This window comes from Dipodomys ordii, unplaced genomic scaffold (genome assembly GCF_000151885.1).
Source record: "Dipodomys ordii isolate 6190 unplaced genomic scaffold, Dord_2.0 Scaffold189, whole genome shotgun sequence".
In the NCBI taxonomy this organism is placed as follows: domain Eukaryota; kingdom Metazoa; phylum Chordata; class Mammalia; order Rodentia; family Heteromyidae; genus Dipodomys; species Dipodomys ordii.
Genome location: NW_012267405.1, coordinates 1,394,582 through 1,457,954, shown reverse-complemented (window position 1 = coordinate 1,457,954; position 63,373 = coordinate 1,394,582). Strand labels below are relative to the sequence as shown.

Genomic DNA, 63,373 nt, shown 5'->3' with positions numbered 1-63,373 from the left:
TGTGTGTGTGTGTGTGTGTGTGTGATGGTCCTCACACTTGAACTCAGGGCCTGAGTTCTGTCCTTGAGCTATTTTGCTCCAGGATAGTACTCTACCATTTGAGCTGCAGCTCCATTTCTGGCTTTTGTAGTGCTTACTTGGAGAAAAGAGTCCAGGCTGGTTTTAAACCATGATCCTCAGATCTCAGACTCCTGAGTAGGATTACAGGCATGACCTACCAGTGCCTGACCATATTATTTCAATATTTTACATTTTCTTCAACAGAAATAAGTTTTTAATGTGTGCCCTTTTTAAAAAGCATAGATGTAGCAGTGCGCCGGTGGCTCACGCCTGTAATCCTAGCTACTCAGGAGGCTGAGATCTGAGGATCACAGTTCAAAGCCAGCCCAGGCAGGAAAGACCCTGAGATTCTTATCTCCAATAAACTACTAGAAAACTGGAAGTGGCACTGTGGCTTGAGCTGAAGAGCTGAGGGACAGCACCCAAGCCCAGAGTTCAAGTCCCATGACCACCCCCAAAAAAGGCATAAATGTAATATATAATTCCTAAAGCATGCCTAAATCCAATAAATATTCAAAATGACCACAATAACTCAAGGAGAGCTGTTGAAAAGCAGCCTTCACTACCAATGGGATAAAAGTCTGCCACAGTGGGCTGGGAAGGTGGCTCAGTGGTAGAGCGCTTGCCTTGCATGCCTGAGGCCCTGGGTTCGATTCCTCAGCACCACATAAGCAAAAAGAAAAAAAAAGCCGGAAGTGGCGCTGTGGCTCAAGTGATAGAGCGCTAGCCTTGAGCCGAAGAGCTGAGGGACAGCACCCAGGCCCAGAGTTCAGGCCCCACGACCGGACCAAAAAAAAAAAAAAGTCTGCCACAGTTTTGTTTTGGTTTTGGTCAGTCTTGGGGCTTGAACTCAGCCTGGGCACTATCCCTTGAGCTCTTCAGCTCAACGATAGAGTTCTACCACTTGAGCCACAGAGCCACTTCTGGTTTTCTGGTGGTTAATTGAAGGTAAGAGTCTCACAGACGTTCCAGCCCAGGCTGGCTTTGAACCGCAATCCTCAGATCTCAGCCTCCTGAGTAGCTAGGATTGCAGGTGTGCGAGCCAACGGTGCCTGGCTCTGCGACCATCTTATTGCCATACACAGAAATCATATGAATGGTCCCAGCATAAGGAGTTTCATTTCACTATCTTTCAGAGTGATAGCCAGAGCCACACAATAGCATCAAGAATGGAATAGCCAGATATTTATGAATATAGACTTCAGCATAACATGATGCACTGATCCGGAGTCTCCAGAGAAGCAGAACAGATAGGAGAGCGTGCAGACCTAGTAGCTCTCAGAGGAGGTTTATCGTGGATGCAAACACACAGGACAGGGGAGGCCAACGACTCCCACAACACTTGCCTGCTCCTGGAAGAACAAGAAAAGCCAGGGGCACAATGAGCTCAGGGACATAGGCCTAAGAATCTTGGAACCCATGACCTGGGATGGGGGGACTGGTGTCCAGTTCCAAGAACCTGGATCGGAAGTCGGAGGAAGAAGATGGATGTCCCAAGTTTGGGAAGTGAGTGTCGGTTTGTCTTTCCTCCACCTCTTGGGGCCACCCACCTACCTCCGAGAAGCAGGATCTGATTTACTCACTGACGTTAAATGTTCTGGAAAAACACTAACAGATATGCCCAGAACCAATGCTTCACCACCTACCCGAGCATCCCTTAGCCTGGTCGGATTGACACCTAAAATTACACATGGATTGTTGAATCGTTTTAAATGTTTCTCAGTCTCAATGTAAATATTGCTTCCCAGGGTAAATTTGTAGATATCCTGAAATCATGCAATGGGATAATAAGATAAGCAAAAGTCTGGATTCAAGATATTAATTGGAAATACAACAGAAGATGCAAGAATATTTTCTATTCTCTTTGTGTGTCTCTCTGTGTCTCTGTCTCTTTGCCTCTCTCTTTCTCTCTCATGCACACACACACACACACACACACACACACACACACATACACACACTTTAACAAGTTAAGTAAGTCTTCTGTTACCCAAGCTCTCTATTGCTCCAGTTCTCTTTGTACTATGAAGTAACATCTACATTTTTTATGGTGGCTGTCTTACAACTTGCAGGCATTCATGGCATCTCAAATAAATTCCCCTTTTCCCCTAAGGATACAGCAAATAAAGTTTTAGGGGCTTGGATGGCATTAATTATAAGAGGAGATATTTGGTTCCAGGTTGCATGAGACTGACACTGGCCCTGAGTCACAGTGACAGCAGTCACGTTTTCTCTTATGTCTTCAAGCGATGTGGCTGATGGAGAGTTTCAAACAAGCAGGATGAAGAGAACAGAGGGAAGCAGCACTAAAAAAAAGTAATGGGTAAAATTTTCTGTGAAACAAACTAAGATACGAGTAGCTCAGATTCAGGAAGCCGGCGGTGCACAGTAAGGGATACATAAAATGAGGTGGAGGTGATCATTATCACAGATACATCAAAAGAGATTCCTGAAATACCCAGAAAGGGGGAAAACCCATCTTTACTCCAAAGAACATGCTTAACTTGCTAAAGAATATACTTCTGAGGAAACCAAAACCAGAACCCAAAGAAAGACAAGATGTGCAAGACAGAAATAAGCAAATAAATAGGAAAATGTAAGAAAAATATGAACCTGCATGAACTGGATAAAATACTCATAAGTTAATAGAGAATATATGAATGTATAGCCAACATATTGGCCCAAATATGATGTCAAATGAAAGGTAGGAATTGAGGGTGCAGTACTAAAATGCCATTAGATATTTTGGCAGGAGAGTGGAGATGATGATTACCTTCAGCTAGGAAATGCTATAAACTTAGGACAACTCTAATAACAGAGATAAACTGTAAAACGACAAAACACAGAAAAAATCACGCAAACAAAGCTACATGCCTATATGCCTATCGCACTACTAGGAAAAGTATTTTAAGACAGAAATGCAACCAGACTGCCAACCTATAATTATAGAAAAGAACAATTTACCAAGAATATATGCATTTTTGCAACTAAGAAGAAGACACAAAATTGCAAGGAGCAGCCTACATATATGTCATTCTGGGCATCGTTTTAAAGTATGTCACTAAGTAATTGATCTAAAAGAAAATAAATAACGATATTGAGTCAATACTAAATTGCCACTATTCATATATCACTGACAAAATTAAAACTGGCAATTAATTTCCTAAGGTTCAATCCAATATCTAGAAAACTAAATCTAGCATCAAAGAAGTATACATTCTTTAAAAGCACATATGATAATCAACTACAATCTATTATGGTTAAAAAAGCGTTTAGTAAGAATTTAGCTGGATATAGAGGGACATAAACTTAACTGCTAATTACATCTCATAAAGTACAAGTGAAATCTAAACTGTAGCTGGAGAAACACTCCTCCCCCAATGCCAACTAAAAGAAAGTTCCAAGATATATGTAAATCAATTTAGCAGGGCATATTATAAAACCACTGATGAATGGGTAAATTTAATTGAAAAAAATACAATAATCAGCAGAATCAATGATAGGATTAAGGTTACAGTATTCTATTTTAAGAGTAGGAACATTAAATTTGGTAAAGAGCCAGGGTTATCTAAATGTGATCGGCCTCTAATTTCAGAGGCTTTAAATAGACTTTGATAAGCTGAGCCTACCATTTATTTGGGAAGGCACAGCTTAAAAATAGCTAGGTCATGTTTATGAAGAAGGTGAGGATGGAGGAGATTTCTTTATGAGAAATTCTTGAAAATGATGCAGGCAAACACCATCAGAATGTCATGGCTTGGTTGCTGAGTAGGAAGAGATGGATGGGATAAAGGAGTCTAGAAGGAGTGATTATTCAATGGATCGAGAGACGTCATGAGATTTGAGTATTTAAAGTAATTGAGAACCCTGACACATAGTCAATATGCCTTGTCAGAGATACAGAAAACTACAACATTTCAGACCCTCTGGAAATGAGCCACATGGCAGAGATAGCCCACATTTTACTCGATTTAGGTTTTCTGCAAGAAAAGATAGCAGGAGAAGAGTCAGAACAATCTCCAGAAATAATTAAGGGGATCTACTTACAAATTGACACACACTATATATCAACTTTTATCACCAGACAGCCAAGAAATAAACGGGAAAAGCCATGCAGTGTGTGAGGCTGGCAATTACTGTGGGCAGGACGGGGTTCTGCGCACTCCGTTGGCACTGGCGTCTCTCTGAAGCCTTCAATCCACAGCGGAACAGGATATAGCAGGCTGCTATATCCTCTCTGATGGAGGACCACTGGGGCACAAACTGACAAGAACAGAGAAGGGCTGGCTGGCTCTCATACTCAGTGATTGACCAGAGCAGCACACGCCAGTCATCCTGGCGAGGTGGATGGCTTAGGTGGGAAGAACTCCATAAAGCACAGCCTGAACAAACAACAGCAGCAGCAGAAACCATGAGACCCTACCTCAAAAATAAATGATGGCAGACAAACAGACACACTCAGCTGCAGACAGATGGAGCCTAAGGTTCTCGTAGTCACTCAGGTAGCCATGTTAACCAGGCAGCTGTGTGATCAGCGAATTACTGCAGCTGCTCCTCATCCTTGCTTTTCCTTTCTTCTAGCTTCAGTTACCTACAATTGACAGCCATAGAAAAGTCTAGAAATAATCTAGGAAATTCAAGGAATAATTAATAAGTTATATTTATGTATATATGTAGCTATTATATCCTATTCTTGTCATTGTTCTGTTATTCATGATTAATAATCTACAACTCTACTTCACAAAGTGCATTTTATCCTAAGTTTGCATGCACAGGAAAATTCAGAGTATGGACAGGGTTTGGTCTTGTCTTCAGTTTCAGGTATACACAGAAGGTGCTTGAAGGTGCTGCCCACCGATATAAGGGGGGATAGGGCACAAGTCCGTCATTATTCGAGTTCTGGTCCCCCAAGAAACAGATTCTGAGACAAAAGTGCATGTGGACGTAATTTCTTACAGAAGCTCTGTCACTGCAAGAGCAACGGGTTACATCTTGGAGAATGCAAAGCCCAGATACGCAAGGAAGTGCAGTGAGGAATGGAGAAAGCTATGCTAGTAGAGCAAGGGAGACCAGCCTGGGTGCTGCCTTGGCATCCAGGTCTTCCTCGAGGAAGGACTTGTGGGAGGTATCACACAGCATGGAAGGGCAGGCACACTCCTGAGCTTGCTCACCTGGACTCATGATCCAGGAAGATGGCGGAGGCATTGGGGGGGTGCGTAGCTCAAGGTCTCACAGCACCTGCTTGGAAGGTTACCAGGCTGGACAGCAAGGGCATGCTCAGCTCACATCATGAAGTTCTAACGGAAAATGAGCAAAGGGCACTCTGTGCATGGCGTATGAAGATAGCGATGGGCCCTAATTGTGACTGCCTCACTGAGCGGCTAGCAAATGACCCCCTGAAACATTCCCCTCCTCATTCTTGAGGAGTTCAGGGGTGGCGGTCCTGTTCCCGGAACCACTCTGATGGATGGAGACTCTGTAAAGGGCAGGTGCATTAATGTAGCATTTGTAGGTGATCAGCATGGTTGTTTATCTGTCTATCTTTATGTATCTACCTTAGCACCATCCAAGTAATACACAGACATGCGGCTGTAGCATATTATACACACATGTCTAGACAGACGCATGAAACCACCGACCAGCTCAGAACGTGTCGTCAGATTTATCATTTTCAGTTTTGATGAAAGTGAGACCACTGGTTTTAATTTTATAATATTAAATTTGATATCATCTTAACTTTGATATTATGAATTTTTCTCAGCTGAGAAAAGGTGCAAAAATGTACATCTTAAAGTTGCATCACTTGACCTAAACCACCTTTGATAAGGGCTTTGAATAAAATCCCTGGTCATGTAGACTTCTATCTGTTCTTTTTTGCTTGTTTATTTGTTTCTTTCCATGGAAATTTTTGGTAAAAGGCACAAGCTTTACAGGATCTGCAGAGAAGCCAGAGAACATCTATCTGTTCTTATTTTAAAAGCTAATCAGCAATGAGGGAGACAGCTTTTAAAATGGCCAGTGAAAATATTAGAACCCTCCTTTGGAGATCTATGAGGATAAGTGTTTTCACCTGAACTTGTTTGGAATCTGTCTAGTCCTTCAGTGATTAGGGAAAGAGCGCTCTCTGGGTCTTTCCAACCTCAGAAAGCCTGCAGTGGCTTTCTGAAGCTTTTCCTTCCTACACAGTAGCCCAGCACTGAGGACATTCCCTAGAGAAGATGAGGGCCGTTGTGAGAGATCCCATTTGGCCGGGTAAACCAAGAAGGCCTCAGTTACACGATGCGAAAGGATTCTTCCGTCCTGAGTGTCTATGATAAGATTTTACCTGACAGATCCCACCTCGAGGACCTCCTTCTCCTCCTTATGTCAGAAAGGGCTTCAAGGAAGAGCGCTCGATTCTGAGAAGTGGCTGTTTAGAGGGTCAGGAAGGAAACACCAGGAGAAAAAATCCAGAGACAAAAGAACAAATTCAAGGTCAAGGCGGGAGAGGACAAACACTATAGCAGTACACATTACCAAACCCAGATTTTGATGCTGGAAAGTGCCAGAAGGGTTTTCACAGAGTCCAGGGGCTTTGTAAGGCCTTGTCAGGAGTCCTGGATTCAACGGGGATATTTCTCTCAATCTCCCAGGAACCAGATTCCAGAGGGATGAGGTGGTTAGGTCGGAGGGACAGGAACATATTAGTCAAAATGCCAGCTGTTCCATTTTCCTAAGATGGACACCAGGTCACTGAGTGCTTCCATCCCTCGCTCAGCTGTGGATTTGTCTGTTCCCTGTGCTCATCTCTAAATACGTCCTTATCCACAGTGCCAACTCCAAGGTTCCTGTTTATTCTGTTCCTTCCAATATATTTTTCTAAAGTAAATTTTATCAGAATAGGTAGGAGATGCGTCTCTTCGGAGGAAGCAGCTTACCTGGACAGTTGCCACTCTGATATCTTATCAGATAGTAGCTTATTATATAATCCTTTAAATCAAATTCTTAGTTATTTTGATCTGCTCCCAGCTAATAAGAAACATATCACTTCGTACTCTCTTTGCCAGTGGTATTCTGATTTTTTTGGGGGGTGCACTAGTCCTGGGGCTTGAACTTAGAGCCTGGGTACTGTCCCTGAGATTTTTGTTGTTGTTGTTTGTTTTTTTTTTTTGCTCAAGGCTAGTGCTCTACCACTTGAGCCACAGCTCCACTTCTGACTTTTGAAAGTTAATTGGAGATAAGCATTTCATAGCCTCTCTTGCTGTGGTTAGCTTTGAACTGGGATTCTCAGATCTCAGCCTCCTGAGATGCTTGGGTTAGTGGATATCAGTGCTCAGTCGACTCTGACTTGTTTATGTTGTGGTAACAATATCACCACCAAGGGCTTAAAACAACTTCAGGGTAGTTTTTATTCACAGTGCATGCTCTTGTGTGTTGTGTAGCAGGCCTTGGGCATGTATTCAGTTCCAGACAAAGAAAGTTATTTGAACCATTTGAACCATCAAGGAAGAACTGTGCGAGGAGGCTTCTGCGTCCATGCTCAAAGCTGTCAGGAAAAAGCAACTTCCATCACTTCAGCACATTCCATTAGCCTAAACAAGTCAGAGAAATAGAATCTTCAGTGCACCAGAGAGAGAGAGAGAGAGAGAGAGAGAGAGCGCAAGTGCACTGGGTTGGATTATTTATGGGCAGTCTTAATAGCTACCACATTTCCTATCATTTTTAACCTTTCACAGTCATGCCAATCCAAACGTCTAAAAATTTCCCTTTTGCTTTCCACAACACAAAATGCCAACAGCTTCCCTGTCTGAAAGCTCTCTGATTGTTTATCGTGCTTTTCTCCCAGGTTTTCCCCCTTTCTACAGTGACCTCAGTGAAGCTGATCCTTCGGCTTCTCTGCGTGTGAATCGTCCCACATCATCCTCACTCTCTGTCCTTGCGTGACTCTAGGATGCGGTCGCATCCCCATCTCTCTGTGACCCTCACTCACTCATCTGCTGGGTGTCTTCCGGCTTCTTCTATGTGGGGGTGGGGGGGCGAATAAGATAAAAATAAGATTTTAAAAATTGTCTAGGTGGGGAAAAATACTAAGATTAACCGGGAAGGCAAAGGTTACACAGTTCCAAGAATGGGAACTCTGTGTTTGAATAGGAATCTGTGTTTGAATAGGAACGCTGTGTTTTGAATAGGAACTCTGTATTTTCTCAACTGTGTGACATAGGTGGTCATTCTGCTGGGTACTTGTGGGATTTGAACATTGTCTCTCGTAGATGATGAACATGAGATTACTCAGTACTGCCAGCCATTCTAACTGATATCCTAATATTCTTTTCTAATGCTATTCAAAGTGCTAGCATGTTGACAGGGTTATCCCGTATCCGCAGGGCCAGCACACAGTTCCTCCCCAGTGTTCTATTTCTGGACAACTTGTATTCCAGTGAGCATAAGAAGTAAGGATCTGGAAATCTTAGCAACGTAAAGAGTGACTCTCCCAACACTACATGTAATATGAGAAAATAACCATGATACTATCTCCCCGCCCCTGCCCGACACAAGTGAACTCTTATCCTTAATCACTACCAGGAACATTTGGTTTTATCCATGTTTCTAAGTGAAAACTCCGGGGAGAAACATACCTAAAATCATTTTGAAGAAGAACTAAGGCCCTGTGCAACTTTTGTCTTCACACGACACAAAGGTGTTTCTAGCTGAGAAAATGTCTCTCATGAGGAAACTTGAAACTCTAGCTACCAAATTTATAGTCTTGTCTTTATTTCATGTAAATTGGTTTAGGAAATATAAGACTTTTTTCTGAGTTCTGAGTGAAGAGTCTCGCTTCATTTCTACCTCAGATAGAAGGTGATGTAATGCGGTACCTCAAAAATTGTTTATAAAAGAGATTGAAATGGACTTATCTCCCACCTTGAAACAATTAACCTCTCTCTCCTATTTATGATCTCGAAGTTAAACCAAACAAAAACAAAAACCAAGGACTGGACGGAATGGGGAGGGGGGGATGAGGAGAGACAATTTGGGGGGGGGGCTAATGCCTAGATAGGAGCAAGGAGGGTTGGTAAGTTATTGCAATATGGGGTGGCTGGAAATAATAACACACTATGTGTTTCAGAAAACTAGAAGAAAGACTTCTGAATGTCTTCATCATAATGCAATGGGGCTGGAAAGTTGACTCAGTGGTAGAGTGCTTGCCTTGCATGCATGAGGCCCTGGGTTCGATTCCTCAGCACCACATAAGCAGAAAATGCTGGAAGTGGCGCTGTGGTTCAAATGGTAGAGCGCTAGCCTTGAGCTGAAGAGCTGAGGGACAGCGCTCAGGCCCAGAATTCAGGCGTCACGACCGGTTTTAAAAAAAAAAAAGGCAATGAATGATGTTTGAGAAGACAGAAGGATAACTGAACTTGGTTTAAACACTGCACAAGGTCTACACACATCAAAACTTCCCATTGTGCCTCATATATACATACAACGTTGATGTTATAAGGTATCTGTTGAAAACAAATGTAGTTCAGATATAGTTATATAACACAAATGTAGCTCTAGCTCCATAGGGGATGTAAAGAACATAACCAACACAACAAATTAAAGGTTCAGCGAGCTAGACTGGAGAGATGGATCGGCCACTGGCTGTGCACAGACAGGTGACTGTGTGTTGCTGTCGCTTGTTTTTTTAGCACTAAAATTAGAGGAATCGATGATTGTAAACAATCGTTGTGTGGATCACGAGGAAGGGAGTTTGAAGTAGTAATTCTAGGCTTTTTGTAGCTCCAGATTCTGTCATCAAGAGTTGACAGACTCTGACCTCCTTAAAATTCCTAACCTCCTAAACCAAACTCTGAGTATCTATTTTGAGAGATGAAATGATACACAGTTGTTGTAGTCGGTTTATAGGGACAAGGCTTCACCATTCTTAGAAAAAAAAATCAGACATCTGATGTGAATCTCCAAATAAATACAACAAAAACAAGGGTATCTTAAAACCCATCAAACCATAAAACCCAGTAGATCTTTGGCATTCCTGAAATTCAGGATCATGTAGGGGAGGAAAATTGCTAAGTGAGCAAGAGAGAGACATGCTTTCCCCCGAGGACATTCTGTCTTTAAATCTTATATTCTCATAAAATGAAAAACAGTTTATTACAAGCATGCATACAAACACTTTTGGGAGGGGAAAAAAAACCTTTTATAAGAAATTTCCAAGATCATTGTAATTGCTGAGGAAGCCATATTCAAACACTTTCTGAAATGTCAAGGAAAGTATGTATTTGGTAAAGAGTAACTGGTTGTAGAGGGCGAATCTCTTGGGTTTAACCCTGTGAACGATCATCATTCTCCTTGTCACAATCTGATTCTGAGGTGAAAGGTACATGTCCAGGACTTTGAAGAAGCTCAGGATGTTTTGTTAGCAGGTAAGTCCTAACTAACTCTGGAGGAAAACGATGTCTTCTTCATGATGAACCACGCCATCAGTCTTGGCAAATACTTGCTGGAAGCATTCACTCTGACAACGTCCTTAATTGATGACTAAACCACAGATCTAATGTTCCATTCATCATCTGTCACGATGTTCCTCTGCTAAACCACGTTGCACACATACGTAACACATTAAACTCTGGAGTAGTATTTCTTGAGTTACAACAAGAGTTTCACTTTGCTCACAGCGGTTCAAGTTTTCTTTTTTCTTTACCTCTTCTGGGTAGAGTACGTAGGAGAGGTGCATGATTTGTTTACATTTTAATTTTGTGTAGGTTGTTTAAGGAATGGAAGTCCAATAGAGTCAAGGATGATTGAAGTTGTGATTTTTTTTTTAATGACTTGCATTGGAAAATAGCACATTCGACTCGACTCCTTCTTAACTAAACTTAAATGCTATCTGTGTTCCTTCTCGGCTCTGAAGAGGGTGAGTTCTTTCTCTCAAGGAACTTGGGCGTCTTTCAACTTCATGTTGGGACTCTGACTCCTCAGCTTATTGTTTCTAAGGAAATGGCCAGGAAAGGCCAGCTCTCCAGAGCAAAAATACTGAATGGGCATTTGAGATGAATAAGAATGAGTCTGACCCTGCGCCCCACCAAAGCCACGTGTGTGCCTTGTACATCATTTCCCACCACTGGAAGCTCCCAGCTGAATAATCACAGCCAAACATGCTGAGCTGATTGAAGAAAGGTGCTATGTAAACACAAGGTACTGTTATTCTGGTCATTTTCCCAGACCTTCGCCTTCCCCACCCACTTCCTCTACATCGAGAATGCCAGGGCCTGCTTGGCCTACCGCTCCAGAGCAAGGCCTTCAGCGCCCCCAAGTGGCTCTGTCCATGTTTACACCTAGAGCCATGGAGTCTCCTGAACATGCCCCTCAAGAAGACAAGAGATACACAAGCAACAATGACAGCAAGCAACACACAAAAGTCCTTTGGGGCAAATATTTTCAAACAAAATTACTTTCAGGTGAAAAATGGCAAGCAGTGTTTGCTATTGTTTAAGTATAACATTAGCATGTGTTCTGAGTGGTAAAAGTACAGAAACTGTGTTCCTTGATGAACCTAGCCTAGCTGTTGTCAGGATATCTTTTTATATATGAATTGGTTTTGGGTCATAGGGGTATGAGTTTATGTGGAAGTACTTAGCAGGCAGCCAGCCAGTACTTTCTAAGGGCTGAATCTGTCTCTTGTGTTTGGGTAAGGTCAGACCAACTGTTTCTCCTAACAGATGCAGAATGTCTTAATTACTAAGTGGAAAAGATTGAACCAAATATACTTTCCTTTTAAAAATAGAATATATCAGTTGGTCTAGTCTGCTGAGGAGAAATAGAGTCAAAGAAAGATTCCATAAAACCCTGCAACTTAAGACAAATGTAGGTGAAACTTAGTGGCTCGGGCTGTGTTCAGGAGACTGAGTTATACCTATTTAGTTTGCTTTTCTCTCTTCCCAAAGCCCTAGACACATCCTAGAATGCAATCGGACACTATGGAGTGATTCATGGGACTCTAACTGTATGCTGAAATGTCCCTGACAGTGTGAATTTTACAGCTATGTGGAGGAAAGGGAAGGGCCATAGTTTTAATAGAAATCAGAGAAAGGACAAAGTGAGATGAGTCGAGTCTTGAAGAATGAGTGACTCTGGACAGACAGACAGGGTCAGAGGTGGACAAAGTCATGTTGCACACTGGAGCAGGACTGAGCATCCGGGACACATCTTTGTGAGGCTACACAGGCCCAGAGTTTGGAATCGGGAGCTCTGTAGCTCCATCTTCATGCTTCCCCTTTCAACAAAGCAAGCATGTTGAAGACACAAATGATGTCTGGTACCAAACCCCATTCATTCATTTTCCTCTCTTCAATAATGAAATGGAAAAAAAAAATGATGCAGTCTGTTCCTACTTGTGTGTAATCCAAAAGATTAGAAGATTGCAAGATATTTACTGCATTTGGAAACATTAAAATCTTAATGTTTACTCACAGATTATTGTCTCTGTTTTTGAAGTGGTAGATGTCATATTTATTAGGTAAACAAATGATGCTATGAATTGGTGCAATGTATCAAACATGGGTGCATAGTGTTATAGTCAGATGAGCAAACCCGGCCTGCCCAGCAGAGGGAGCACTTGTCCCCTCACCAAATAATCAGCGCTGTTTGTTATTGGGCGAAGGAGCCCTAAGGAAGCAGCTCACCACACACTACCTCTCCACAGGGCTCTCCCCTTCCGTTCCTGTGCTTACCCGTTTTCATTTTTGCATGTGGGGCCCAGGCTCTCTGAGTCGGAAGGGTGTGGAGATCCAGGAAATGTGGTTTTCACCCTGTCTGCTTCCTGTAGGCTCAGCACTAGGAGGTGTCCATTCAAGTCCATCCCTGAATTCTGCCTTAATGGAGAAGAGAATAGATGCTGATCAAATATTATGGTCCAGGCTAAGAGAGAATGTTGGCAGAAAAGTCAGCAAATTGTATGCTGTTTCGGGTCACAGGGAAGAAAATGACAAACCACGAAGATGCTAAAGTGCCACTTTAACAGGAAAGCTCATCAGTTTGCAAGTGAAAACTATTTTAGTGCATTTGAAAATTAAAGATATGCTCTGATAACTAGGGAAAATGCTTTCTAGGGGAAAAGAGATATATCAATACTTAAAAGAAAGACAGAGAATTAGTATTAAGTGCAAATCCAGAAAAATATGACAATTATTATTTTGGTGACCATTTAGACCTCAGACTCAATGTATTAGATGTATGAAAAGTAATCCATGTTCTGTCTGTCAGCAATGATAGCTTAAAAGAGCAATATAAAGAAAACTATCTTGGAGCAAGCCTTAGGAAGAGACAATCACAGGGCTACCCTTAATGAGGATATATCTTTCTGAGGCAGGAAGCTCCCCCTTTGTTCTCTCCAAGTCTTGGGGCTGCAAGTGGGTAGGATATTATTTTAATGTTGTTCTGGAAAATTCTATGCTTCAAACCCCATCCTCTCTGCCAGGGAAGAAGGCTGCAGCTTTTAACCTAACCAGCTCTTATTGGGCGCTGGTGGCTTGCGCCTGTAATCCTCGTTACCCCAGAGGTTGAGGTAGGAGGATTGCAGTTCGAAGCCAGCCTGGGCAGAAAAGTCCAATAAACTACTCTGAAAAAGCTGGAAGCGGTGGTAGGGATCAAGTGGTAGAGCGCTAGCCTTGAACACAAAGAGACTCAGGGACAGCGCCTAGTCTCTGAGCCCTGAGTTCAAGCCCTGGGACCAGCAAAAAGTAAAAACATAAAAATAGCAGCTCTTGGCAGTCCTCTTTTGCCTGGGAAAATGAGCAGACCTTGACTTTCTGTGTTCTGCGGTTGTTATCTGTGAATGGACCTCAAGTTCAAGGGTCCAAATTCCCAGGGTCAAGGATGGCTTGCCGCACTCCAGATTTACATATTGATGGTGTGTTTTATCTCTGCTTCCCATGTCCTGTCTAACAAGTCACCACCTAATCAAGGAAATCAATGTTCATCCCTCCAGAGAGTTCTCCGTAGTTTCAGCTCTTACATTTTGGTCTCTGATTCATTTTTTTTTTTCCGACATGGCCAGGTTGGTGTTTAACTTCCTTCTTGTGATGTGACTAACCAGTTGCCCTGCACTGTCTGCTGAACTTTTCATTCCCAACTGAAAGTTGTTGCTCGTCCTCTTCTGAAGTTCATCCCCTTGGACTGAAACTTTCCTAGTATGGCATCCTGTCTAGCTGGGATTACAGTTATAAACCACAACCCCTCACTTACTTGTCGAGATGAGACCACACTAACTTTTTGCCTGTGATGGCTTCAAACTAGCACCCACCCAAGCTACCTCCCAAGACTCTGGGATTATTACTTAAAAAGAAAGCACCCAGTTAACCATTGAATATGAAATTAACTATATGTTTCTCATACATTCTTTGAATAGATTGAGAAAGTTCCTTTATTCCCAGTTTGTGTGTGTATGTATTTCCATAATTAGATACGATATCATTTTGCTGAATATCTTTTTTGTTTTTACAAGTTAAACATGTGGTATTTTCCCTATTAATATCATATTCACTCTTCATGACCTTTCTTTCTTCCTCCTTCCTTTTACTGGGGAGAACTAAAAAACATTAAAAATAATTTCTACATAGGAGAGAGAGCATGTATTATGTCTTTCTGAGTCTGGCTTACTTGGCTCAATGTAATCATTTCCAGGGCTATCAGTCTTCCTGTAAGTGACATAATTCAGCTCTTCTCTATGGTGGAATAAACTGCATCATGTCCAGATGCAACATGTTCTTTATTCGTCTGCTGTCAGGCACGTAGGCAATTGGCTGTCCAGAAATTGGCTATGGTGAAAATAGCCTCTCGATTTTCATGTGTGTCAGATTGCAAGCTTGTGTCTTTCTTCTGTTCTTTGTCTGAACTTACCTTTGTAAGAAATAAGCCCCATGACGCACTCAATACAGGTACTCATTAACTATGACACCTCTGCACATTCTCATAAGTTCACATAAGCATACAACTGAACATTTCTGAAAATTCTCTGGTCTAGGGTTTTTAACCAGTCATGGCCACTAGAGGGCAGCTACGTGTAGGAAAGGACGGGCGATCCCATGGGATGGGTGAAGCGTTGGCCATTCATTGTCCAGCTTCGCTTTCTGTCTGCAAGCGTGCACCTGAAGCTTGCTCTCTGTTCACCTGTTCCTGTAGCGACCACGAGCCTCCATCTTTCCTCCTTTTTCACGTAGTATAGAAAATCCCTTCCATACTCATCTGTTTGCATTTTATCTCGAATCTCAATAGTTACATTTGTAAAAGCCCTCCATACGTAGTCAAAATTGTGTATCTGGGATACAATTGAAAATAAAACAAAATAAAATAGAAACACCAGGCTTTCTGTAGGTCACCTGTGCCTCCACTCGTGATCAATATGTGGTACCTATTGAGTTTTTTGTGGGCTTGTTTTTGTGTTTTGGTCTTAGAGGCTTATCCTGTATGCAACAAAAGTTACAGTGTTCCATATTCTCAGTTGCTTTCTTGATCTTCTGAACTCCCTCTTTCAAGTCTCATTTCCCCCCCTACAACCTGCTGTATGAAGCCTCCAGCTCACCCAGAGCCAAGAATGGTTTCCTCAGGCCCAAGGCCAGAACCTTCACTCAAGAGTCTCTGCTGTCTAGAAAGGAGAACAAATTCCTTGCCTTACTTATACTCTAACATCCAATTTTCACTGGACTTAACTTAGCCTTTCTCTAGACTAAAACGTTATTTCCCAGAACTTCTAACAATGTATGTTCATTCTATTTTTGAATCATGTGTGTATGTATAAGTGGTCTGTGGTATGTGTGGTGTGGTATATGGTATGTGTGTACATGTGTGTGGTATGTGTGGTGTGGGTATGGTATGTGTATATGTGTGTGATGTGTGTATATGGTATATGTATGGTATGTGTATGGTATGTGTGTGTGGTGTGTGTATGGTAGTGTATATGTGTATGTATATATATATGTGTGTTTATGTATGTGTGTGTGGTGTGAGTATGGTATGTATATATTTGTGAATGTGTGTGGTGTGGGTATGATATGTATAAGTGTGTGTATGTGTGTGTGTGTATGTGTACACCATTTATATCACCAGGCACCTTATTTCTGTACTTCAGTCTTAGGAGAAACAAGTCAGTATTTATCACAGTTAAGAATTTTCTATTTTTTATATATTTTATGTATTTTGGATAATATTTTAAGTTAATTTCTTTAACCTCTCATTTTCAATGCTCAATCATAATTTTTCACAGTGTTAGGTGGCAATTCTGGTTAAAACTAGTCATTGTGGATTCTGCATATTTTGGAATACTGAAAGGAAAAAAAATCACAGTTTTTCCTGCAGTTTCTTGTTAAAAGTACAAAAAAATCCACTTCTAGAATAATGAAGAAGTATAGTCAAAGTTGCTTGCACAGAACCTCTCCCCCCAATCACATCCCCAGGTGGATGTCAGGTGAGGGCTGTCAGGGACAAGTCTGTGTGGAGCGTTGGAGGACTCGAGGCTCACAGGCAGTGTCTGGGCTCAGGGAGCCGAGGGAGTGCGCAGAGCTGGCAACAGAGGCTATTTGTCCCATGATTCTTTGCACCAATTGCATTCTGTTCTCTTTTGCCATTGTGAACAGATAGCTGCTCACTTGTTCACACTATTCCTAAATCTCCTGAGGGATGAGGGGGAAGTATGGACATGTGGCTTTCCCACTTGGAGACCAACTCAGCATCTGCTTAATTCTCAGAATTAGGTCCTTAAAATTAAAAAGAATGTATTTTAAATTAAAAAGCAATGAAAACTCATAAAAGATCACATGGAAGCTGAAGAAAGAAAGAGAGGGAGAGAGGGAAGGAAGGAAGGAAGGAAGAAAGGAAGAAAGGAAGGAAGGAAGGAAGGAAGGAAGGAAGGAAAGAAGGAAGGAAGGAAGGAAAGAAGGAAGAAGGAAAGAAGGAAGGAAGGAAGGAAGGAAGGAAGGAAGGAAGGAAGGAAGGGAGGGAGGGAGGAAGGGAGGAAGGGAGGAAGGGAGGAAGGACAGACATGGTTTTCAGTGTGTGGTTCTGTGTCAGAGCACTTGTTTAGCAAGTGTGGGAGGCCCTAGATTAAGTTCTTAGCACTAGGGGGAAAAGAACTGTGAGGAGAAAATCCTTACTTTCATAGATCTGTGAGGAGCCACTATTAGTCAATATTTTGCTGAATCTCTCGATGTTCTTGGAACCGACAACACGTACCTGTCAGAATTAGAACCACACAATACTATTTTGTGATGGGCTTTATAGTTTATCAGTGCCTTGTGACTAATGTGGTGACATGAGTTATTATGTCATAGGATATTGTATAATGCCACTGAAACATCAATGTCATCTTTCCTTACCTCACTTTAACCAACCTTGTCATCATAAAGTCCTTCCATCCCTGGAATAGGAGGTCAATGGAAGTGTTCAATGGAATTATTTGATTTTTTCTTTTTAATTTCCCCCCTCCTTTATGGCATTAGTTGTGTCCTGAAAGGCTAGGGTAAAATGAGTCAGGGAAAGATGCTGATAAGTTGGCGTGTATGTCAGGTGTAAGCTGTAATAGGGTTTGTTTGGTGCTGTTTTCTATATACATATTTGGCCATAACTAGAAGTGTCTCTAACTTTGTGTCATGTGACAGAGCAATGGTTATCACAAGATGAATCAGGAAGTGAGTTCTAATTCTAGTGATCTGCATTAAATAGTAAATTACTGGGTCAATGGCTTATTACTCTTTTGTCTCTAACCAGAGACCTATACATGCATTTTTTAGTTTTCTCAGATATAGGCAATTAAAAGTGAACTTGTGTTGACTTTGATGAGATACAGCCATTCACAATGAAGTTACCTTGACCAAAGTCGTGGTTTATCTACAGCAAGAATCAGACTCAATATGGCACCAAGGTATTCATCTGTCCATGGTCTCAGCAGCTAGGAAGATAGCTGTAATCCCTAATCACTGCATACAATATAAATAAACATGGAGATAGCACCATGCCCCATGAGACATGTATTCATTACCTTACTGATGTAACTGTAACTTCTCTGTACAGCATCTTTACCAGAAAATAAAATTAAAAAAATAAATACTACTGATTCATTTTAAAAAAAAACAACCTTTAATAACAGAGTATAAAGGGAATTCACTGAAGGCAGCTTCAGGAGACAAGGTGAAGGTCCACATATTTTTCTTGATCACCCATCCATGAAGCAAATTCAAAAGTAACAGGAAGTGGGGGGGGAAGGGGAGTACAGCCGGAAAAGGACAGGAGCTCTTCATTACAGCCTGCAGCTCCTGTTCTGACTTTTGTTTGGAAAGCATGTGTTTCTTGGTTTGGCCGGGCTCAAGAACCCCTGTCATGTTACACAGGAGCCACGGTTGTTGAGATGGATACATGAGAAAATGGCTTGTGAGCATCAAATGAGTTTTGTTTCTTTATACTAAGAAGGCTTTACATGAATCTCAAATAGTTTCAGTTCTGTCCTTAGGATCTCTTTAAAGTGCCAAAGTCCACAAGAGACTCTACAGACTCCAAATAAATGCCTATTGTCCAGTTGACCCGATGGTACTATTTGCTCTTACACTAAGTGTTGTAGGCAATTAATAATGTTGAATCCTTGAGCTTGTGACTTGGACAGTGTTGGCGAAGTGCAACACTGGAACCTTCCCAGATACATCTCAAAGAACTGGTCACGTTTTCCTGCAAGGAAGTTCTTGTTCTATATCCAGTTTCAGCCAGGTAGCCTTACATTTTGGTTTTCAATTTCCCATGAGTGGCTTTCTTGGACAAACTTAAAGACTAGGTTTTTGCTTTATATCTGCATTTCTGTGTCACTTCCAGCACTGCTTGTGAGAAGCATTAGTTATAGAAGTGGGAGGAAAATAAAGCAATGTATTCAAGGAGAAGGGAGTGCTTACAAAGGGAAGTGAGACACAGAGAAGTAACACAACAGTCCACCTACATCCCAGGCACAAATGAACTGGGCACTGATGGGCTGAGGTCAGGGCTCTCAAGCCTGACTTCCCCTTAGAGTCACATTGAAGGCAGAGCGCTTAACAAATACCAAGCCTCCGCCTAGTCACTGGGGTACCTCGATCAGTTGACCTGGGGTGACCATGAGCCCTGGGGATTTTTCACGGGTCTCCATGGGGCTGTAACGTGCAGCCAGGAGAGAGACACGGTGGCCTCGGTACCTCATTTGAGAAAGTCATCAAGTGTGTACTTTATTCTCATCTTTACTGAAAGTGAGTGCACATTCATTGACTTTTAACTCCTTTTCGTTTCAGTAAATGAAGTTGCTAGAAGTTAAACTTGGACAAGCATGATATAACTCCAGGTGGAATGAGATAAGACCTTCTGAACAAACAAGGTGGTTTTTTCTCTTAAAGTTTATTGTAAAAGTGATGTACAGCAGAGTTACAGTGACATGAATTGCACAATGAGTACATTGCTGCTTGAACAGTGGTTTTTTTTCCCCTTTCCTTTAATATAGTCTCTAAATGTTATTACTTAAGATTGTCCATCATCTGGGAATAGCTATGTCACTGATAACCAGTGATCTTGAATGGAAATATGCGTGCATGTTTTTTTCTTTTCTTCTAAGATTCAACTTTCACCAGTGCTCTTAGCCATATGACTGCATGCAGAAATTGGAAAAGGCTTTGTAAAGAGCTCGCCAGTGGTTTTGATGGTAAGACGTGGCTGGCAGGTGGAGTTTGAAGGTGAGGAGTGAGGTGAGGGCAGCCTATCACCGATGGCACCGAGGAAGTGCTCCAGCCCAGACGAGGCCCGTTAATGGCAGGTGAATACCCTGGAGATGTCTGCTGGCAGCACAGTTGAGGAGAAGTTGTTAGGTAGGAGTAGAACTGTGTACCTCAGCACAATGAGCAGGGAGTTGTGTGTGGGGGGGAGGGGGGGAGTGGTCCTCATACAAATCTGTTCTTGAAGCCAGGTGCCAGTGGCTCACGCCTGCAATCCTAGCTGCTCAGGAAGCTGAGATCTGAGGATCACTGGTCAAAGCCAGCCTGAGCAGGAAGTCCATGAGAATGAGACTCTTATCTCCAATGAACCACCAGAAAACTGGAAGTGGAACTGTGGCTCAAGTGGTAGAGCTGAAGAGCTGAGGGACAGTGCCCAGGCCCAACGATTGACAAAATAAAATAAAATAAATCTGTCCTTGAATGACTCCTCATTACTTGTTTTCTAGAACATATTACTAGCATACCTTCAGAAATTAATTGGAAATCGTTTCTGGATAAGGATGGGATCCAGGAAAAACCAACTTTCCGCCAATGTATTGGAAACGCTCTAGAGACACAGCTGGTGCTCTCCACATAGCTTTCTCCCCAGCCCCTGCTACCCTGGCTGTCTTGGCCGTGGTTCATGGGGCCCGCAGGATGCTTGTGCTGTCTCTGGTTCTACAACAATGGCTGTCCCCTTCTTCTGTTACCTCTCACTCCTGGGCCTCCACGTACAGTTTTATACCAAATCCGTTCCATGGCCAACATCTCTTTATGATTCTTTATTAGGACAATCATCCACATCCACACCTTCTAACACAAATTCGTAACTCCCAAACCTGCACCCATTATTTTACTAATTCATTGTCAACTTTCTAGCACTGTATTTTAATCTTACTCAACTGGTGACTGCCATATTTAGTCTAAATGCAATTAGATACATTTTGCAAATACTTTATATGGCATCCCATGCAACTGAAAGTTCCTATATTTATATTTTATTGTGACTTGTTTTGTGAATAATGTAAATATGGGGTAAATACCAGTGTGGACTGATACATTGAATGGTGGAGGAAGAGTTGGCAGCAGATGGAGATTGTGAGAAGTAATCTTTGCTAACCTGTATCTTATTCCAAGGATCAGACAGAGTTGTGATATCTTCCTGAGGGGGGAAAAATGAAATTAATACAAGGAAGTCATTATATTTTGCCATATGTTGCCACTTCACATTTCTTTTTAAGTTTTATTTTGAACTAGCATACATTAATATCACAAGGGTTTTGTTGTGATCATTCCATAGATGTGGACAGTGTATTTTGAACCAGTTCACCTACTCTAGGATATTTTTTTTCCTTCTGCCTTCTTTTCAAACAAAATGGAGGCAAAATGGTATTTATAACATAGAGTGTATCCAAGACTAATATAAATATACTAAGTGTCATGGATTTAGAGAAATGCATGGAACTCAATTTGTCCAGTTTAGTCTCTTTACAACCAGTGACAAGACATTTCATCCTTGGGGTCATGGAGTTTCTGTCCTCCCCTGTATCCTGGCTGTCGTTTGGGATGCATATACCCTGGAAATCTGGGTGCGCCTGCGTTACCCCAAGTTCTTAGGTCAGAATAGATCAAGTCCCCTGGGAGCACTCATGCTGACATTCAATATGAGACCCATGGAAATCAGAGCTTTACGGAAATCACTTGAGTTAGAAATCATTCTATCAAACCCCCTACATGAAAGAAAGAAGACTCACATTCTCAAGACGTTTTTTGGAAACCTGGCTAAAATTATATATAAAACAATATACATGCTTCTACATATATAACCCATGTGCTATAGCCATCATCTGCACACAAGCCTATGCACGTAGTATGCATCATATGCATCACATAGTTATTATGCCTATGATAAGTGACAGGCTCGCTTATACACCAATCAGGAGAGCTCGGGCAGGTCCCTCCTGAGCTATGGAACTAGATGGGAAATCCACACCTTTTTGTGTGTAGAGAATGTGGAGGAGAAAATGGGGTGGAATTCAGGAATCTGCAGAGGCAGCCAAAGAGGTGCCAGGATTTCCTCCTGCTGAGCCATTGTTGTGGTACCTCAGCAGGGATTGTGCAACACCTGCACTGAGCACTGGCTGAGGCTGAGCACAATGAGCCTGAGCCTGGAGTTCACTCTGTCTCTGGTGGGAGAAGGCAGGGGCAGAGCAGAGGGCAGGGCTGGCCTGCTGCCCTGGCCCAGCATGTGGCCAGGGAGTCTGGTGCTCCTGACTTTCCTCCTTGCTCCAGTTCCAGGTAGGACAGTACTCTTCCTTGGCTTCTGCAAAGTACCAGAGGGGTTTGCAGACTTTTTGTCTGCTCCTAGCAGTTCTGTTGTAGTTCTGTTCTCCCCTCTCTAATTTTACTAACCCATCTGATTGGTTTTATCACCTGTTGTTTTGAGGGGCAGGGGCCTGAAGTCTCAGGGTAAAGCAGAGATCTTGAACTGATATTGACATGTCTGAACTGAGGATATTTACAAAGGGGAAGATGACATAGGGCATCATATAAATAATGAATGTGACCTCTGAGGTTTGATCAAACGTTATCTTGTCATACTTAGTTTGTTGCCGATGCGATAGATTTCACTGACTGTGGCTGGGCGAAAGCTTCTGGGAATACTGGTTATTATCTGTTTGGCAACCTGTATTTTTCTGGACCACATATTTTTGTACACCTAATCCTTTCATTGTGGGTGATAATAAATACACAAATTGGAAACAAATTTTTCTGTCAACTTTTGTATAGAAAGCCTTGTGACATTACTGAACAGAAAATGTGTTTCAGTTAAGTGAAAGTTAATAATTCACTCTTGTTCTGTGGGAACATGGCTTCATAGTAATACAGTTCTTTTAACATGTGTCATCATTGATGGTACACGCTCAACTTGATTTTGGATAAAAGAGATTTTAGTAACACACTTCTCCAGCTGATTTCTATCTCCAGTGCACAAGCTGGCAAGTTAGTGGTGATTCCTTACCTGTTAAAATGTTTCTCGGGTCTTAGAATGTTGGCTTTTGCCTGGGGAATGAGAGGAATTTTTAATCAAAAGCATAGAGTAAGGGAAAGAAAGACTCTCCTTTTCTGCATCCACTGTGTACTTTGTCATAAAAATGGCTTTCTGATTTTTCAGACTTGTAAACATTTTACTTAATATCCTTAAACACAGAACTGAACTGGGCATGGAAGATTAAAAATCCTACTTTTTGAGGCCACGTTTGGTAGGTATGTTTCCAGAAATGGTATCGTCCACAAGTCGTAGGCTGAACGATTTCTTGCCAATCCTCACTTGAAAAATAAGAACATTCTGAGCTCTGTTTTCCCCAGAATCTCAGAGTCATAGGGCTAACCTGGAGGCCCCTATACTGCAGCCTTTCTCAGAGTCATAGGGCTAACCTGGAGGCCCCCCCCCCACACTGCAGCCTTTTCAGTGTAAGTGGGCTCCCTGGTTTGTTCTGCCCCCCTCAACAGTATGTTCACAACGTGGTATCCCCATGCCTGGAGGTGTGGCGTCTCCCTCCGCAGACGGTGGTGGGCTCATGGGTGCTAAAGTAGTTCCTGTGGAATGGGGAGGTGGAGCGGGCAGCTGCATGCTCACATCTCGCCTCTCCAGCAAACAGGTGCCCCCCTTCTTTTACCACCCAGCTTGTATTCCAAAGGACGGTGCACTCACGGTCGTATGGACCCTGAAATACCCCAGTCTTATTCCCATGGTTGTTATTTCCCAGCCGTGTGCCCGGTTCTTGTCACCAGAAAGAGAATGAGATATGAAATCAGAATAGATGCTTGTAATGAGCTTCAGACTCCCCTGAGAACATGACTTACAGGACTGCGTCATAGAGAAAGAAAGGGGAAAAGTATTTAAAAGCACATGATATGTGTTTGTGTGGCAGGGAGCAAAGGAGTATGTGGGTAAATAAGCTAATTCCATAAGGGTGGACTTCCATGGATGAACCAGAATATTCCAGAAGGACAGCCAAGGGTCTTCCTTCTTTTTGAAATTAGTTTATTCAAAACTGGCCACCATTTCCTTTCCCTTCTAAGATGATTGAAGACCTTAAGCTGTATATTCAGTTTAACCTCCATAGCAAAAACAGTGGGCTTAAATGGGATGCGACATTTTCCTCAAAGCTTATACTCCTGTTTCTGTATCAAGTTAAAGTGTACCAAGATAATTTGAGCTAATACAGAGACTCTCAGAACTAGAGTCATGGTCACTTCAGAATTCCTGATTTAGGGCTCAGTATTATGTGTTTAGTTTTGAAAACACATCGCTTTAATCAACCTAGAAAAGATTTGAACAAAAATGAAAATGTCAAGATTACAGTAAATGTTCCAGTCTCCAAAATGGATCCCAACACATTAACAAGTAAAATAGCGATCCAGACTGGAGTCTGTGTTGTTCATCCCATCCGGGAGCTTGGACTCTTATAATACTAACTAATGGTAGTGTTGTTTTTACCATTACCTAATAATTTTTATTTTCTTGATCCTGTTTTGCTGGTGAAAATTAATACAACATAGGAGTTCTGTGGGAGAGAGAAAGTGAGTATTAAAATAAATTAGTGGAAACAGATTATGTTACACCTTGGATTTGTGTAATCCCTGGATGGCAGTTACCTGTGTTTGTTCTACCAACTTCAAAATGATTAATGATATTATTCATTTTGGAGAAGGCTTCTCTGACTCCACCAAACTTCGGATGACTGAGGCAACTAATGTCTAAGTCTATTGTATACCTATGTGTGCGTGGAAATTATTCTATTGAAATCTCTTTATCTACGGGGCCTTCTCGCTTTCAGGAAAATAAGAGCCTTGAAGGGAAATTCTATCTGTTTGTTTTAGAGAACTCAGTATGTTGCAAGGATTTAGAATGAGCTGGAAAGCCACACATTTCATACTGAGAGAGAGAGAGAAGTTGTTGAAGGCTTTTAAAAGAGATCCTGGGATTTATTTTGCTTTGTTTTGATGTAGAAGTGCTCATCATGTGGAAGTGCTCACCATGGGACAATGCATTGGGAATAAACTGTATAATGAACATTTCAAGTCCATATTTAAGAGCCAGTTGGTCATTTCTGGCTTGGTGAAACATTAGACTCGAAGATTATCCGGAAGCATGGAGATCAGTGTACACAGCAGAGAAAACTAGTATGGGATGTATGTATGTATGTATGTATGGATGGATGGATAGACAGATAGATAGATAGACATACAAATACATACATACATACATACATATATACATACATACATACATACATACATCTGTATCCTTATCAGGAACATTTCAGAATGAGGTGTGTGTGTGTGTGTGTGTGTGAGAGAGAGAGAGAGAGAGAGACAGAGACAGAGAGAGAAAGACAGAGAGAGAGAGACAGAGACATTCTGCTTGTAGAGAAAAAAACCAGATGGAAAGTTGTTGTGTATTTATGAAGTTATTTATGAGTGAAAACAAGCTTATGTCCTAATGTTTCTTATTATAATCATATGCAGTATGGATGAAAACTGCTAATATGACTTTCTAAAGCTAGTTAATAAGGTGGCAACATTCCATAAAATGTGGCTTTACCACTCAACGTTAATGGGACCAATTGGATTGGTTAGACACTGTAGTACACCAGGAAGCATATTGGAACCTTATGGTACTCCTATTTTATGGCACTGAGCTGAAGGAGACTGCTGGAAATTGCACCAAGAATGATTTTCTTACCTCTTGGCATCTTATTGTGCTGAAGGAATTATGAAGATTGAACCAAATGGAAAGAACATGATTGAAGTTCCTCTTAGAGTTCTGTATATTCGTTCTGGAAAACATTTTTTAATAATGTATGTTATTCTGTTTCTTTATCATACGTTAATTAAATAGAAACAAAGGCATCTGTTGATAGTCTCTATGAATCAACTGAAGAAAGTTTGATGTTTTTCTTGAAGTGTCACAGTGTTGCAAGGCTTGAATTTTGTCACAACACGATTAGAACTTACTCGTGTAAATTATCATCCCTTCTGCAAAGACATTACAGAGGATTCCTTCCCTCAAAACTATAGAGGTTTGAACAAGCTTTAGCATTCATTTAACCTACCCCCTCTTTTCAAACAAATAAAACAAACCTCAAACCAATCTCTGGATTATGGTATTCTACTGTCAATATCCTTCCTTTTAAGTGTTTTTGAAATGTTCATTTGAGATAGTAACCACTCATTATTTACTCTCTAAGAGCTCTAAGTTCCAGCCAAATTTAACAATGTTTTCTAACCTTTCAGATGAAATGTAAATGGCTCTGGAATGATTAAAGAAACTAAAACTTGACATCCCTTGAGATATTTGGGGTTTCTACTTTCGTTCTTGAAGAACATTTTAAGAACTTTGTTTTGTCCTCTGAGATGTCTCTGGGGTAACTGAGAACTCCTCCCTGGGGACAGGTGGGCAAGTCAGCTGTGTGAGCACCTTGGTCACTCTTGTTTATAAGGTTAATTAGGGTGACACAGATTTATTCTAACATAGACGATAGGTTTGAGAGGTTTAATGACAGCCTCCAAATCAGACAGCACATGTAACACAAGCAAGAAACGCAAGCCTCTCCAATCCCAGGCCCAGTCTTAGGAAATAAGCACTTAAGTCCCAAGAAGGTGGTGGCAGTAATTTTGCAATTTGCTTTCAATGTAATTATTGGCTCAAAATAGTCTTACTCACCCTCATATTCAATGAAATAAGCTAGGCAAAAAGCCAGAGGTCACATATATCCCCTCATAGGTGGATGTTATACTTAAAATGTTTAAAAAATACATAATCATATACAAGATCATAGGTTTATTTGTGGATAAACACATTTGATCGATCTGAATAAAATACGGTATGTGCATCTGTAAGATGCCATGGTGAAGCTTCTCTTGCACAATCAACAGCACTCAAAGACTATTAAGAATTTGAAGCATGCCTTGTCTGGGGCCCAGGTACTAGGGGAAGGGAGCAGATGAATGCAGAGGGGAGAAAAGGGTAAATAGAGTCAAAATTCCCATGTCTGAGAAGGGTAAAAGGAATCTTGCTTAGACAGGTTTGGGAAAGGGAGTGGGGAAACTGACAAAGGAGTGATTGTAGCCAAGCAGCATTGTACACATACATGATTTGTTCAAATTAATCCCCTTATTCTACTATTAACTGATGTTGGGCCGGGGAGGGGAAGTGTGTGGCGAAAAAGGTCATTTCGGGTCAGTAGTTCTGCCCGATTCTTCTCTAATTTTTGCTTTCTCCATATTTTTGCACACAAAGGAATGAAGAGTGGATTTGTATTGCCTTTGCCCATTTGATCAACACATCATTGGACCCTTTTCTTCCTGTACCACAGTTTCAAAGTTGCTACTGGCAGATCCAAGACAACCATATTTGAATTAGAAATGGGGTGCACTGGCTGTTTCATGTTTACAACACTGTGGGGTATTCAGGGCTCCTCTGCTCAGTTACTTAAGGAAGTTGACTTTGGCTTCTACCTTTTTGTTTTGTCTTTTTCTGCTATGATTTATCTACTTAGGAAATCATTGCAGGGGACCCAGGATGACAAGAAGAAATGGGAACATTCAAAAGAAATATTGTCTCTACCCAGAGAAACACTTCCACTTTCAGTGAAAAACACTGCCAGCCCAGGCATGGCAGACATGAATCTTGGAAAGTCTCTGCGTAGCATGGTCCGTGGGGATTGCAGCGTGGCCAACCGTGGGCCAGCAGCCCGGTTCTGTGCTGCCGTGAAGTCTTCTTCCCCACACCTTTCTGTTTCAGTGAGAGGCACGAAAGAACTCCCCAAGGCAAAGAAATATGAAGTTGTCTATCCTGTAAGACTTCATCCACTGCACAAAAGAGAGCTCGCAGAGCCCAAGAACCAGGTATGCCTTCTGATTTCTCAGAGAATCTTCATCTGATGTTCGTGTGTGTATATGTGTATGTGTGTGTGTATGTGTATGTACACATGTGCATATATGCATAGGTATGTATGTGTATTCACACATGTTTACACATGCACATCTCAATGTTTCCATTGTATATGCACACACATTGTAAATTGAACATTTCAGTCATCATGCTTTAGAGTTAAATAATATTTATTTGTGCTCCTTTTTGACTTTCCATTTTTCCTTATAACTGAAAGGCCTACTCTTGGCTTCATTTTAAAATTTTATTCTGAAAAGTAAAATAAACAGTCTCAGGTAACAGTCTGGCCTTCAATGTTTTATGATAATGTAGGCTGTATACTTATAAAAAAGCTGCAATTTACAATCGATCTATCTGCCTATCTGTGGATCATCCATCCACACAGATACAAATATGGTCATTAAAGTGGGAGAAAATAAACTATTGCAAGTGAATGTGCACTTGCATTCTATCCCGAAATTTATCTTTTCCAAGCAGACAGCATTAAAATATGCATTCATCCTTATTCCTTAATGAACTATAATGCAATCTCAGTCAACATGCACCCAACACATTTTGTGAGTTGTAAGAGAAATTCAAAAAGGGACCAACGTTTAGTGAGGCAGTGTACCTCTGTAATCTCAGCACTCTGGAGGTCTGAGAAGAGAGCTGTGGGTTTGAGGCTATCCTGGGCTACATAGTATAACCTTGTCTACAAAACAAAACCAAGCAAAGCAAAGCAAAGCAAAGCAAAGCAAACCAAACCACCACCACCACCAAACCCTGCCACCACCGGTTACTGATATATAGGAGATTATCTGTACTAATGTATTGGAATTGATGAGCCAATGGATGCGATTAATGGAATGTGTAGATGTATAATTATAAAGTATTACGTATCCAGCTCAGTAGCTGAATGTAAATAGGCACAGGACCCTATGTTTTCCTAATCCACAGAGAAGAAAATTAGCATCTGAATTCAAATGGTTAGTTTGTGTTCACACCTTAACTTCGTCATTTCTCTCTGTGTAAATTCAGGAAGACACTGGTAATTCTTGGTCTGAAAGTTCAGGTAGTACTCATATGTATACTTTATGAATGTTTTGAGATGTTTGTTTTGTATGAAGCATGAGTCAGAATGCAAGTATTAATGGCATATTGGATGTTACTTGAACACTGATTAGGCATGCAACTCCCTTTTCTGGTGTGAAATTATCTAGGTCTATTACAAAGGTATTTTCTGTGTCTTTGATAGCTCTCTCTCTCTTTATTTGTTATTTTTTGTCAGTCATGGGGCTTGAACTCTGGGCCTGGGCGCTGTCCCTCAGCTCTTCGGCTCAAGGCGAGCGCTCTACCACTTGAGCTACAGTGCCACTTCCTCTTTGATAGCTCTCTACCTTTTCTTTTCCAAATACCCGCATCCTGTAGGACATAAAATTTTGTTCCCAAATACTTGTTGATTCAACTACATCTTTGCCAAGCACATCAATTTTATCTTTTCTTTGCTGGTCTTGGGCTTGAACTAAGGACCTGGGTGCTGTACCTTAGCTTTTTCACTTAAGACTGGCACTGCAGCATTTGAGCCATAGCTCCGTTTTTTAGATTTCTCATGATTAATTTGATATAAGAGCCTCTTTGGTTGGTCTTCCCAAGGTTGGCTTCAAACCACAGTACTCAATGCTCAACCTCCTAAATAGCTCAGATTACAGGCATGAGCTACCCACACCAGGCTGATCTTCTCTTTTAAAAGATGCATATAAAGATCAGAGATCGTTTGCCTATTAGGTAGAAGGGAATAAGCAGACATTAGGTAGCATATAATCTACTGCTGTAGAAAAGCCAGGACTGTCTGCCAAGATCTATACGGGTCGAAGCTGGCCAATAAACCTTCATGGCAGCTTTTTAATTCATAATGCATTTTTTTGCAGGCTCCATCTGAAACTGAAGTAACATACGAGGTGAAAGTTAATGGAAAAGTTACCATGCTTTATCTGAAGAAAAACAAGTAAGTACTTCTACCTCTGGTATTATCCTCACCACCAGCAAGCTAGGAGGTACAAAATGTGGAAACTGAATCTCATGCTACTTCCTGGTTCTGTGGAAATTTGTTTCTACTAAAGCAGTAATAACGCACTAGGTCAAACAGCTTGCTAGTGTTTTGACACTTTTAGAAATGAAACACAGTGTGTGAGCAGACATAGATTTTACTTCTTCTATGAAAGAGATGGAGAAATTCCATGTCTCACTATGCTATGATAGTTTGGTTTTCCTCTTTGCTATTATAATCGATCAATATGGCAGGATGATATTAGAAAACCATTTGTATCTCAGAAAAGAACAAGGCATCATAAATCTCTATGAAATTCTGGGATTAAATACAAATATAAAAATAACGGCAAAACCAGAACTTGCTCTTTCTCCTCTCCAATATTAGGCTTCTTCCTGCCATTCCAGCCACTCACCTATCCTCTTTCTCATCTATTACACTGCCTTTGATTCCTTCATTCTTTCCATTTGGCCCCTCTGAATTCAACATTGTGTTTCCAACTCACCTGCCTGACCAGATCTTGCTCGTCCTGTATCTACACTATTATAATAGTCGTGTTTTCCTAAATCTGTGCTTTCCAGTTTTCAATCCTTAGCTTCATTCTCTGGACTTCACAGTTCACACCAGTAACCAAGCTCTTTTTCTTCCCCCAGGAATCTCCTTGCACCTGGCTACACAGAAACACATTATAATTCCAATGGAGAGATGGTCACCACAAGCCCACAGATCATGGTATAGAAGTCCCTGGTAATGGGGAGGGGGATGCGCCCAGGGACCCAAATATAACAACTCTGCCAGGCAAACAGTAGTGAAACTCCACTTATAGCCTTTGTGTTGCTTTTAAATAGCAGTATTAAACTTCATTACTTATCTTCCAACTTTTTAACATTTTCCCCCTCAGAACAATAGCATTCCTAACACCTTCAGGAGCCTTTTCCATCCTTAGAGGAAGGTGGGCTGAAGAAACCCATGTTTTCTTTCAAGTAGCTTTCTACAGAGTGATTCCATTGTCTGGAGACACTTCTGGTGGCCCCAGACAATTCAGATCCCCTCTCTGGATCCTGGGGTCTCTCCACCTGAAGACTTTAGCCTCAGTGGAGGTTGTAGATATCCATGTTTTCCTCCAAGACAGTTCTACTCTTTGATCTCTGTCAAGAGCCCGCTTCTTGCCTTATACTGAACACTGGTGCAGCAGGGCCTTCTACGCAGAGCTACCTTTTCTCTTGGAAGCCTTCTGATTTTTCTCCACTGTGGCAGCTGTGAACACATTCACACATGCCGTCACCCCTCTCTGTGTCCCACAATAGCAAAGTCCCACATGGAACACTACATGGAAAAGCCTTGAGAATGCTACTCTGTGACCCATGAGTACAGCGTGTGTTGCACAGATACACTTGAATTCAGTAGAACTCTCTGGATACATTAAAATATACAAATGTCAATCTGAATCACCTTCTAGTTGGGAAACATTTAGTAGATCTTAGAAGAAAAAGTTTTAATGGTTAATCATCCATAAAAGGGAAAGAAAAGAAAAGGAAAGGAAAGGCAGTGTTTGGAAGATTCAAGTTTTAGATTTATGTGATTGATCTATGTCTTCAAGTAATAGTCAAACTTTTTTATTCTATTCCAGCAGTTCCCATATGTAATTAGTACTTCATTTTCATTTGTTGGGATAATTAACTCAAATGAATCATTTTAGCTCACACAGAAAGCCTTTAGAATTCATTTTTCCCCTTATCTACATTAATTGTTATGCAGCAGAAAGTCACTGGGAAGGTCCTTCTGTAAGATTTCAAACTTGAATTTACCAGGGAGTTATAAAAACCATGAATCTCCAGAAGGCCCTTTTCTCTTTCCTTTAGGATAACTGCTACTACCAAGGCCATGTCATTAATGCAGAAACTTCTGACGCCAGCATCAGCACGTGTGAGGGTCTCAGGTAAGACTTCGTGAATGTCTTCAATGTACTTGTGATCACAGACAGGCAGGTGTAAGGAGTCTCAACTCCCAGGTATAATTAGTTATGCTACATTGATTATGAATTCTACGCTTATAAAAATTTAAGTTTGAAGCAGAAGCCATTTCCTTTTATAAAAGTATGTAAGTTGCAGGCTGGGAAGGTGGCTCAGTGGTAGAGCGCTTGCCTTGCATGCCTGAGGCCCTGGGTTTGATTCCTCAGCACCACATAAGCAAAAAAGAAAAAACCCAGAAGTGGCACCGTGACTCAAGTGGTAGAGTGCTAACCTTGAGCTGAAGAGCTGAGGGACAGCGCCCAGGCCCAGAGTTCAGTCCCCACGACCGGACCCTCCCCTTCCCCCCAAAAAAGTATGTAAGTTGCACATTGGGCTTGCTTTCAGAATGGTTTTGTTTCCCTGTTACCTGGATTCAGTTTTAGTGTCAAAGACCTTTAGGAAATGAGAGTTCCTCTTCTCTCCTTCTCCCCATTGTGAATTTCTCCCTCCCCATCCCCTTCTCTTTCTCTCTGTCTCTGTGTACCATATCTTATTCATAACCATGGCATCTATTTCTTTTCATCTCTGTGTGTCTGTCCATGGTAATTTATCCGCTGATTATCTAATTTCCTTTTCTCTATTTCCAGTTGACTATTGTAAGGCGTCTCAATTTCAGAGTGTCCTGAACCTAAAGATTGTCTCATGCATTGGGTATTTTTCCTGTGTTTGCTATGCCAATCAATAGCATAAACAACATATAATTTCCCATCCAGAATCAGAACAACTCAAGCACTTCTTGCTCATGCCCTTCCATGCTACCTCGCTTCCCTCATTAAAGCCCCACGAGAGCTTTTATGTAAACCATTGGAAAAAGAACTCATGATTCATCTGCCAGATCCCCCTCTTGGTATCTTGCAATTTTACACCCAATTAAGCTACTCTCCCTGTTAATATAATCTCCCTATTATATACTCTTGTGTTTCTTTGTCTATTGTAAGTATGTCTATCATATACATGATGTATATGTATATGTATTATTTGATTATTTTATATGTACCCATTTCCTCATTTGAATAAGGTCCATGAGAGAACCCACCACGACTGTTTTTTAAAAAATATTTTGTATTTTTTCATACCTATCCTTAGTTCTATGTCTAATGATTAATGGGGTCCTTGCTGCATATTGTAAATCTAAACTCAGCACTTCAGCTCAAGAATTGAGAAGAAATTGTCAAAAATGCATAATCACATGCTTTGTGTGTTATATGTTATGATCTTCATCATTATTCTATTAGATAAACAGGTATTATGACTTTCATTGGGTAGACTGAAATAAAGGCCAAGTGAATTTAAATATTCTACCCATGGTATCATGGGTAATCTGCGACAGACCTAGGATTTTAACACTTCACCTACAAGATCCCAGTCTCCATCATTTTTAGAACACCCAGAATAGACAAAGCTGGAAAATCAGGACAGTGTGTTGAGTCAGGAAATAACTCTACTAGTGTCAGAACTGACGTGGTGGGTTACCTGATGTTGCTATGGGCTTTTCTCACTAGCAGATCCTAAATCCATATAGAGTAAGTATATACAAGTAGTTATTTAAGAGCATCACAAGCCAGGCTCATGCCTGTAATCCTAGCTACTAAGGAAGCTGAGATCTGAGGATCATGGTTCAGAGCCAGTCCTGACAGGAAAATCTGTGATACTCTTATCTTCAATAAACCACCAGAAAACCAGAAGTGGCACTGTGGATCAAGTGGTAGAGTGCTTGCCTTGAGTTGAAGAGCTCAGGAACAAGGCCCAGGCCCAGAGTTCAAGCCCTACAACCAACTCCCCCCCGCAAAAAAAGAGCATCACCAGCTACAAGTTTCATCATATTCTATCACCATTAGATGAATCTGTCTTGGCATTGACTAGCAATTTCAAGAGGCTGCTTTGTTTGATATCACCTGTAAGTCTGTACAACCTAAATGCAAGAACTCAGGAAGCAACTCAAATTCTCCTGTTCTTCAGGGGCTACTTCAGCCAAGGAGGTGAAAGGTACTTCATTGAGCCCTTAAGCCACAGGAACCAGGATGACCAGGAACACGCTCTCTTCAAGGAGGATCCTGAAGAAGACGTGGTCAATGCCACCTGTGGCTTGGGTGATGTGTTACGGGCCCACCAATCACACCACAGTGTGGATTTACCTGCCACCAGAGTGATTGTACGTATACTCTGATTTTTAGTTTGTGTCCCTGACATGTAGGATGGATGACCTGTGTTCCAGTCTTAGCAATGCAAATGACTTTACATTTTACAGTAGCTGTTGCCAAGTTGTAGATTGTAGAGACATTGATCATAAAGATTGCATTGATAGTTTATTTAATAAGCACTTGTTGGTCAACTATTAGTATCTACAAGGTACAAGGGTTTAAAAGAAGTCTGAAATACAATACCTGTCCTGTCAACTCTTTCCAGGCTACAATAATTAAAAAAGACAACAAATCATTATTATTAGTTGGAAAATCCTAATTTCTTCATGAATGCATTCAGTAAAACTTGTCTTCAAGAGCACAGAAAAAAAAAACAGTGGGCAAAGATGTAGAATATGCTGCAGGAGCAAAGAATCTGCTTTACTATTATTTTATTTCTTTACTTCAGCAGATAACAGAAACAAAGAATATTCTTTTGTGTCTAAAACTACGAAGCGTAATTTGGAATATTTTTGTAAGGATTGCTTTTGTTGCTTTCAATATCTACTTCAAATCTCATCCTGTCTTCTAAATGTTCTCAGAGTTGACACCCACTGAGCAGACTTGTTTCGATAGCCTTGGGGGTTGAATCCTTTGCTGTCAGTTTAAATTCTACCAGTGTAACCTAAGAGCCTAGAAAAACCAGTCCTGGTTACATGGTGCTGTGAATGTTGGCACAAAAATCTAGTCCTCTGTTTTAGTTCTCTACTAACCAAGTTGAGACAGCCTTGCTTTCCTGACACGCTGGTTATTTTGGATTTCCTTCCACCTCAGTGACAAAGTAATAGATATGAACCAGAACAGGAATTTAAAAAAAAATGACTAAATTCTTGATTTCAAGAGTTGAAATCAGGAATTCTCTGTTTCATGGCAGGATGGTGGAGAAAAATCCACTGTTTTCAGATCTGTTCAAGTTCCCCTACTAATTAACTGTCAAATAATTGATTGTGGTTATCTAAGGGGCTTAGGACAGATTATTGTTTAATGTCTCTTCTCACTGTAATGTTCTGAGCCTTGTCTAGTGAACATTCTAGCTGTTAAAATGGAAATATTATCAGCCTTCATTCTCATTCAAGACCTCTTATGAAATTGTACATATTGAGCAAGAGAAGGAAAAATGCTGTCTTATTAATATTCCTCTTTATATTTCAGAAGATGCATGGTGGGAAGAATCAGGAACAGAAGAAATATATAGAATATTATGTGGTCCTGGATAATGGTGAGGTAATTAGAGCAGACAGATGTGTCCTTTAAAATCCTCCTCTCTGCACACTTACTATGTGAGACAGTCATGTCTGGATCTCTTTTTAAATATCATGAGCTATTGTGAGAAATATTCTAAACCTATGAAATCTGATATTTATAAGTAAGCTGATAAGATTTCTCCTTTTCAGAATTAGGTATCTTTTATGGTCTGCATAAATTGAATAGTTGATCCTATAATGCACTTTCTTTAATGCCTTAAAAGCTCCAAACATAGTTTTGGATTAATTTCTTTTGCCATATTGGATTCTGCCAAGCACTTAAACGCTTATAAATGCATATTCCTCACGAAACAGTAAGTAGAAGGGTTCAATGTCTCTTTGGCAAAAGGCAAGTCTTTGTAGCTACTCACAGTTTATCTTTTATAAGAGTGTATTTTCATAGAGTGGAATCTCCCATTCCCTCCCCTCCCCTGCTCTCCTCTCCCTTCCCCTTTCCCCCTCTCACCCCCTCCCCTTTCCCCCTCTCACCCTCTCCCCTTTCCCCCTAATAGCCTCCTCCTCTCCTCTCCTCTCCTCTCCTCTCCTCTCTTCTCCTGTCCTTTCTCCAACCCTGGCCTTGTAGGTGCTAGGCAAGTGCTTGACCACCTGAGCCATACTCCCCTCCATTCCCTTTGTCTTATGCTTTGTTTTTGAGACAGATTTTCATTAATTTGCCTGGAGTGACCTCGTGAGCCTCCTGCTCTGCCTTCTGAGCAGCTGGGTTTACAAGCATGTACCACCATGCTCAGGTTTTGTGATCTTTTGAGACAGGTCTGACTCTGTAGCCAGGTTAGTCTCAGCCTTTCCAATCCTCCTGGATTGGGTCTCCCAAGTGTTGGGATCACAAATGTGAGCTAGGCCAGAATCTGAAGAGCTTCACATGGACCCAGTGCTTCAAGGGAGGAACCGTTGCCTTGGCTCCCAAAACATCAAAAACCAATTTGATTCCAACTTTTCCTGTTAGCATTAGTAATTGATTCTTAATTACAATCACTGATAAGTGTTATCAGCTTGCCTTTCTTTTCTTCCTTCCTTTCCTTCATTTGTTCTTTCTACTAATGCCTATTCTTGTTTGTTTTCCCTTAGTTTAAGAAGTATGGCAAAAATCTAGATGAAATAAGAAAGAGAATATTTGAGATGGCCAACTACATTGACATGGTATGATACCTTTTATTGCATATAGTCATGCATTTTTCTAGGAACCCAAGAGGGAAAGCCAGGTCCTCAAGACTCATGCTCTTCCTGTCTCCAGCTGGGTGACCATGCCTTTTCCTACTTAAAATTTAACATCATCCCATTGCAGACACCTTTCTTGCCTACTCCCTCCACTGATCTGAGGCCCATGAAGATTTAAAAGCTGGTTTCAGTGGGATGCTGATCACTGAGAACAAAATCCCCACAGCAAACCATGCAAAGGGGGAAAATTCCATCAGTGCATTACTAACTTAATCCTCACCAGAACATAAGTCAGATACGCATAGTAACTTGCATAGCATCACAGCCATCGTAAGCAACAAGATAGGCCTGGAATGGAGATCTGTCAGGTTCTAAAGCTCAGCTCAGCCATACAGTGGTTGGTGGTGCTCTTTAAACCTGACTCTGTCACCTAAAATACTAATAATGCTCGTGCATCCTTTTTAATGAAATATTGTAAATTCCTGGTTGGTTGCAGTATATAACTGGTTGAATATATACACTTTGTTTGAAATAAGAGAATCTATTAGTAGTGCCTGCAAGTCCTCTAAAGGCAGAAGAAACCAGCAGGGATTCAGTATCGTAGGCCATTGCTCATCCTCTAACCATGGAGACCACACTGAATTTTCCTATGAAACTCCAAGCACTAGGCCTCCATTACTAGCACTTTCTTTGTGCTAAGTACTTTCCTGTGTTGCAGACAAACATGGAGAACATGTTTTTCAAGTAATTCTTCCTTGGAGGAGTTAACATTTCTCTGAGGGAGACAAAGGTATATGCAGAGGTAAATAGCACTGTGTGTGGTGATAGATGCTGTAATAGAAGAGTTCTAAGGGGGGTGGGGAGCTGATCACAGGGCCAGGCTGAGCTGCAGAATCCTCTCTCTGACAAGGAGACATCTGAGCAGACAGCTCAAGCAGGGGAGAGCAGGCCTTGACCCTGTGGAGCACGCACACAGTAGAGGGAAGGCCCTGAAGGCACAGTTAAGTTGTCAAGTTTGAGAAGGGGCACGGAGGATCATGGGTGACCCTAGGAAGCTGGATCAAGGGTCGTGGGAGATGCTGTGTGGCAGGTAGAGGGGACAAGTCTCTGAGCACCTAGGTGGCCTAGGGGAGGACTTCGCCTTATTCGTCACAATTGAGGAAGATGCTACGGAGCCTGAGCTTCGGTGTTCAGGTGCACGTTCTTAAAAGTGATATTAGGCCAGGCATGATTCTACTAACCCATAATAAATGTTCATAAGCTTAGCTACTCAGGTAAGATATCCAGAGGATTGTGGTTAATCCAGAAAAAAAGTTGTGATACCCTATCTCGGCAATAAAGTCAGGCATGATGGTGCATGTCTTTAATTTCAGTTACATGGGAGACATAGGAGTATCATGGTATGAGGCTACATGGGTAAACCTGTGAGCCCCTATCTGATTTATCAGTGAAACAAAAAAGAGGATAGCTTGAAAGTAGGCCTCTTGTCTCATACATATAGCTTATTTTCTCTTTAAATTTTACGTCTGCATTGTGGCTTTTACAGTGTCGTTATAAGTGTTTTTAGGAATAAAGTCCGCTGGAAATATTATAAGACAGTGTCATCATGCTAAGTCACTGTGGCTGCCGGGCCTTCTCTTTGGACAGCTGTATAGAAAGCTCAATGCAACCGTGGTCTTGGTTGGGCTGGAAATCTGGACGGACGAGGACAAGATCAAGATAACACCCAATGCAACCTCCACCTTGGACAACTTTTCTAAGTGGCGGGGGAGAAACCTCCTCAGCCGGAAGCGTCACGACGTGGCTCAGTTGGTTTCGTAAGTGTTGATCTTCCCCTCTGCCTGCCATCGGGACTTTAGCACGGAAGGTTTTCAAAGACTCGGCAATGCAAGGGACATCTTAGGGAACAGGTCAGACGAGGTTTAGGTACAAGGCTGTAACGTTTCAATCACTCACTCACAGCACAAGAAATTTAATCATGGTGAAAGACGTTCCAGTTGTTACTATGTGATGGAATCCACGTACTTCACTTTCAAGCAATATGAAAGACACGAGAGAAAACAAAATGTCTCAAGCCATCTCAAGAACTGAAGGAGAAGTTTAACAGGGAAGAGCACACTGGGAATTTCTTGGCTGACCATTGAGAGTGCTGCATGAATTGACTACAGGCTATCTGCTTGTAGAATCATAATTTTTGTATCTGTTTGTTTCTTTCCTCTAGCTCTGAAGACTTTTCTGGAGCAACTGTGGGCCTTGCTTTCCTCTCTTCCATGTGTTCACCTTATCACTCGGTTGGCATCGTTCAGGTCTGTTTGAAGATCAACAGATGGTTGATCTAGAATGTACTTTTGCCAAATGCTTCCCCTCTCTGGTCTGTGACAATTATGAGAGTTAATGTCCTGTCCTCTATTGCCTACAAAATAACTTTGATTGAATTATAAATGCTCACCTAATCTTGGACTCCAGGAGAAATCCAACCTAGTCAGGAGAGATTATTTTTTAATACATCTATGATCATGAGGGATATTAGACTATAGTTTTCTGTTCTTATACTGTGGTATTATTTGTTTTGTTATTATAAAATAAGTTACAATATATTCCCAACTCTTGGATATTCTCAAATCCTGGAGTTGAATTTGCTACTATTCTTTCTAAAATGTTTAGTACAATCCACCAGTGACATCACATGAGACTAGACTTTTCTTTGTAGAGAGTTTGATTACAGAGCTCATATCTCACTAGACAGTAAGTGCTGTTCAGATTATGCTTCCTTTAACTGGGGGTGAAGAAGAGTAGTAGGATTTTAACACAGGGCCTTGCACTTGCAAGGCAAACACACTACCACTAGAGTCAAGCCCCAGCCCTTTGGGTTTTAGTTCTTTGCCAGATATAGTCTTATACTTTCTCCAAGGGCTGAGCTCAGACCAGGATTGGCTTACTGCCACTGCCTGCATAGCGGGGTTAACCACAGGAGCCACCCCGTTCAGTTTGTTCTTTAAGATAGGGTCTCACTTTGCTAGGCCTGGCCTCAATCCACAAGCCCCCTATCTTAGCCTGCAAAGTAGATGTGAGCCACTGCACCCAGTGAGATTGTTTACCTTACCTTAAGCAACTCTAGTGGTTTTGTCCTGACCCTAAGTCTTTTTGTTTCTAATTTAATCTATTTCCATTCTTATCTCCATTATTTCCTTTCCTCCTTATACTGCATGTAATTCATTCTTTTTTAATACTCAATCTCCAAGATACTTTCCTATCTATGTTTACATTTTGTCTGGCTCAGAATCTTTTCTTACATTATTTGTAAAAGCACTATACTAACTTCCATTATTTATTTTTGTTTTTATATATTTACATATTTTAATCTATTTTATTGTTACTGTGGAGATGATGTACAGCGAGGCTACACTTATATAAGGCCAGTGATGAGTACATTTCTTTCTGTACCATGTCACCCCCCTCTCCCAGTTTTTTGCTCCATTTTTTTTTTACAGGGTAACTCATACTTTGTTGAATTTCAATACTGGTCATTGTTAATGTTTGTTCTTAGCCAATGCTGCACGCATCCTCTGTAACTATTAAATAGTTTGCTTTCATGCTAACATGTGGTATTAATGTACAATGTTTCTCAGGTCCTTTCGACCCTAAGATTTGAGAGGGCGTTGAAGTAGTTGTGTATAACTGTAGGTTTCTCTGTTTCATGTGGAAGTTTCTACAATGTAGATTTTGAAGTTCAGTTGTTGGTTACTTACATGAGAACACTTTGTATGCTTTTTTGGAGAATCAAGCTTTTACTCATCACACCACCACCCTGAAGTATGCAACTCTGGAGTGTTTCTTGTTTCTCCTGTGATATTAATTAACACAGCTACTCCATCATTCTGTGGCATGGACATGTGTGATAGCACCTCCTCCCTAACTGTATTTTAGCCTGCGTATTTCCTTTTACTTAGATTTATGGTAGGCAATATATAATTGGATTTCACTTTTTTATCTAATAGAAAAAATCTATCTTTTATGCATTTGTCTTGACTTTTACCTTCTGTCTGTTTTTTTTAGTTTTTCATATATATTTTATTATATTATTTGATTGTATTATTTTTAGTGTTTTTCATACGTCCGTTCCTGTCAATTTACCTTGAAAGAACGTCATACTGCTTCAATGTGATGTAAAAGCTTCACAAGAAAATACTCGTGTTCTTTTCTTTCATGCATTGCGCTAATTATAGGTTTATGCTTGTTATAGATGAGAGAAATTCATAGTCCAATGTTACTAGAGTAGCCTTAGTAGTCTTTCATTAAAACTTAAAATAAGAAAAATGTAGACCTACATTTGTCATCCTGTTTTCTTTTTTTTTTTTCATTTGTCATTCTGTTATCCCCACCAGTCTTTTTTGTAAAGATCCAAGTTTCTAATCTGGCATCATAGTTTTTCCTCCCTTTGGACCTTTTAGATCTTTCTTTTTCTCTTATTTATTTATTTGTTTATTTGGATTTATTTGTATGTGAACCCAGGGCTTGGGCACTGTCCCTGAGCTTTATTTTTTGCTCAAGGCTCGTGCTCTACCACTTGAGCCACAGCTCTACCTCTGGCTTTTTGATGAAGTGGAGCTAAGAGTCTCACAGACGTTCTTGCTGGGCTGGCTTTGATCCATGATCTTCAGATTTCATCTTCCTGAGAAGCTAGGATTACAGGTGTGAGCCACCAGAACCTGGCAGAACTTTGATTTTTTTTAATGTTTCTCCTAAAACAGGAGTTTTGCTTTTTGGCAAAAGACTTTATACCTTGCTTTCATGTTAAGTGTATTTTCACAGACAGTTTGCCTTTCTATAACCCCAACTTACTAGTGGATTCAAGAGAAGTTCCAGTTGTTTACCTGCCTGTTCTTGCAGGAGGAAGAATCACACTCTCTCCTGCTTTCTGCACCCTGTGTAGAAACGAACCCAATGTATGTTTAGTGACGGACAAGCACCTTAGCATGTACCAGCTATGTGATGGGCCTCAAGGACTAGACAAAAATAAAATACACACTGTCTCCCTGTGACAAGCTTATTGTGATATGTTGTAATGGACATTCAGTGTCACAGGGCTCTGTGTGTGTGTGTGTGTGAGAGAGAGAGAGAGAGGGGGGGGGACATGGGGGAGCATGCTGGTTAAGAACACATCCTCTCAGTTATCATTTCACTTGTTTCTCCCTTCTTCTCTGCAGGACCACAGTAGCAATCACCTTAGAGTGGCAGGGACCATGGCCCATGAAATGGGCCACAACCTGGGAATGTTTCACGATGACCTCAGCTGTAAGTGTCTGTCTGCGGTCTGTGTGATGGAGAAGTCCATGAGGTGAGACTCTGGATCCCTGGTGCTCATCCCGTCTGCCCTCCCTAAAAGTTATCTTCAAAATTTGACGTTCCATTATTGAATTAACCCCAAGACAAGATTTTTATTAATTAAGAAATAGTTTAACATATTGTGTGTTTGCTGATGGGGAAAATGACCCTTTGATCTTCACTGTACCTGTACAAGACTTAGAGCCAGGAAGTCCTTAGCTTTCAGTGAAATTTTCCATGAACTCAGAATGATTGATAGTAGACACAATTTTGGGGAAAGTGCATAATGGAAGAAGGAATTTCTCAGTTTGTGGAAAGCTATTACATGTTCTTTCTTCGCCTTTGCTTTTATATTTTTCTTTTATCTTTCCTATTCTTACCCCCCACAGTGCACATAAGCTAGGACTATGCACCATTCCCTTTACAAAATAGGAAAAGGCTTTGTCAGTAATGCACCGTGCCAGCTCATCTCTCCCAGATATTATTGCATTAATTTTATCTTTCTTTATGTGATGAAAAATTGTCACTTGGCCCTTATCTAAGGGCATATGAATTTTTTTAGACATATGGATAAATATGACTTTCTTATCTTTAGGATTTGCCAACTCCACAGTAATCTAAGGCTGAAAAGGTTATCTGGATAAACCAGAAACATTTTTGTGTTATTAAAAATGGTCTGGAGTCGTGCACTGGTAGCTCACACATGCAATCCTAGCTACTCAGGAGGCTGAGATCTGAGGATCATGGTTCAAAGCCAGCCTGGGCAGGAAAGTCTGTGAGACTCTTATCTCCAAAAACCCACTCAGAAAACTGAAAGTGGCACTGTGGCTCAAGTGGTAGAGCACTTGCCTTGAGCAAAAGAAGCTCAGGGACAGTGCCCAGGCCCAGAGTTCAAGCCCCAGGACCAGCAAAAAAAAAAAAAACCCAAAAGCAAAAATAAAACCAGTCTGGATGGTCCATTTTGAGATATGACCATGTTTTCTCATTAAACTAGATGAGTTGTTCATGTCCAAACCAAGCAGGTTAATTTGGGTATGCAAATGAGCTCATGATTCAGCATTGGGTCAGTGGATTTGGTCTTTTCTTGTGTGTGTGTGCTGGTCCTGGGGCTTGAACTCAGGGCCTGGATGCTGTCCCTAAATTTTGTGTTCAAGGCTAGTGCTCAACCACTTGAGCCATGGTTCCACTTTGGCTTTTCTTTTTATGATTAATTGGAGATGAGTATCATGGATCTTTCTCCCTGGGCTGGCTTTGAACTATGATCCTTAGATCTCAGCCTCCTGAGTAGCTAGGATTACAGGCGTGAGCCACTAGTGCCTGGCTAGATTTAGTCTTCTGGGATAGGTTGTAGGTCTAATTGTACCTAATTTCAGACATTGCTTCCAATATGCTAAAAGCAATTGAATTCCATTGCCTCTTGATTTATCTTCACAGATTCTACATGCCTACAGACTTCAGTTCCTGCAGCCGTGCCAACTATTACAAGTTCCTTGAAGACAAATCATCACATTGCCTTTTAAATACTCCACTGCCCACAGATATCATTTCTGTCCCCGTGTGTGGAAACCAACTGGTAGAAATGGGAGAAGATTGTGATTGTGGGACCCCCGAGGTACTGCCAAACTTCTTCCAAATTGACTCATTTATTTATCAACTGTTAAGAAGCTAAGCTATGGAGGAATATGTGGCCAGCGTAATATTGCTTGTTTTCATTTTGGCTGTGTTCATGGGTAGGCACATTTTAGGCCCATCTCTCAGTTGAGCTTGTGTAGTTCTGTTTCCAGGTCCTTCCCATTTTTAAAATTTTTTTTTAAAATACCAACTTAGGACTTGTTACCCCAACCCCACATTTTTTGTGGAAATACTTCAATGACTCACTGAGTGTTTCTTTAGGCACAGCACTGTGACAGTGCTTAGAAAGGACAAATAGCTTCTTGGCTTAAGGTCACAGAACTAGAAACTGGAAGAGCATCTGGAAGTCCAGCCCCGGCAATATAGCATCTGGCACATTCTATTCTGCTTTGGGATTCTGAAGTTGTTACTGTGAGAATCATGCCCTGTTCTCATCTTGTGCCTGGTGCAGCCAGGATTCTCAGTGGGGCCTTTGTCCTGCCCATCCCCAATCCTAAAGTATTAATACTTCAAAATACTCTATAAAAGTGTTTATATCCAGTGAGCAAGAGTGATCTCTTCCAGGTGATATTTGCAGTGGAATAAAGGGTAAAGGTGTTAACTCTAGCAAGTTATAACTCTAAAAATCTGTGTTCCACAGGGATCAAGGTGGCTGCTAGGGAAATCATAAAGGTTCAATGCTTCATTGTCTTGTGCAGACACGTTTCTAATTTCTCAGAAGCAAATCAGGGAGACCAAGACAAATGACACTGCTTTAAATAGAATTGAATTAAATGTCAGAATCAGATAAAAAATTGTGTCTTCAGTTTTTCAGAACTTATTATGAACAGTGAATTTACTGCTAATTAGATACATAACTAATAAGCTTAACTATGTCCTACAAGTATTTAATAAGCTTTATTATTACATAGTTATATTTTTAAAGACTCTTGTTTCTACTTATATTAGGAAGAATAGTTTGCTTTTATTTTTGCTCTTTTTTTAAAAAAAACAACTATTGGGAGACATGAGGAGAATGATAAAATGACATTTAAGATCAAGATACATTGTACTCACAAACTGACAAGTTGAATTCAACCCCTTTGCAGAACTAATTAAAGATAATAAACAGAGACAAACACAGCTATTGATATGAGGTTAGAGAAAATATATTTAATACATCCTAGCTACTCAGGAGGCTGTGATCTGAGGATCACTGTTCAAAGCTGGCAGGAAAGACTGTGAGACTCTTCTCTCCCTTTAACCATCAGAAAACCAGAAGTGGTGCTGTAGCTCAAAGTGGTAGAATGCTAGCCTTGAGCAAAAAAGCTTAGGAACAGTTCCTAGGCCCCAAGTTCAAGCTCTATGACTGACAAAAAGAACAAAACAAAACAAAGGTATATAAGTACAATTCAAGCATTTACTCCAGCACATTTTAAATGCTAAGTTTTTTAATCTTTTATTTTCCTAAAAATCACTTTTAGATTCTACCAAATCAATGTGCCTACACATAAATGATGTTATAAACTGTGCCAAACTGAGACCAAAAAAAAAAAAAAAAAGTAACCCATGGCTTACATTTGCTTCTGATGCTTCTTAGGAATGTACCAACCGTTGCTGTGATGCGCGGACCTGTCGAATCAAAGCAGGCCTCCGATGTGCTTCCGGAGAGTGCTGTGAAAGATGCCAGGTAGGGTGAGCATAATCTGTTTCAATCCTTGTGGCCATTGTTTTCTACATTGATGTCTCCGTTTTTATGTTCAGTGAAACAGTCAAAACAACAGTGTTCTCTCTATAGAGTGATACTAATTTTGACTAAACATTCCTAGAGGGATTTTGTGATATTAGGAACCATGGGGGGGGTAAGATAAAGGCCTCCTCTCTCTCTGTTTCTCTCTCTCTCTTTCTGCAGTTTAAAAAGGCCGGGGCTGTGTGCAGAGCAGCAGAGCATGAGTGTGACCTGCCGGAAATGTGTGATGGCAAATCCAGTGACTGTGCCGAGGACAGGTTCAGAGTCAACGGTTTCCCTTGTGGTAACGGCAGGGGCTACTGCTTGATGGGGAGATGCCCCACCCTGGAGCAGCAGTGTAAGGAGATGTGGGGGCCAGGTAGGGCGCACCCTTCTTTCTATGCACATGCAGACCGATGCGCGGGTGGGCAGCGTGGGATCAAGGCTGAAGGAGTGGTCTGGTCCGTTCTTCTGAGAAACGGTGGCATTGCCCCAAACCGAGGAGGAATGCATTCAAAAACTGAGAGATCAGAATTTGTCTGACTCCATAAAGATAAGGATGGCCCAGTAACTTTTTTCTTCCCCTTTCAGAGTAACAACTATTTGTTTAGGATCCGTGTACTCATGTAGTATTAGAGATCAACTTAGAAACAACTAAAATTCAAGTTCAACTAGATGGACTGCATTTCATCTACCACTACTAACATCCCTGTCAGACAAGGAGACCTGAGAGTATATGTGTGTACATGTGTGCATGTGTGTGTACATGTGTGTACATGTATTTACCTGTAGGTGTGTGTGTGTGTGTGTGTGTGTGTGTGTGTGTGTGTGTATACCTACACAGAGGACCAGGTCCTGGGCGATGGCCAAGAACTAGTCCTGAGGAGGAAAGAAAAGGAGGGTCTGGAATGCAGAAAGGCAACAAGGGAACATGAGACTCTTCAATGATTATTTTTCCCAGTGGGATTTTAGCAATTATACTGTCTGCTTAAGCCACCATGCTTAAAGATCTCCAAGCGCTTGACACTGAAACTAAGATGAGCATAAACAGCTTGATTAAAAGGCAATTTTTAGATCACATAAGGGCGCTCCCTTAGATGTGAACTCTAAAACAAAGTTGAACCCATGGAGACAGGAGGGGATGGGGGAGAGTAGAGGAGGCGCCAGGGCAGGGCGGTGCTGGTCAAAGGTCACACAATTCTAGGGAAAAACAGAAGACTTAAAAAAATTGTTTAGAATTACTGAATGAGATGTGTAGTTTGTGTATTTCTTTGCCAACCTTTCCTCTCAGATTCCTACTGGCATGTCTAAAAAGAATATATTTAGTTAAAAAGGGAAGAAGCTATGCATTCCTTAACAAATACTTTGAAAAGGCATTAGAAGCTACAAACTTTTTACAATTCCTAAAAATATAGATAAATAATGATTCAGGGAATACATTTTAAAACATCCTCAACTCACAAAAACCTAGAAACAAAGTGAAAAACCAAGAGATCCTAAAACAAACAAGCAAACAAAATAAATAAAATCCCTAAATAAACCCAGCCAGTCTGGTCTGAGACACAGTTTGAGGAGCAGAGCTCAGGGTTGTTTATGCCTCAGCAACTTCATGATTCTTCATGGCTCAGCTGGAGATGTAAACAGTTGAATTTGCTGGCTAAAGACTTCATATTTCAGGGAAGGGAAAAAAATGTTAGCACAGAGCTGAAGCTCTGAGCACTTGCTTTATTATCTGGTAATGAATTTAATGTTTTTTGTCTTTCTTGATAAACAACATAATGTCTTCACAGGCTTTAGCCTTGTTTGTTCATTTTAGATTTATTCAGAATCTCTTAGTGTTTAGGAGAGTTGTTTGTTGGTATATATGGAGGACAGCTCAATATAGGTCCTTGATTCAGATAGAATTGGGTATGAAGTTGTTTTTTTATCTCAATGACTTAATATGATCTGTTTCCTTATTAATAAAATCAGACTTATCAGAATATTCGTTGACCACTGTTCCCAGTGCTTTGCATGTACCGAGTCAGTAAATTCTCTCATTGACTCTACAGTCAGAACTATTACATATACTCTAAATTTTTAGAAGAGCAAACCCAGACATTGAGACATTTTTCCAGTTCACCCAGTTGCACACTCGTACTTAAAGCCTGAGCTCTTACCTACTGTGTTTCGCGACCACCTGGTTGCATGAGTGAAGAGGGTGCTGCTTGCCACTGTGGCTGGTACACAGGAGAAGTTTACATGTAGCTGGCATATGAGAGGTAGCCATGACATTATCTACAAAATAATTGCAGCTTTTCTGGCTAAGTGTTCATATTTAGTTGTTGTTCTCAGTTTAAGTCAATCATGCATCCAATTCCTAGATAGCCATCATCAAATTGAAGATCATATTTAAAAAAAAATTCCATCCAACACCTCGGACATCAGATTATTACAACTTGTATTTCCCAGCCAAATGGAACGGTGCCAAAATAGTACAGGTTGAGCATTCCCAATCTGGAAATCTGAAATCTAAAATGCTCCAAGATCAGAAATTATTTTAGCAAGAACATGAAGTTTCAAGTGGCAGATTTCACTCCTGATCTCATGTGGCAAGGCACAATGAACACAGATGTGCTAAAAATACTGTGATATATTTACATTTATATATTTATATTTATTATGTTAATTTATATAAATATAGATTATGATCTGTTTTCTTATTAATAAAATCAGACTTACAAGAATATTATATATAAACATACATACACATGTGCATACATCTTCAGGTTATATGTGTATATCATGTATGAAAATATAAATGTATTGCCTAGTTTTGGGTTCCATTTCTAAGATATTTCATTATACATATGCAAAAATCCCCAAATCTGGGGCTGGGAAGGTGGCTCAGTGGTAGAGCGCTTGCCTTGCTTGCATGAGGCCCTGGGTTCTATTCCTCAGCACCACATAAGCAAAAAGAAAAAAGCCGGAAGTGCCGCTGTGGCTCAAGTGGTAGAGCACTAGCCTTGAGCTGAAAGCTGAGGGACAGTGCCCAGGCCCAGAGTTCAGGCCCCATGACTGGACCCCTCCCCCCAAAAAAATCCCCAAATCTAAGAAAAAACCATGAAATCCAAAACAATTCTGGTCTCAGGGATGTTTGGATAAAGGTTATCCAAACTATACTTTTAATGTTTATTCAATATTTCATTTAATCCTGCCTCCTGTCTCCTTTCTCTCTGTACACGGTGCCAGAAACGAAGGTGGCAGAGAAGTCCTGTTACCACAGGAATGAAGATGGCTCACAGTACGGATACTGTCACATAGTGAATGGCACACCCGTCCCCTGTGAGGCAAAGTGAGTGTTGCTGTTGTTCGAGCCTGCCTGCCCTGGCAATGGCTCACTGCCAGCCCCACAGTCTGGCTTAGTCCTGTTCAGGGAAAGTGATTTCAGTGCCATTCATTTCACATAATTTACCAAGTGACTTCCTCAAGTCCTTCATGGTGGGCACTGTGGATGTGAGTACAAAGTATAATTAAGAGAGATGAATGTTATAGATGGAGTATACAACACTGCTTGAGTCTGATTGGAAATTTTCTCACGAATTTCCCAGCATTCTGTATATGCTTTCCACATTTATCCCAAGGAATGCTGGATACAGGGCAAGTGCAATTTCACTTACATTTGCTATGCACTTGTATAAGGACACAATATAGTTTTTTAAAAAAAGATTGCCAATCCACCTGAACAGATTTGAGTTTTTAATATTGATATCATAGAAAGAATTCAGTTCACAGTAGATGAATTTGAGATTTTTCTATGTAATTTTTTTCCTCTAATTTTTTGCTGTTATTTGTGGGGCTTGAACTCAGAGCCTGGGTGCTGTCCCTGAGCTCTTTTTGCTCAGCACTAGTACTTTACCACTTTGAGCCATGGCTCCACTTCCTCTTTCTTCCAATTTTAAGATGATCTTTAAAATCCAACTTATTGTAGGTTAAATTATTTCTGCCACATTCATATTTTGTAAATACAATGTAACTTAATAACAGGAGGCCAAGCAAAATCAAAATTCCCCCCAAGTTTTTCTATTGAACATTGATGTTGTCAGAGGACAGATATTACCAAAAGTGAGTATGGTCTGGGTATAGAGAGAATGTGGAGTGTGGAGAATGTGGGCATAAAGGACAAGTCTTCACCACAGTATACTGAATTGTGTAAAATATCTGACTTTTACATGAAACAATTGGATCTAATTTGATTGGCTTTGTCTTAACTAATACTCTTTTTTTGGTAGTAAATAAATGGCTTTATTGGATGTTCAGAAGATAAAGTTTTATCTGCAGACTCAGAAAGGAAGTTCTTTTAGTGATTCCATTCAGGGCCTAAGAGGGGTGCTCAGCTATGCTAAGACCAAAGTAGAGTTGAGGTGAGGCTTTTCTCTGTTAGAAATATTCTTCTGAAGTCATAATCTCAAACATGTAACTGTGTTCTCAGGGGCCCTTGTGATGTCTGGAATCCTGCTTCCATGTACTTTGTGCTCCATTATACCTTTGACCACATTCTCAAGTGTTTCTTTTGGTCTGCATGGTTTCTATTATAGCTATTGCACTAAAAAGGATAAAACACAAAAGAAGAGGACACATCCTTATATCTAAGACCTCTTTCTAAAATCTAGACTTAAGACATAGCCCTGTTCCCATTGTCTAGAACTCTGGCAACTAGCAAAAACTAGCTATGGTAGTATGAGAAATTCATTTACCTGAGCAACAGTGAGTTTTGCTAACATTCAGGGTTCCTGTTACAGAGGAATACAGGGAAATGGATAGAAAGTTCAAGTGGAAAACTCTGCTAAAGAACGATTTTATTAAACATCTTCACTTGCCTACAACTGAATGTTCAATCCATTTTGATTTTTTTTTTCTTTAGAGATGTCATGTGTGGGAAGTTGTTTTGTGAAGGTGGGTCAGGTAATTTACCCTGGAAAGGATTTACAGTGACTTTCAAAGGTTGTAAACTGTTTGATCCTGAAGATCCAAGTCAAGGATTAGACATGGTGGCCAATGGGACCAAGTGTGGAAATAACAAGGTAAGGTGAAATCATGGCTTTTACTCAAAATGTTTGTCACATACTTTGTTGTCTTGTTTTCTAGTTATTCAGTAACTATCCTTATTTCCTAACTATTGGGTTTAAAGCTAGGGCTTTGAACCCACATCACTGAACAATTAATAAAATAAAAGGCCAATGGTAGAAAACCTCATGAAGAACAAGAACAATGATTGTTGTTAATATTCTCAAAATTTATGAATATTGCAAATAATGACTTTTACAGGCATTATTTCAAGAACAATATAAATAACAATGCAATGCTGATAAGCATACATATAACCACCATGGAACATACATATAACCAACAGGCATGTTACTTTCCTATGCTGTCTTGAAACAAATTGAAAGCACTAGGTGTGAGACACGGAGCATAAGTGAACAAATTTACACACCCATGAAAATATAAACTCACACTCAAGCACATCAGCTGCTTGGCCAACACACAAACTTTGATAATGACAAGATTTCACTCACTATCAGAGGTTAGAATTATTCTATTACATTCTGATATTTACATGGCCTAAGACTTAGCCTGATTTTCTACCACCATAAAGCTGATTCTGGACATATTATTGAATTTGCTTAACTTCCTTGGGTCATTTAAACTAGAGTTAATTTGCAGATGTATCTAGAGTTACCATGTAGTTCAAACTAGGTATGTCTCATAAAAAGATGTAGAGAGTAAAATATAAAACAGTGGATGAGACTGACAGAACCTTTGAAACATGGAAACAAAAATTCAAATTTAGAAAAGTTTCAGGTGCTGCTGGTTTGAATTTAAAAGGTTGTTGACTTACGGCAAGAGGTTCGTATAGCATTTACCTTCCTTCTCTGCTTCCTGAAATGTGGACCATTGCCAGGGGCAAGAAATGGTGCCCAAAGTAGGAAGAGTCCTAGGGCAACCTAAGTGCATTTGTGCCTTTAATGGTAAAATTTTCATACTTGCTCTTAGCAGTAGATTATGTTATTCGAATAAGATCTCAGAAGGCAGGAAACCACAGCAGACGTACTGTGGGGAAAGTGGGCTATGGGAAAGACACCAAACTCCAGGCCCTCAATCCATAATACTTCCCCCACTTCCATTTCACCATGGCTGCATTCATTCATGCGTTGATTCATTCTTCCCATGGTATTCACCATGTGCCTAGGATCAGGTGGCCACACAGTATTGATTTAGTGTTCTAAAACCGTACACACAATCAAGTTCTGTCTTGAAAAAGCCAACGATGACTTTTCCGACTTAAAACGTGGACTTACTAGTGATGTTGATAGCGGCTAGCGTGGGGCATGGGCAGCATCTGCAGTGTATGGTGCTCCCTTCCAGGTGTGCGTGAGTGCCCGCTGCGTGGACGTGGAGAGGGCCTACAACTCTGCCAACTGCTCCTCTAAGTGCCAGGGCCATGCGGTGAGTGGCAGGGTGGTGAGCGGGCGGTGAGCAGCGGGGCGGCCGTGGGCAGTGAGCAGCAGGGCGGGCAGTGAGCGGTGAGCCGTGGGGTAGACACAGGCGGAGAGAGGTAGGTGGTGAGTGGTGAGCGGCGGCACGGCCGCAGGCAGTGAGCAGCGGGGCGGTGAGCAGCCGGGCGGTGAGCTGCAGGGCGGTGAGCAGCGGGGCGGTGAGCTGCGGGGCGGTGAGCTGCGGGGCGGTGAGCAGCCGGGCGGTGAGCTGCGGGGCGGTGAGCTGCGGGGCGGTGAGCTGCGGGGCGGTGAGCTGCGGGGGTGCTGAGCTGCGGGGCAGCTGGAGGTCTGGCTCTGGATGCTCCCCACTTCCCTCCTTGAAGGGTTATGTGTATACGACCCCCAGTCCCTCGAATAAGAGGCAGCACTGGGAGCAGCCACGGCTGCAACCTTGGCAATTCACTTAAGGCTCCCGGGGTTGGCGGGAGCCTCCCCTCCACTCTCCTCCCCCTCCCATCCCCCTTCCTGCCTCAAGGCCTGGGGTCGGTCTCCAGGGTCTCACCCGCCCTTCCCCCGTAGGTGTGCGACCACAAGCTGCAGTGTCAGTGCAAGGGAGGATGGGCCCCTCCTGACTGCCGGGACTCCGCCGCCATCTTCCGTAGGTAGCCGGGAGAAAGGGAGGTCTCATTTCCCAAGTGGGGTTTCCTCTTTGTGATCCCTGTAAGATTACTTTTCAGTAGCTATTGATTATATATATACACACACACACACACATATATATATATATATATACATATATAATGTATATATTATATATTTAGACATGTATATCATATACATACATTCACATACATATATGTATTTATACTATATATTATATATTGTATACATTGTATATATAGTATACATATCATATATTATATATTAAATGAATAACATCTAATATATGTCATATAATTATATATGATTATATATTATATATACAATTATGTATCATATACTATGCACTATATTATACATTATATATAATTGCATATATGTGATATGTTGTATGATTGTGTATATTAGATATAAGTGAATATAGGAATTAGATATTGAATACTATAATGCATATAATAAATATGCAATAGGATGGGGACACTCAGCTCCAATGTCCACGGTGACGAGGACTTTAAGGAGGGAGCTGCTTTTTCTCTATGCTCGTTCCTGTCTCCTCTAAGGCTGCTCCAGTTTGGGTGTCTGGATTCTGTGTCTGTGTTGCTTTTCAGGCTCCTCTATCATATGCCCTTGCCTCTGTAGAGCAATTCTTGGGCTTCATTCCAGGGACATAGGACAGTTTCATTCCATGTCCATGGAGATGGGGGGGGGGGGGGGGCAGGGCTGGGACTGAATGAACCATTTATTCTGAGTTCAGATGCTTCAGACTTTCCTCTGGCATTTCCCTCTGATGTTCAGCCTGTCATCTATTTATTTATTTATTTACTTACTTACTTAGGGTCTGGTTGTGGGGTCTGTACACTGAGCCTGGGCACCATCCCTCAGCTCTTCAGCTCAAGGCTAACGCTCTACCACTTGAGCCACAGCGCCACTTCTAGCTTTTTTCATTTTGCTTATGTGATGCTGAGGAATCAAACCAGGGCCTCATGCATGCAAAGCAAGCGCTCTACCACTGAGCCACCTTCTCAGCCCCTAGCCTGTCATTTATTGATTTCGTTGTTTTTTGTTTTTGTTTTTGTCTACTCATATCCCTTAACTTTCTATTCTTCTGGAACTTCTAAAAATATATCTGGTTTTGTCGTGTTCTATAATGTAATTGCACATATATGCACCATTTTGGATTTATCATGCATTTGTGAAGGTTAGGGAAATGTCTATATGTGTGTGTAATCACAATTGTGAACTCTTCTTGCATTTCTATCACAATTTATCTTGCAACTAGATTGCTAACCTCTGCAAGGAGAGCAGTAACTTTGGCATTGATCTCCAAGCCAGTACTGCCTGGTCTCCTGTATAAGAGAAGTGAATACTTGAGAAAGCAAAAGATTGAATCTGTGTTCATTATAATTGAAGCAGCAGGTAAAAGTGAATACTGAGGAATAGTCGTTCAAACCATTCCCAGATTCAAGCTTGCATAACTTCTTTTCTGGCCAGAATCATTCTAATATTGAGCAAATGGACCACTTAGCTGTGTCCCTATCACTTTCTTGCAGCTCCTTATTTGTTCTGAGAGGAATCTTTCTAATCTTTTTCTTTTGCTTGCTTCATTAAAAATTTTATTAAAAGATCTCATTTCTGCTCTGCCTATTTCTTTACTCCTGATATATTATTTTCTAATCTCTCATCCCTTCATCTTCCCATTATTTACAAACATTACTTCAAAGAATTCTCAGTAGAATGATGTTTTCTCGGGAGAATGATGGTGTTGACCTGACAGGTCATGTTTTGTTTATTTTCACATAGTAAGTGTTTGCTAGGGATTTACTCTTGATTTCCTCTTCATAAGCTTTAACACAATAACTGTGACCATACCTTTTCATGTACCTGGCTATTAGAGATGTTCTAGAAGAGACTTCTTTTTGGAAAAGATAGATGGAAGTTGTGGCAAGTAGGAAAACAAAGTCTCAAGGGATGGATTGGTGGGAATTCTTCATGACCTCAATAGGCTCCCCATTTCACTGCTACAGATTTCTCCATTGTTGTGGGGGTTCTATTCCCCATGGCGGTCATATTGGTGGTGGTCACAATATTAATCTGGCACCAAAGTACCCGAAGAAAGCAGAAGGTGCAGAGGTAAGCCTTGCTTTTTCTGTGGGGCTCTGAGACCCTTACTGACATTTATGTTACGGTGTGACCTAACCTTATAAATTTAGTTTAAGTTAACTTCAAATGCTCTTATGCATATATACATATGTACACTTTCTTCTTGGACTAGATATTCAGCATCCCTTCTATTGGGAAGTTAGTAAAATTTTACAACTAACAATGTGTCATTTTCTTCTGGTAGTCAATCTATCTGTAATTAATAGTAAGATTGACATTAATTCTAATTATCAATGATTTTCACGCCTGTGATAAGAACACAGTATCCAGCATTAATTATGCTAATGATATAAGCATTGTGCTTAAGACCTCTGATATCCACTGTTAACTTAATTGTCACAGTAACATCATCAGGTAGTTTCTTATTACTTTCAGCTTAAAGATGAAAAAGTGAATTCTACTCATCCTTACAATCCTGTAAGGTTAGGGGCTTCACTTTGGACTTGCATAAGAAAGTCTAGAGAGTTGAGCAAACATGCTTGCAGTCTTCCCAAGTAAGTGATGGAGCCCTGGCCCGAGTCAACACATATTTACCTTTCAGTCATGGTGTTGACCTGGCAGAAGATCATGTTTTGTTTATTTGTCAGTGCTGGTGGCATTTGCGCAAGATTTGAAACATATCTTAACCCAGCCTTTTTTTCCCCTTAGTTATTTGTCAATGTTTGTCCAGGGCAGTCTGGACCATAATCCTTCTATTTACATCCCTCGTGTAGTTTGGATAACAGGCATTTGTCACCACACCTAGCTTTATTGACATAGGCAGGGAGGTGGGAGGCCTCTCATTGGTATTTTTTATCAAGGCTAGCCTCAAATCTTCCTCTTCCTGATTTTTGTCTCCCAAATAGCTAGGATTACAGATGTAAACTACCATGTCCACCTTCGTTTGCAAATCATTTTTAAAGACTAATTTATACATTGATAATGAGTAGTTAATAAATATTAAATGAACACCAAGTTAACATAATGCAGTGATTTATGTTAAAATTGGTTGCAACATTGCTTTAAAATAGAATCAGTTAGGGCAGCAATGAGTATGAATTGCAGGATAATGATGGTACCTTCCAAGAACTAAAAGCTAGAGATACTTTGAGGAGCTGATTTTAAAAAGTCAGTCAATAATCAAGACTGGCACTATGGGCTAAGAAAGTTGGCCATCACTGCTGAGATTTCCCAGAATGCTGAGGGAATTTCTCCATTTCTATGACATGTTTTTACTTACAGGCCACTGTCTACCACAAATACCAGGCCACACAAGCAGAAGGCTAAACCTCAGATGCTGAAGGCTGTTCAACCCCAAGAGGTGAATTCCAGTGGACTCTTAGCCATGACCGCAGCTTGTGATTTCTTACTCTTGTCTCCTGTTTACATTCTTCCTAATAGCGCCACCCAAACCTTACGGCACTGTTTAGTATATAGCAACAATGATGAGCCCTGTAACAACAAACTCAGAGCATTCTCCTTTGCTTTTTGTTGATCACAAAAAGAATTCCTCTTCTGGGGAGAGAGGGGTGACGGTAGAGGGGAGCAAACAAGGAAAGGGAGGGAGGAAGGGGGAACAGATGCAATCGTGCTATTCAGTAGAAACGATGTGGAAAATGACCTATGTAAATTGTGGACAGGGAGAGGAGGGGAAACTGGGGGGAAGTAAAGGAAGGGATAGCAGTGTGAAAAGCAGAAATACTCATGAAATGGTAGCCCCCCTGTACAACATGAAGAGTAACTATACAATGATTTTTTTTAAATAAAAGAATTCCTAAAAACCCAGGGACTATTTTGCTGCTGGGGCTCATGAAATAAATCAAGGGACAATGAGAGCAATGAGGGAAGAAGCCAGAAGTCTGTTTCTGTCTGTCTGTCTATCTGTCTGTCTGTCTCTTTCTCTTCTCTATGCCAAATGCATTCCTTGTTTGTATAATGATATGTACAACCCTTAATGTGAGGCTTGTGAGTGACATACCATTGGTAAAAATGTTTCTGGTGGGAATTTTGCCATGTAGCCCTTGGGGAGTTCTGTAGTGCATGGTCAGGACCACTGTGACTTCCTGCCTGTTCTCCTGAGGTCAGGGTAGTTACAAGTTCCCACACCTAAGAAGATGTGCTTAGGTGGGGAAGATGTGGAAGATGTGCTTAGGAAACCAATGAGGCAACTTAACCAGATGATTTCTTCCCCTTAGATGAAGCAGGAGAAGAAGCTTCCTGTGTCTGATCTGCCTGTGGAATGCAGTGAGGCTCCGGCTTCCATTGTAAGTTAGAAACTTCTCTTTGGTATTGCTCGGTTCAACCCTCAGGAATTAGTGATCAAAGACACAGTGACCACACCCAGTGATTTATTCAGTAGAAGGTTGACATTTGTGTGCATCCTAATATAAAATATACATGTTTACAAATGCTTTTGAAAGTGAGAAATGTGAGAAATTCTATGCCTCTCTGTATATATTCCTCAATTTAACTCCTAAACTTAGATCCCAGGGCTGGGCAGTTGATAAATCATTACAGTTAACAATCTGCTTTATAAAATACCCTTCTTAGCCAGCATAGCAGACACTGTACCATAATAGCATAAAATGGATGGATTTAACCACAAATAGTATTTATTTCTCCCCATTCTGGAAATTGGAGAACCCAAGTTCAAGTTGTTGATAGAACCAGTGTCTGGTGAGAACCTGCCCCTGGATTTTAGATATCTGACTTCTCCATTTTCCCTAAGAGAAAGAGGAAGAGAGGCAGAGGGATTAGGAAAGGCAGAGGGAAGGAGTGGGAAACACAAAAAGAGAGAGAGGGAGGGAGGGAGAAAGACAGGGAGAGAGCTTCAACTCAAGCTCTATGCACTGCCAAAACTCCCCAGTTCCAGTCATCATTTCAGGGGACTAGGGATTCAATAGATAAATATGTGGGGAGAATTAAACATTCACTCCATAATAACCACAGTCAAATTGATTGCCCTTGGACTTGCATCCAAAGTGTGTGCATGCACCTACATAAAAGTAATCAAACTCACAGGTGTAGAATATTCCAGTGGGTAGGCTTTTATAGTCACCATGCTTGAAAACAATTTAAAATCCTTTTATTCAGCACACGCACTTTTCAGGACCTTATCTTTAAACTGAGTTTTCTTTATTTTCTTATTAGTTAAGCACAAAGCCAAATTTTCCACCACCACCAATTCCTACATCTGTATCATCTTCCTATTTCCTGGTAAGTACCCATTGGTCAGCTTGTATGTTCTCCATGTTTCTGAGTCCACTGAGAATGTTATCACCAAAGTCAGAGCACAGATGTGCTCTGGAGACGAGCCTGGCCTATCCTAGCAAAGCTTACTTGCTACATCTGAGTTCAGAGGCTATTGAACTTTTATAATGCGAAAGCAGTTCTTTTATTTTATAATTGTTGAGAAATGATAAATACTTCTGTTGTATAAGGTACACGTCTCATTTACGCAATCATTTCTAGATGCTTATCCTAGAAGATATAAAATCTTATCATAATGGCATTTACTACAACCTATTTTAGGTCACACAAGGCTAATTGTTACAGGTTTTTGTAGGAGATAAGAGTATGAAAAATAGATCATAGGCAAGCAAACCTGGAATTCAGGTGCTCAAGAAATGAGGAGTAGAATTCATATACTTATCAAATGATTTCTGAGATTATGTCCCAGGATTGGTATTCTATTTTTAATTAACAAACCAAAAAATCCTAAATTTAAGACATTTTACTGGCAGAAGACAAATCATATACACATGAAACTTTTAATTCCCAAGTAGAATTTGTGCCAAACAAATAATACTAATGACAGAACATAGTGGGGAGAATGTGAGTAGTTGTAGAATTATTCAAGGAGAAGATCCGTCGAGTAGTTGAATGTGAATGGCTCCTTGGCATTGAGTACAATTTAAATGAGTGAAGAGAAGATAAAAAATAATTTTGTAAAGGAAATGAGTTCTGCTCAGGAGGGTGGAGCATACCATTTCAGATGCTAATTTACTTAGAAGATGCAAAAGCATCTCTCTCACTACTGTTTTCAAAGGTAAGGCTGACTTATTCTCAAGACATTATAGTCTTGTAGCACACCTGGCATCAATAAAGAAATGTTCCCACCATGAGTAAGTCCATTGGGAACAGTCGATTGGGTGTGTATGGGAGGTGTTTGTGTACTGACAGAAATATTGTGTTTCTGAGGGACCAGTAACAAAGAAGGAAGAGAGATGAAGGTCTCATTAGAAAGTAATGAAGAACTGAACCCAGCAATAGTGGTTCACGCCTGTAATCCTAGCTTCTCTAGATCTGAGGATTGTGGTTCAAAGCCAGCCTGGGCAGGAAAGTCTGTGAGACTTTTATCTCCAATAAACCACCAGAAAACTGGAAGTGATGCTGTGGCTCTAGTGGCAGAGTGCTCGCCTTGAGCTGAAGAGCTGAGGGACAGCGCCCAGGCCCAGAGTTCAAACCCCATGACTGACAACTACAAAGAAGAAGAAGAAGGAGGAGGAGGAGGAGGAGGCGGAGGAGGAGGAGGAGAAGAGGAAGAAGAGGAGGAGGAGCAGGAGGAGGAGCAGGAGGAGGAGGAGGAGGAAGAGGAGGAGGAGGAGGAGGAGGAGGAAGGAAGTAATGAGGAACTGAAAATTCTTCTTTTTCTCAGAAATGCTCCCTGAGAATAGCGGAGTGATGCAATCAATCCCTTATGCAGTCTCAACCAGACCCACAGGTCTCCTCCTGGTCCCCCATCCTCCCCATGTTAGGGTATTTGCCCAGAAAAATACAGGATCCCAGTATGGTGTTTTCCTTACCTTCCATAGCGATCCTCTCATGTCTCTACTTCTTCCCAGCTGATGGTGAAAAAAGCCTGTTAAATGGGATGTGTCATTTCAGAGAATGAGTTTCAATTCCTTAAAACTTCCAACTTGGTTACTGTATTTTTACCTTTTACTTCCTTCCTTCCTTCCTTCCTCCTTTCTTTCTTTCCTTCCTTCCTTCCTGTCTTCCTCCCTTCTTTCCTTCTTCCTTTCTCTCTCCCTTCCTTCTTTTCTTCCTCCCTCCTTCTTCCTTCCCTTCCTATCTATATCTATATTTATATTTATAATTAATTTATATTTATCTATATCTATTTTTGGGAAAAGTTAATCATTTAAGAATATGGTCTTTTTTTTTAAGGGATCGAGTCCAAAGGTCTGATACAACAGTGAAGTTATGACTGGTAAGCAAGTGATGAAGTGGGAAGACGGGACAATTTAGGTGAAGCGATACACTTGCTTTGTCACTGCTATTTGTTCATAACTCTCAAAAAATGTTAACATTCTTGATTTGTGCTCTACTTTGAAGAGGTTCAGTAAAATTTTTCAAGCGAGACATCATCTTGAGAAATCTTGTTTTCGTTAAATTTTTCCTCCATAATCCTGGAAAAGACCATTTTTCTGCAAAATTATCCATGAACCTTAAACTTATAATTAGTAGATGTCTTCCTAGAATCACTCCTCTTTCTTACTATGTTGTTGACTAATTGCTCAAATAGCTTGAACACCTTGATCTGCTGCTTTGAAAGGAATTTTTGTATTCTCTAATTAAAACAAGAGCAGGAGTGGTGGGAAAATACATTTCATTAGCTATTTCATTTGTCTATTTGTCTAATTGTATAAAACCTTTTATTTTTATATTAGCATTCATTAATTGTACAAAGTTTAAATTTTAGTATTTCCAAATACACATGTAATATACATCAATAAAATTCACACCTTAGAGAGTAAAATATTTGTAAATTTTTATCATAGCTATTTGCATAATTCAGTTACTGCATGGATAAAGTGAACTGTACTTTCTGTATAGAGAAAGTTTTCATGAAATGAAATAATAACATAAATCAAGAGTTTGCAAACTGGCGACTTACAGGCACTTCTTGGACTACAGCTGTAATTTGTTGCACATAAATACGTTGCCCACATAGTATTTTAAAAATGTTCTGAATTTATTGCTAATACTTTTTAAAGTTCAAGATCTTGCACAAACATCCAAATTCCCAGGTCTTGAATAGCAATCAGATGGGTTTCAACACCAAAATCACATAATCCATGACAACCACAGTTTACTTGACAGATGGGTCAACATTGTCCATTAAGAGCCAATACCTCCCTTCTATTTTGCTTTCAGATCCTCAACTTTGTCCAGCTGTCCATTTTTTAGCACAGATGATCCTGACTTATCTCATGGATAAATCTTTATCACCTTAACTAAATCATAATAATCTTATTTTCTTTGTCAGTGATTATTTTGGACATGAATGTATAACTCCCCATTTTTCTCCATGGGATGAGAAAGAAAGTATGTTGGAAATTATTAGAAGATGTTCCTCCATTTTTCTTCTGGCTGTTAGTGTGCAGTAGTACTGATAAACTGAACAAGATGGAGCAGGAAAGTTGAACCAATTGTTATTAATGATTTCATCAAACTGGTATAGTAATAGTTCAGAAGCCACCTCATACTTCATTGGGACTTCTTGTATCACCAATAAACATTTCCTATTGTTCAAGCTGTCTTGAGTTGGGTTTTCTCTGTCTTTGACTTGAAGTCAACTAACTAGTGGAAGTGGTCCTACTCAGTAGCCTTCCCACCACCAGGATGCATGCATTCTCTTTCATCACAGCTGCTTTTTTCTTATTCTTGGCCTGTTTCATCCATTTCTACCACTTACCTGCCCCCTACAGGCTTTTGTTTCATGAAGATCTTTATCTACGAAGTTTATCCATTTATGCTGACAGTATGGAGAGCTAGAGAAGCCTTTGATTCCAAGCAGGAGTTTACATACACCAGGAAAACAAAATAGAACAAAGGTATAGACAGGTGCTGGTGGCTCACATCTGTAATTCTAACTGCTCAGGAAGCTGAAATAAGCCAGCCTGGGCAGAAAAATCTGTGAGAGTCCATCTTCAAATTGATCAATGATAAAAAGCAGGACTGGAGGCCTGGCTCAGGTGGTAGAATGCCAGCAAAGACAGCAAGCCAAATAAGATGCTTGAGCATCTTTACACTGATTCATCCAACGAAATTCACAACTTTACAGTTTTTACAGAAGTTTCCATAATTTGGATGTCAAACGTCCCTCAGAGATCTACGAAATTCACAACTTTACAGTTTTTACAGAAGGTTCCATAATTTGGATGTCAAATGTCCCTCAGAGATCTACACAATGAAGACTTGGTCCCCGGCATGTGCCATTGGAAAGTGGTGGAAACAAGAAATGGGGCTTGATGGGAGGGCTTCAGATCATTGGGGTGTGTTCTCAAAGGGCATTGTGGGATCCTGAGCCCTTTCTGTATTCTCCTTTGCCTCCACGCCATAAGGTGAGTGGCTTTGCTCCACTCAGTTCTCTCCTCTGTGATGTGCGACCTCACCGCAGGGCCCACAGCAATGGGGTTTAGCATAGACTAAAACCTCAAAACGGTCATCTAAACCTTCCTCTTTATAGGCTGATTACCTGTGATATTTTGTCATCATGATTGCCTCTTACTAACCCACAGTTTTCTGAGAAACACATAAAAGCTGTATATAAATGCATCGTGAAAAAGAGAAATGTGGGACACACTTAGTGGATAATATTCATTCATCAACAACGAATGGAGGCTGCATGTTGTGGAGTTTTTCAGTGACAAAGACCTTTTCTGTACAGGCTTTTGCAGAACAGATCTTTGATGGAAAAGTAGATTTGGAGTAAGACATATTTCATTGGTAAGCTTCTATTTGCTTGGTCTTTTATTCTCCCCTGTTGAATTTTTTTTTCAATTTTTCTCCATATCTTTAGTTTATTCCTTTGTTTCACATTAAATCTCTCAGTTGGAACTTTTGAGTCAAAACAAAACACTTGATTTGAGATCTCAATGTAAAAATAGTTCTGAATTCCCGAAATTTTCAGAAAAAAATCCTAGTCAATTTAAACATGATGAATCTTCAAAATTTTCATTAACAGGGCTGGGAAGGTGGCTCAATGGTAGAGTGCTTGCCTTGCATGCATGAGGCCCTGGGTTTGATTCCTTAGCATCACATAAGCAGAAAAGCTGGAAGTGGTGCTGTGGCTCAAGTGGTAGAGTGCTAGCCTTGAGCTGAAGCACTGAAGGACAGCACCCAGGCCCAGAGTTCAGGCCCCACGACCAACAGAATAAAAATGTGTTAACAAGGCAAGAACAAAAGAATATAGGATTACATTATGATTCATGTTCATGTTTATGATCTTATTTAATGTTTATAACAATCCTATGGAACACACCATTGTCATCACTATACAGATGACAGAATTGACAGAAAATGGGTGGTTTTTAATCTATTTTATATGGCTACCAACTATTGAAATGAGGACCCAAATTCAACTATCTTGAATCCAAGTGCTTTTTTTTAGCATTGTTGTTCCTATTTGTGTGTGCGTGTGTGTGTGTGTGTGTGTGTGTGTGCACCCATGCAATGTGTGCACATACTAAGGATTGAATCTGTCAGGCAAGCACTCCACCACGGAGCCATATTCTCCATTCCCTTCACCCATAATACCTTGCTGCTGTGGCAAAGCTATGCTTACAGAAAGGTACCCAGAATGCCACAGCTTTTCCATCCCCAGCAAGTTATCTATTGGAATGTATGAGGTTGCAGTGAAACCGCATGCCAATTAGACCTTCATATCTTGAAAACTCCTTATTATTTCCTCTTTGTTTTGCTACTTATGTGTATCACAGAGCCTCGAGGTTGATGCTTAATAAATTAAGGAAACCTCTCTCAGTAAGATTCTTAGTTTAATACATTGCACAACCAATGCTAATGGGGTTGTGTGTTCCTTAATTCTTCAATACAAACATTTACAAAGTTTCCATGTACAAGTGGATACCAGGAATAGAGTGATTAGCCTCTTTCCCTACTGTGCACCCTCATGCTCAAGGCTGACGGAAATAAATACAGAGTTAAAGTAACTGCTGAAATGGAGATAAATTGTTCAAACATAACTACTGGGAAGCAATGTTTATTAGGAGAAGGCATGAGAAGTTTGACCAA

The 63,373-nt window shown here is 40.7% G+C and overlaps 1 protein-coding gene across 1 annotated transcript; it reads left to right on the top strand.

Annotated features, from left to right (window-relative positions):
• Positions 1-22,036: 22,036 nt before the first annotated feature.
• On the top strand, positions 22,037-62,054 carry Adam28 (ADAM metallopeptidase domain 28). The gene is made up of 23 exons (XM_013034401.1): positions 22,037-22,088; positions 27,604-27,707; positions 29,661-29,737; positions 30,433-30,511; positions 31,642-31,718; positions 33,751-33,943; positions 35,124-35,195; positions 36,302-36,373; positions 38,039-38,208; positions 38,613-38,697; positions 41,599-41,729; positions 43,151-43,328; positions 44,928-45,017; positions 45,240-45,435; positions 48,288-48,390; positions 49,960-50,119; positions 51,465-51,545; positions 52,115-52,193; positions 54,220-54,325; positions 55,577-55,655; positions 56,530-56,598; positions 57,485-57,550; positions 62,010-62,054. The coding sequence occupies exons 1-23, from the start codon at positions 22,037-22,039 to the stop codon at positions 62,052-62,054; spliced, it is 2,364 nt and encodes a 787-aa protein (XP_012889855.1).
• Positions 62,055-63,373: the final 1,319 nt, after the last annotated feature.

Bases quoted from the DNA above. Each gene is read 5' to 3' on its own strand.
- Adam28 (XM_013034401.1), top strand. From the start codon at position 22,037: ATGTGGCCAGGGAGTCTGGTGCTCCTGACTTTCCTCCTTGCTCCAGTT. The intron at 22,089-27,603 runs GTAGGACAGTAC...TTTCTGTTTCAG, and splicing joins CCTCCTTGCTCCAGTTCCAG to TGAGAGGCACGAAAGAACTC. The intron at 38,698-41,598 runs GTCTGTTTGAAG...TCTTCTCTGCAG, and splicing joins ACTCGGTTGGCATCGTTCAG to GACCACAGTAGCAATCACCT.